The sequence below is a fragment of the Lolium perenne genome, chromosome 4 (assembly GCF_019359855.2).
Source record: "Lolium perenne isolate Kyuss_39 chromosome 4, Kyuss_2.0, whole genome shotgun sequence".
In the NCBI taxonomy this organism is placed as follows: Eukaryota; Viridiplantae; Streptophyta; class Magnoliopsida; order Poales; family Poaceae; genus Lolium; species Lolium perenne.
In genome coordinates this window covers 378,687,457-378,758,227 of record NC_067247.2, presented here as the reverse complement: position 1 = coordinate 378,758,227, position 70,771 = coordinate 378,687,457, and the positions used below count along the sequence as shown (strand labels likewise).

Genomic DNA, 70,771 nt, shown 5'->3' with positions numbered 1-70,771 from the left:
ATCTGCGCACGCACCGAAACCTGTCAAAATCTGCGTCAAAATGATGGTGCCGGTGATGGCAAAGCTGCTCAAAATCTTGAGCCTCAAGTGTCATGCAAAGCGGAGCGACATGGACGGAGATGGCCGGAGGAGAAAGTTAAAGCGGTTTATTCGGACTAAACTTAACCTCGTTCAAAAGTTAATGGAGAGATTTCTGACTGATCGACCCAGGTAGAAATATCGAGCTCGACGGCTTTCACCAACCCCAGCATCGTGCACGAAATCAATACGGCGGCACCACCGTCTCTTCTAATCAATCCTTGGTCTGTCGACGTTGGGATAATGTACTATTTATTTTGTATGAGCAAATCGCATGATTAATCAAGGGCAATCGATTCAGAATGGCGACAGGAGGGCAGGACCAGAGACGGCATAAATCCAACGCTCTCCAACAAGGGAAGCTCACCGGCCTTCGCAGGCTAGCTAGGTGACCACTAGCTCGTTGTTGCTCATTGCTTGCTAACCACTAGCACTAATTAAGTTTTTTTGTTTGATTCTTTATTGTCAGAAACTCAAAACTGACCCCGGATGTATATGCACCCGGTATGTAAAATATATATTTTAAAAAGTTAGAAAATTTAGTAAAAGAAATCCGTGTATAGAGTGATATATATGTTCTATGTGCACGTAAAGTTTCACATAAAACCGACATTTTTTAGGTCACGTGTAAAAAGAAAAAAAATGTCACAAGAAATGGATTGCTTTAGGACCAAAATTTGTCTTTTTAACACGTGGCACAAAACATGTCGGTTGTTGCTAAAACAATTTTGTGAGCATGTAATATGTCAAGACATGCATGTGATATTTTTTATTATATTTTTGACATTTTTAAATATGTTTAAAATGCATTTCAAATAAAGGGTGCATATACACCCAGGTGCAGAAACACCTTTCCCATTTATTGTGAGTTTCTTAATTTATTTTGCTTCAGTGGTTCGCTTGGGTCTCAGGTGACCTAGAACCAAGCTAGCTCTCCGTCCATGTTAGTGTTGCCTTCCTGTGGCGTTGTTCTTCTCCTCCAGTGAGCTCCCGCAAACACCGGCGGCTAACCGCCATCCTTCCCGTCCATGGCGGGCGCACTACCGCAATGACTCGCCGCAATGACTCGCCGCACTGCCTTGCCGTAAGCTTGTCCTCCGTCAGTCCACCGTCATCCTCGGCCATCCTTGTGGGCAAAGGCGAGGCCAATAGGGAGGCTTAAACAGGCTTCAGCCTGCCCTCCAAAAAAGCAAATTTATTTTTTACTACTAGTAATCTTATACGAGGAGGCCCATTTGCTTAGTCAGTTCCAGGTTGAGCCCAACTCGCGTCGTACAGCAGCCTCGCATCGCACCTCTTCCACCCGAAACAATGCCCACTCACACACGCAGAGCAGCAGCCACCAGCGAGCCGGACGGAGGCGGCCACGACCGTCGAGGCGTCGAGCCGGCGGCCAAGGAGTCACCGTCTCACCGACGCTGCGATTCCGCGAAGGAGGGGCTGGGTATCCGGCGGAGCGCCGCACCAGCAGAAGGCGACGCGCAGACGGCGGACGCGCCCAACCGCCAAACACTAGCGGCAGCGCTGGCGTCCGGCGAGAAGTTTGGGCGGGGGCTGAGGAGCGCGCCGGTGGTCGGCCGGCCGGAATTCGCTGTGCACGTTGCTGGAGAGAGGCACCGCCTGGGCGCATCGCTGCATCGGAATTATAGCGATTGATGCTCGGGAACACACATATTAACGTGGGGCTTTTGGTTTGCTTATTAAGATGCAATGCTTCGAATTTGTGTTCATCATGTTGCTCTTAATAAACATGCTAAACACGAGAAATCAGCTCTCACTAGCTTTGCAAAGAAAGAATTAAAATATTGTTGAAGCAATGCGTTTGGTCTTGGATGTGAAAGAAAGTTTGCAAGGGATGAGAGACAATGGGTTGGATTCTTTATTGAGCCAAGCCAAGAGCTTTTGTGAGACGCATGAGATTGAAGTGTCAAATATGGATGATTATGTTGGAGCTTTGGGTCAAACTGTTCGCACCACCAAGAACACGATGACTCGACTCCACTATTACAATGTTAGCATATTCAATGCTGCCATTGATGCAACTCTCGCTGAAATGAATCATCGATTCAATGAAGTTTCAAACAACAAAACACACATATTTCTCATTGGTGTATCGTCTCATTGAGTTGGCTCTCATTCTTCCTGTGGCAACTACATCAGTTGAACGCATTTTTTTTTGCAATGAAGATTATTAAAACAGATTTGTGCAATAAGGTGTCCGATGAATGGCTAAATGATTTAATGGTGTGCTTTTGTGAGAAAGAGATATTCAGAAGCATTCATGATGATCAGATCATTATACAGTTTCAGAAATTGAGGGATCCTAGAGGACATCTGTCGCGCGAGTATGATGTAATTTCTTAGAGGTACATGTCTGTTTACTAGTTTTATTAGTAAGTTCACTTTGTCCTTTTGTTGTTGCTTCTCTAGTACTGGATGTATTAGTGTGTGATTTGTATGTTTTTAACCTCAAAATTTGTGGTATTTTGTCTTAATTAATTTTATGTCTTATAGATTGGCTTATTTTCTATGGAAAGTAGTCGTTTAGTTAGTCGTCGTCAACTTCCTGGACTCGCCGTTGCTTGTGGGTTCGATGAATCGTCAATGTCACAGACAATGGTTTCCGCCACACCTCTCCCAATTCGTTCGGTCGTGTGTAAGAAAGAAAAGGAATGTGTTAATAATAAGGTCGCACAAAATCTTGAGACACGACCTGACGTGGCGAGAGGTTGGCCGGATGCTGAACTATTTTTCAGTTAGCCGAGAGCTAGCAAAAATGTTATAAAATCAACACACCTTCAGAACGGTCCCAGCTGTGGCGAGGGAATTGCAGTTTGCACCAGGTCCTGTTCCAGGCGTTGCAAAGACCACCAGGTCGACATCTTTTTTGCAAGATCCACCAGGCCTTGTGCTAATTTGTTGCATTCTAGTCTAAATTTTGCTTTGCCTTGTGTTGATAGCCTTATTAGCAATAGGTCCCACACAACCAGCGGGTTGACCACGTCTAACCAGACCAAAGACAAACCGACCGAGCAGCCCTCTCCACACCTCGTCTTTCTCTCGACTTCTCCTGTGAAGCGCCGCCACGAGGGCGCCGCCGGCCGGCAAATCGCCGCCTGTTGGACGCCGATGATGGGATCCTCCCCCTCCTCGCTGTTCAGAGACGGCTCCCTCTATCGGCGTTCTTCGCAGCAACTGCCAGTTCACACTTTTCCCCACTCCCCACTTATTCGAATTAGGGTTAGGGTTTCGAATTCGGTGGGGATCTCTGAACGATCTAGGGTTAGGGTTTGCAACTTTATATTCATCTATTCTACCGAAACAAAGATCTACCATCTAGTACTGGTGATCAACTAGTAGTAGATCAATGTCGAAAGTTCTATCTCTGTAAAGAATGTGTCCATGTATTGTGTGCATGTGATGCGTGGGAGAGAGATCGAGAGGGAAAGATGACGTACCTTCTCCCTGTGAGGAGGAACCGGAAGGAGTGGTCATGGTGTCGATGGCGGTGGCGTGGGTGAGGGAGTGTTGGCGGAGCTTCCCGTCGGCACTGTGCTAACCCTAATCGGTGGGACATCACGGTGGGGCGAGTGGCAGCTCAGCGAACCTCGTGATCCGTGCCACATGCCCCCACCATTTTATATAGCACAGACGACGGGGGCCCACCAACCAGTAAACGGTTGGGCTCGTACGTGGTGGAGATCAACCTAACATGTACGTCTATTTGTATGTCATCTGTTGTTGCCAATTGATATAAAATGTCTAAGTTGTTCTTTTTGTAAGGAGATATCATGCCAAAATTTTGGAGAATACTTTTCTTTAGGTTTGTTTGTAACAAAGGATGAAAAGGCTCAAACGTCGTCATGCAGTTGAGCCGATCTGATTGCTGGGACCACCATTTTTTGCTGCTAACGATTAGTACTCCGTACTAGACTAGAATGCAACAGATTAGTAGAAGGCCTGGTGAAAGTTGCAAATAAGATGTCGATCTGGTGGTCTTTGCAACGCTCGGAACAGTACCTGGTGCAAATTGCAATTCCCTCAGCTGTGGCATATAATTGTGAACACACATTTTTATAGAGAAGAAATAACATTATTATTCCACAAAGCCGTACTAATAAGAGTCCTAACTAAAACCGTGATGAGTTCCCCCTGATTCACAACCATCCTTCTCTGCAAGTATAGGCCTATCCAATTAAATCAACGAGTCAACGACGAATTTCATAATTGGCCAGTAGTACGTGCTGATAACTCAATATTCCCGTGTAGTCGTATGTATATGACGGAACAGTATTCATAAATACGAAGCGTGCACAGAATATCAATGTGATTTATCGTGCTATTGAGAAATCGTAGCTTCCATGTCCCTATCATATCACAATCAGTCGCGGTTTCGTCACCTCACATCGATCATAACTCCTGGTAAAGATACAGTTGACACCACTAAAACACAAAGAAGCACGCACGCTGAACCCTCGTAGCAGGCTAGCAACACAGGCGTATCGCTTATGGAAATCATACACTCCAACGCTCCAGCTCGACGACACGTAGGGTGTGGGGGAACTGAACGTCGTCCTCACAAAATCTACCATGCATCAAGCGATCATTCACGGCCGATTGATTGCTCGAAGTCTCCAAACGTAAGAGTATCTTCAGCGATTCAACCATTTTGATCCGCAGATCCATTCCTAACAAAAATTTAGGCTAGAAATACATCTGTGTTGACACATGCGGACCATCTTCTTCTTTCCACCTTGCCATGGCCTGCGGACCACCATAAATTTAGAAATTACAGTTTGGGGGTTTTTAAACTTGACCAAAAGTGACATATCTTAGAGATGGTTAACCTAAACTAGGAGGACCGCATATACTCGTTGCCGCGCGCCCTACCATGGTCGGGCTATGCTTTTGCGCGGCCTACTGTCCCTAGTGTGGCAAGAGGGGCTGACACCATCAGAGGCTGACGCGAGCCGCAAACCTTGCGCTCTGCACGCGCCGGTGCTCTAGGTTGTTGCGTCGGCGTGGGAACCTGGCCTCGGACAAGATCTCATGCATGTCGCAGTCACGACGCCCATCCTTCCACCTCCTACACCTACACCATCGTCGCGTCGACCTGATACATCTACTGGTCCACCCACGGCCGCCAGCTACGCCCCGCCTCAACCAACGATGCATGTGCACGCGATGGGTCAACGCTAGGGACCAGGGGCAAATCTTCTAGAATAATAGTCACTAGTGTCAAAACAACAAGCAACACAAGCTTACAACTATTTTTGATGGTGTCATTATTTCTTATGCACTATAGCTACAAGGGAATGTGTCCTGGGCGTCGGTGTCAACTGACACCGGTGAGTACACTATAGCTCCTCCCCTGCTAGGGACCCTTGGATGGCAATGCTTCTAGCTGACGAGCATCCTCGTCGTGTTCGGCATGTCGCCCTCATCATCAAGGTCACTGTCCAACCACGCGTCAGCCACAAGCTATTGCCGCATTGCTATCTTCGCCGGCGAGGTCTGCAACTAAGCCAGTGCCGCATGTGCCCCAGCTAGCATAGTTTGTCCTTTGTCAGGTATCGGCCTCCGCCCTTAGCACCACTGCCTCAACAATCATCTAAGTTGTTGCCACATACTACTCGCCATGAACCGCCTCCCTCTCCGCCCGGCCAACTCCAATGTGACGGCCGCAAGCACCGCCTCCTCCCCAATCTCGCTCAGGTGTCTCCAGGTCTGCTTGTGGTCTGCCATTGGTGCTAGATATTGTTTGCATGGCCACTGTGATCGGCGTCGTCCGTCTTTTAGCCACAGTTGTGTGGGAAACGATAGTGTTGGTACACAAGAATCGAGCTAGCACGCGTGTGGTCGCACTGGAAGCCGATGGAAAGTTTATTGACGGGACGTTATCGCATCGGCGCAGGTGATAGTGGAAAAAATGCCCCAGGGAGGCTAGGTCTAGTGCCCGAACCAAACGGATAAAGGGTCATTCTCGTACCCGACTCATAAAAATGAAAATAGACATATTTAGTATTCAGAATGGCTTGCCATAGACCCGAAGTCTCGAAAAGTGTAAACCCTGAAAGGATATCTGAAAGGACACGGATGTCGCCTAGAGGGGGGGGGGGGTGAATAGGCGGTTTAAAACTTTTACGAGATGGGCTTAACAAATGCGGAATAAAACTAGCGTTTACTTTGTCAATCCCAAAGCCTATATACTATGGTTCACCTATGTGCACCAACAACTTATGCTAAGCAATAATACAAGCAACTTATGTGATAGCAAGATATATAACTTCAAGCACGATGGCTATCACAAAGTAAAGTGCATAAGTAAGGAGCTCGGGTATAGAGATAACCGAGGTACGCGGGAGACGATGATGTAGCCCGAAGTTCACACTCTTGCGAGTGCTACTCTCCGTTGGAGCGGTGTGGAGGACAAGTCACTCCAAAAGCACGAGGGCCACCGTATTCTCCTCGAGAATTCCCACCAAGAGGGATGTCCTCGAACCACTATGTAACCTTAGGGAGGTTACCGAACCCGCACAAAGCTTGGGGCTATCTCCACAACTTAATTGGAGGCTCCCAACAAATTGCCACAAAGGCCTTGCCCTTTGAAAGTATAGAGATGGTAAACCTAGAGGGGGGGGGTGAATAGGTTTCTACAGATTTTAATTCTTTCTTTGCAATATTAGGCTTTGCGGAATATAAAGGTGAGCCTAATGCAAACTAGGTGAGGCAACCTATATGAGGATACAACTAACTCAAGCACGAAGGCTCTCACAGGCAGTTAAATCACAAGTAAGGAGTTCGGTTTAGAGATAACCGATAGCACGCGGAGACGAGGATGTATTCCCGTGTTCCCTTGCTTTGCAACAAGGTACGTCACGTTTGGAGGAGTGGAGGTCCCACGAAGGATTCCCCGCGCCACGAAGGCTCACCCTATTCTCCGGAGCCTATCCCACGAAGGAATAGCTCACTCACTTGTGGTAGACTTTGAGGTAGCCTCCAAACCTTCACAATCTTGCCCGGAGCAAATCCACAGCCCGGATGCTTCCGGACTCCTCTTGCCCACCTAGGGTTTCCAAGGAACCCTAGGAAGCAAGCTTCTCAATGAATACAAGGGGGAATGAGATTTGGCTTGGTAGAACGGTAGATCGGGTCCTCCTCTAACGATTCCCCGGAGGGATTTGAGTTTGAGTGGAGGAGGAGGGAGATCTGAGGCTTTTGGTGTTTCTAGCAATGGAGTAAGAGAGAGAGAGCTCAAGAACAGCTTGTAGTGTAGTGCCTAACCCTTCCAAGGTAGAAGAAGGGGTATTTATAGTGTTCTTCAAAATCTGGCCGTTGCCACTTGCCACCTCAGCATTTTTCCTCGACAAACCTGGTCGGCCAAGACCTGACCAAGACAGCCCGGTCCGAGAGGCGATCGAGACCGGATCGATGACCGGAGCTTCTTTGCGTTGTCTGGCGCCTCTCCGGTTGGTGGCGGTTGTCGCGCTCGGTTGCCGCCGATCGACAGACGGAGCGCCGGACCCGCCGGTCGAGAGCCCGGTTGACCGGCGCAAACCGGATCTGCCGGCTCCTCCTTTGGAGCCCGGTTGCCGCCGGTTGACCGGCCACCACGCCGATCGGCCGGTTGCTGGCCCGGTTGGACCGGGCAGGTGACCGGATTTCTCCTGTAACCCCTTTTTGATTGTTGTTGAAATGGGGGGTCTCCTTTAGCCTTCTTGTTCCTTTGATACACCATTTACGCCTCATTGCCTAATACCTGAGATTATACTTATAAACATATTAGGCCAAATACTTTAGCACGGTGTCATCGGTTACCAAAATAATGGATAAGGGTGAAATACCCTTACAATCTCCCCCTTTTTGGTATACGATGACAAACCGAGCTAGAGTCACAAATAGATATTATGATAAGCACTAAACCTTGATTCCATATAGGATATTACGAAAGCTCCCCCATAATGTGTGCACTTGGAGAATTTGCGTTTGAATGCAAAGTGCACCATTTGTGAAACATGAGAAGCTCCCCCATATCTTTAGGAAACAAGCATGGTATGGAGATGTGCATATCAAGATATATAAGCATAGCACACATAATCATCCTAACATAGAGTAGCACATATAATAGTCGTCCATACACATCCATACACAAATTATTGGAAATAGCAAATGGTTCTTAAAAACTCAAAGTAAACAAGCACAAGCCATATAAAATCCAAATAAAGCAACTCCCATGGCTTGTGGTAATCAAAGAACCCCGTGGTCCTAGACTCTACTCTCTTCTCCCCCTTTGGCATCGGAACACCAAAAAGGCGAAGAAAAGAGGAGAGATGCTATCGCACCCATCAGTAGTGACCAAACCCAAGCGAGGAGGAGCTCTCGCGTGCATCATCATCACCCGCATCATCATCACCCGCATCATCATCACCGGTATCACCATCAGCATCATCAGCAGTAGGAGTGGGAGCACGAGCAGTCCTAGTAGGAAGAGCACCATGAGCGTACACGGAGAAGTCGAAGTTCTGGAGCATCTCATCGGTAAGAAGAGGCATCTCCCACTGAGGTGCTACAACAGGCTCCATCTCAGGTCCAGGAGGAGGAACAGGGTGGTTCCTAGAGGCCATGAATTCATTCTGGCGCCTCCGTGTCTCCTGAGTGATAGAAAGGGTCTGATGTGCAACATCATTGCTGTTCTTGCACATTTGGAACATGCATGTGAAGAATCGAGCGGCCCCATGCTGGGAGCGCCGAGAGTGACTGGAGCTAGCATCATGATCATGGTGTGCCTTGGAACGGCGCTCAGAGGGGGGGCATCATGGAGGGAACGTCTGAACGAGTGGCCTCCTGAATGGGGAACCTGAAAGGGTCCATGATGACTTTTTCACCAACAACATTCCGAGGAGCGGGAACAATGTGGTTGATGAGCCGCTGAACATACTGGGCGTAGTTGGGAGTCATGCGGTCCATAATTGCTCTCTTCAGTTCACAGTAGATAAGATCACAGCCATCAATCTTCCTTACCCTGTCAGGATGACAATAGTACATCAAGTTGAGGTGATAGTTCCGGACTACACTGTGGTCGCCAGACTTGCTGATGAGGTTCTCACGGAACAGCTTAGCAAGTACCAGATAGGAGTAGTACATCCCAGAGATAGTGGGAGGTCCAGGCGAAGGGTTCGCAGGATAGCAGAAAGAGATGTCACCCCTAGTAAGCCTGGACCGTGAATGAATCTTGTACCCTGGATCACTGTCATCATCACAACCCATGGCTGCACGGAATCGAGAGTAGGAGCATGAGTACTTCGTCTTGCCGGTCATCCAGGTGAGAGTGCGGGCCTCATCATCATGGAAGAAGACGGTGCGGTGGTGGCGACGGACAAGGAGGGGACAAAAGGTAGGATCATCTTGGGTATCATCAGGCTTGAGGCACACAAGGTCATACAATCCCAGATTCTTCAAGGTTTGAACCACAAAACGGTACTTTGTGGCTTCATACAAGACAAGCTCGTCACGGTTGATGGCCTTGGGTGATACAATATTACCATGCTTCATATACTCATGAGAATCATAGAAACCCTCCCAGAGGGCTGCTTGTGTGTTGGTCCAGAAGGCCCTGTCCGAACGAGTTTAAGTTGGCTTCTCAAAGCGATACGGATTCAGTGTCCTCCATTCCTGCCACTCAAGACGGTTTGCAGCCCCAACATTGATGGTTGGCACTACCTCATCATCCTCTTGGGCAACATGCTTATCCTTGTGCTTGGTAGCAACAGACTTGGTTCTACCCCGAGCTGAGCTGCCAATGTCGGTACCTTGATGAGCTTGAGGGGGTGCATGACTACTAGAACGGCGGGGAGGATCAGCCGTCCTTCCTCGCTTGGCAACACCGCCACGTGGTGGCTCACCATTCCAACTCTCTGTGAATGAGAAAATAGAGCAAGGATAGCAGTGGGGTAAGTGTACATGTCATCAATAAGAGAGAAACCAAAAGAGCATAGCATATATCCAAGTGTAGTGATGAAATTGTGCGCCCAGGCAACCAGCGAAGGCCGGTCAGACCGGGCAGCAGACCGGACAGGCCGGTTTGCGCCCGGTTGACCGGGCCACGCGCCGGACCGGCCGGTTGAGCGGCCGGTCGACCGGGTGAGTGACCGGGTTTGTCGAGTTGTGATGTTGTGCCCAGATTTTCTACCACAAAACCATGCAAAAGCTCATAAACTTGAATATAGACTATAGCAATATGGTGGAGAAGTGCATTGTGGTGTGAGACACTCTAAAGGCATGAGGACTTTACAAACCCTAACCCTAACCCTAAGTTTTCTCAACATTCCTCAATATGTGGCAATGGGAGAGGGAAGGCAAGAAGGAGAGGGGATAGAAGGGAGATTTACCCGATGACATTGTCCTTGATTGCCCAAGTGAGCAAGAAGAACACGTGAAGAGGGCTTGAGGGCCAAATCCCCAAGATCTCCTAAACGAGCTTGAGAAGGACCAAATCCTTCGGTGAAGAAGCTTGAGAGACCCCGATCTACGGTTGGGTGAAGTGTGGGGAGGAACTAGTGGTGGAAAGGGCCTAGGCTGTGGTGGAGATGGTTGGGCGCCGGCCATGGAGGTTGGAGATTGGGGAACAATGGGGAAGATGACCCCAAGGGGTATCCCTTCCCCAATATATAGTAGGCGCACGACCGGTCAGGCATCCGGTCAGACCGGGCTGGTGACCGGCTGACCCGGCCCAGAACCCGGTTGCCGCCCGGTCAACCGGACCATCCGGTCAGGGACCCGGTCCAGCCGGGCCAGGAACCGGCTGGCCCAGAATTATCTAATTTTGCCTCGTTTTTGCCCCTATGCTTTGTGTAAATGAGTGTGAGTGCTCAAATGATGACATGTACATATAGATAGATAGATGATGATGAGATGAGCATAGACAATGGGTTGGAAACACAAAGTTCTCTAGGCATACCCATTGGAGAGAAAATCCAAACAAGATGTGAATAGCAACAATGGGCATGATTCGAAGTGTATATTAAGAATCATAAGTCGTTTTGGAAATGATGCTCGCAATAAGATCATTGAGCCTTATATAGTCAAATCAATTTGTAATGAAGGCTCAATGAGGGGCGGGGGATTACTCCCCCTATGTGAAAGCACAAATGTCATGTGACCGCGAAGAGACATGCTTGGGTCCATATAATGACATTGGGTCTATTTATGTTGCACACATAGGTATGCATCATACCAAGACATGGTAAGATGACTATCCCCATATGTGCTATGCCTCTAAGCTAGATAGCAAGATAAATGCAAGAATATAGTGCAAGAAGTTAATCAATCCAAGTTTTTAGGATCAAGAATACCAAGTTCTCCTCTCAAGTTAACAAAGCGGGCTTCATCCAAAGGCTTAGTGAAAATATCCGCCAATTGGTAGGTTGTTCCCACATGAGTGAGATCAATATCCTTATTGGCAACATGATCACGTAGGAAGTGATGGCGAATGTCAATATGTTTGGTGCGACAATGTTGAACCGGGTTATTGGCGATCTTTATTGCACTTTCATTGTCACAAAGAAGAGGCACTGTACCAAGAGACACACCATAGTCTTTCAAGGTTTGCTTCATCCATAACAATTGAGTGCAACAAGATGCCGCGGATATGTATTCGGCTTCGGCGGTGGATAGGGCGGTGGAGTTTTGTTTCTTGGATGACCAACTCACCAATGACCGGCCAATAAATTGGCAAGCCCCGGAGGTAGACTTCCGATCAACCTTATCACCGGCCCAATCGGAATCCGAATAGCCAATGAGTTCAAAGGTTGACCCCTTTGGATACCATAGCCCGAGAGTAGGAGTGAGAACAAGGTATCTTAGTATCCGTTTGACCGCCACTAAATGGCTCTCCTTGGGAGCGGATTGAAAACGAGCACACATCCCTACACTTAGCATGATATCCGGCCTAGAGGCACAAAGGTAGAGCAAGGATCCTATCATGGAGCGGTATACCTTTATGTCCACATCCTTCTCACCGTCACATGAACCAAGTTGCCCCTTTACGGGCATGGGTGTCTTCATTGGACTCGCATTGGTCATGTTGAATTTCTTGAGCATGTCCTTCACATACTTTTCTTGAGAGATGAAGGTGCCTTTTGCAAGTTGCCTCACTTGGAAGCCTAGAAAGAACTTCAACTCTCCCATCATGGACATCTCAAATTTCCTAGTCATCAATAGCTCAAAAGCTTTGTTATGATTGGGGTTAGTTCCACCAAAGATAATATCATCAACATATATTTGACATATAAAGAGGCCACCCCCTTTAACCCGCTTGGTGAAAAGGGTGGAATCGACCGTACCCATGCAAAACTCATCATGTAGTAAGAAATCCCTAAGGAACTCATACCAAGCACGTGGAGCTTGCTTGAGACCGTAGAGTGCCTTATGGAGTAAATACACGTGGTTGGGTCGGCATGGATCTTCGAAACCCGGGGGTTGAGCCACATATGCGGTTTCTTTTAGGGGACCATTCAAAAATGCACTTTTCACATCCATTTGATATAATTTGAAATTGTGGAAAGATGCAAATGCAAGCAAAAGACGAATAGCTTCAAGACGGGCTACCGGCGCAAAGGTATCCTCAAAATCCATACCTTCTATTTGGGCAAACCCTTGCGCCACTAACCTTGCTTTGTTTCATATAACAATGCCATTCTCATCTTGCTTGTTCTTGAATACCCATTTGGTCCCAATGACATTGATGCGATGATCCTTGGGTCTCTCAACTAGAGACCATACTTCATTACGAGTGAAACACTCCAATTCTTCTTGCATGGCAATTACCCAATCCGGATCGACCAAGGCTTCATGTACCTTAAGTGGTTCAAAACTAGACACAAAAGCATGATGTTGACAATAAGTGATAAGTAATGCATGGTGTCTACGAGTTACCACTCCTCTTGAGATGCTCCCAAGGACTTGATCCACTTTCATGTCACTTGCCCTTGTAGCGGCCTTGATCTTCCGAACGGTTCCTTCATGATCAATGAATTCATCTCTTGCTAGTACTTGATCATGAGGGACCACTTGAGCTTGATCATGAGTTGAGGATGTTTTGTGATCGTCATCATGATCTTGCTCCATGGAATGAGGATCTTCTTCTTGTTCTTCGGATTGAGACTCATCTTGAGTAGAGGATGGTTCTTGAGTTGCACTTGATGGTTCGGCTTGAGTTGAACTAGGCTCCACTTGTGGCGTGCTTGAAACATCTACTCCATCATCTTGATCATCATTATGAACCTCCATGGGCCGGATGTGTCCAATGCCCATATGCTTGATGGCACTAGATGGATCATCATCATTACCTGCAACACATGGAACAACTTGCTCCACTTGGGAGCCATTATCCTCCAAGAACACCACGTCACAAGATACTTCAATGGTCCCGGAGGACCGGTTGTAGTATCTATAGGCGTGAGAGTTCTCCGCATATCCAACAAATATACCCTCTATGGTTCTAGTTTCAAATTTACCGAGCTTTCCTTTGTTGTTCTTAACAAGGCATTTGCATCCAAAGACACGAATATACATGACATTAGGCTTGTTACCGGTAAGGAGCTCGTATGGGGTTTTGTTGTGGAGGGGACGGAGGAAGAGCCGGTTGGAGTAGTGGACGGCCGTAGAGATGGCTTCTCCCCAAAAGTTGTGGGGTGAGTTGAATTCACTCAACATGGTTCTTGCCATCTCAATGATAGTCCGGTTCTTACTTTCAACAACACCGTTTTGTTGAGGAGTGTATGGCGCCGAAAACTCATGCTTGATGCCCTCATCATCAACAAACTCTTGCATAGTGTAGTTCTTGAACTCGGTGCCATTGTCGGTCCTAATTGCCTTGATCTCGGATTCATACATACGTTGAGCTTTCTTGGCGAAGGAGATGAACTCTCTATGGGTCTCGTCCTTAGACTTAAGGAGAAAGACCCAAGAGTATCTTGAGTAATCATCAACAATGACAAGTCCATACTTGCTCCCACCAAGAGTATCATAATGTGATGGCCCAAAGAGGTCCAAATGAAGGAGCTCCAAAGGCCTAGATGTGGTAACAATACTCTTGATGGGATGCTTCTTCTTGAGTTGCTTTCCGGCTACACATGCACTACAAACACGATCTTTCTCAAAAGAAACGCCGGTTAGTCCCACAATATGCTCACCCTTTAGGAGTTGTTTAAGATTCCTCATGTTAACATGACCAAGGCGGCGATGCCACAACCATCCTTCGTCATGTTTAGCCGCCATTAGACATGTGGAGAAGGAGGGGCTCTCTTTCGAGAGGTCAACCACGTAAAGGTTGTTCTCCACATATCCAACAAGGACCAATTTGAGATTGCCACTCCTAAAGACTTGCACATAATATTTAGTGAAATATGAATTGTACCCGGCATCGGCAAGATGATATATAGAAAGTAAGTTATAGCCAAGGTGTTCAACAAGCATAACCATCTCAAGGCACAAGTCCTTAGAGATTGCTACCTTGCCATACCCAAGTACCTTTCCCTTTGAGTTGACACCAAAGGTAATGCTTGACTTCTTGTTGATATCTTCAATGAATTGATCAAGCACACCTTTTCCTCCGGTCATATGATTGGTGCATCCACTATCAAACACCCATTTTGGACCACCGGAGGAATACCCCTACAAAATCAAGTAGAGGATTTAGGAACCCATCGATTAATGGGTTCCTTTGCAATGGCAACAATATCTTTTGGTACCCAAATTGAGTACTCTCTATAAGCATAGCCATTAGGAGGGCCAACATAGTTAGCATAGACATCACCATAATAATCAACAAATAATGCATAGTGATCGTTTGGCCCCGTGCGGTCACCACTAGTGGCTTTGCCCTTTGAGGCTTTGCCATTGTTAGTGACCTTCTTGTTCTTATCTTGAGCGGGTTTCTCCTTCTTGTAGTTGTTCTTTTAGTGGGACTTGGGAGCATATCCAAGTCCATACTTTTGATTGTTTGACCTTTGCTTACTCAAGAGGTCATCCAATCTCATCTTGTTCTTGGCGGTGGTGAACTTTGCAAGTTCCTTTGTTAGCCTAACATTTTCCTCAAGAATAGATGCTTGCTCACAAGAAGATTCATTAGGATGATAGTCAAGACCATATTTGGTCACCAAGGACTCAAGATATGCATTGGTCTCAACATGCAAAGAAAGTTCCTCTTGTAAACGAATATGTTCCTCAACAAGTTTAGCATGCTCACTAGTAAAGGAAATGGAGGAACAAGCAAGCTTTTCAACATCAATGGGATCCTTCATTGATCCAAGAGCCCTTTTGTAGGATTCTTGAAGTAGATCATGGTTCTCTCCAAGTTTCTTGAGCTCATCCTTGACAAGCTTGTTATCTCTTTCAAGGTGGTCAAGATCCCTAGTGAGAGAAGCATGAGCAACTTCAAGTTCCTCCTTTGAGGCATTGAGCTCTTGGGTCAATAATTGAGCCCTATCAATAGTTTCTAGGTCCTTAACTTTATCAAGTTCATAAGTTTCAATTTGTTGCTTAAGGCCTTGAGATATGCACCTTTCGGTTTTTAGCTCTTGTCTTAGGAGATTGAATCTCCGTTCCTTCTCATTCAATTGATATTCTAATTCCTCAATGGACTCATCCTTTTCTTTGAGTGAGTCCATCAAGAAATCAAACTTGACAAGAGCTTCACCACGAAGGGTGCATCTAACATCATAGAGTTCCTTAAGCACAATTAATTCTTCTTGATCTTCGTTTTCATCATCAAGAACACTAGATAGGGAAGGTGGAGGTTCCATTACCTTGGTTTCCCTTGCCATAAGACAAGAGCCAATGATTGGAGAGGAGGGAGAGTCATCGGAGTCATCATCTTGAGTTGTTCTTGCCATGAAGGAAGAGCCAACATCATTCTCCGTGGAGTAATCTTTGGAGTAGTCATATGTGAAGAGTGACCCGGGCTTAGAGAAAGCTAAACCGGCCACTCCGGCCTCCTCCTCATCTTCCTCTTCTTCATCGGACAAGTACTCGGCCCCAACAAAAGCTCTTCCCTTGTTCTTCTTGTACCGATCGTTGATTGGGTTCGGCTTCAATCTTGGCTTGACCCCTTTGATGAACTTTGGCTTGTCTACCCTTTTCTCATAAGGGCACTCATTTGCAAAGTGGTTATCTTCATCACAATTGTAGCAAGTTCTCTTCTTCTTCTTGTCATTGAGGAGCATTGGGAACTTTGCCTTGTACTTCTTGGCAAAGAAAGCAAAGTCGGTAGCAATGTCACTAGTTGAAGTCATCTCTTCATCTTCTTCAATTTCATAGTCTTCTTTGCTTCCATGGTCGGCTCTAGCTTTGAGAGCAAGGTTGTGTGACGCTTCATGGTTGTGTGAGGCTTCATCAACACGGTTCATTGCCTTGAGCCTCTTTCCGGCTTTGGCCATGCTTTCATTGGCGGCCACATAGGAGACTAGATCATCGGAGTTGAGATCGGCACTCTTGGTCATGATTTGCAAGTTGAGTGCAAGGTTGGTGTCTTCTTGTTTGACGGCAATCATAGCAATGACCTTGGATTTTATGAAGGCTTCGTTCATCTCGAAGCCGTCATTGTACTTCTCAGCACCAAGTCCCTTGACCCTTACTTTCAGAGCACCAAGCCTAGCATAGGCATCGGATACGGATTCTCCATCTCGAATCATGAACTGGTGGGCCTCTTGCTTTGCGGTCTCATAAAGAGCTGATTGGATCAAATCGGTTCCCTCTTGGAGTACTGCGATCCGATCCCACAACTCTTTAGCGGAGACAATGTCATCGACTTGATCAAGAAGCTTGCGGTTGATGCCACTTCTAATCTTGTCACGTGCGGATGCATTGAGTTGACAGTTGTAGAACTCGGTGGAGGTCAACCGAGTAGGATCTTGTGGCTCCCGATGTCCATGAACAATGAGCTCCCATAGCTCCACACTGCAGCTGCGAATATGAGATTCCATAGCAGATTTCCAATGTGGAAAGTGAGTTCCATCATAATGGGGAACGGTCCCACTATGGTTTATATGAGGCATGGGTGAAGTGTTTTTGGGATAGTCATGGTTAACATCATGGTAGGTTTCCTTAGAGGCCGAAGCCCCACTAGGAGTTCCACCCGCGGTTAGGTTCTTAAGCATGGCAGTCATTTCTGTCATTTGGTTTTGTAACTCATCCTCCTTTTTCTTCTTCTCGGCATCATATGCCAAGAATCTAGATTTCATCTCTTTAACCGAAAGGTTAGAGTCGTCATCTAGACCCTCGAAGAGTTTATCCATCTCACTCTTAAGGCGGTGAAGCCCTTAATAAGAGTCCAGGCTCTGATACCAATTGAAAGTATAGAGATGGTAAACCTAGAGGGGGGGTGAATAGGTTTCTACAGATTTTAATTCTTTCTTTGCAATATTAGGCTTTGCGGAATATAAAGGTGAGCCTAATGCAAACTAGGTGAGGCAACCTATATGAGGATACAACTAACTCAAGCACGAAGGCTCTCACAGGCAGTTAAATCACAAGTAAGGAGTTCGGTTTAGAGATAACGGATAGCACGCGGAGACGAGGATGTATTCCCGTGTTCCCTTGCTTTGCAACAAGGTACGTCACGTTTGGAGGAGTGGAGGTCCCACGAAGGATTCCCCGCGCCACGAAGGCTCACCCTATTCTCCGGAGCCTATCCCACGAAGGAATAGCTCACTCACTTGTGGTAGACTTTGAGGTAGCCTCCAAACCTTCACAATCTTGCCCGGAGCAAATCCACAGCCCGGATGCTTCCGGACTCCTCTTGCCCACCTAGGGTTTCCAAGGAACCCTAGGAAGCAAGCTTCTCAATGAATACAAGGGGGAATGAGATTTGGCTTGGTAGAACGGTAGATCGGGTCCTCCTCTAACGATTCCCCGGAGGGATTTGAGTTTGAGTGGAGGAGGAGGGAGATCTGAGACTTTTGGTGTTTCTAGCAATGGAGTAAGAGAGAGAGAGCTCAAGAACAGCTTGTAGTGTAGTGCCTAACCCTTCCAAGGTAGAAGAAGGGGTATTTATAGTGTTCTTCAAAATCTGGCCGTTGCCACTTGCCACCTCAGCATTTTTCCTCGACAAACCTGGTCGACCGGGCCACAGACCGGACAGCCCGGTCCAGAGGCCGGTCAGACCGGATCAGTGACCGGAGCTTCTTTGCGTTGTCCTGGCGCCTCTCCGGTTGGTGGCCGGTTGTCGCTCGGTTGCCGCCCGGTCGACCGGACGGAGCGCCGGACCCGCTAATACGTCTCCGACGTATCGATAATTTCTTATGTTCCATGCCACATTATTGATGTTATCTACATGTTTTATGCACACTTTATGTCATATTCGTGCATTTTCTGGAACTAACCTATTAACAAGATGCCGAAGTGCCGATTCTTTGTTTTACTGCTGTTTTTGGTTTCAGAAATCCTAGTAAGGAAATATTCTCGGAATTGGACGAAATCAACGCCCAGGGGCCTATTTTTCCACGAAGCTTCCAGAAGTCCGAAGACAAAACGAAGAGGGGCCACGAGGCAGCCAGAGCATAGGGCGGCGCGGCCCCTGCCCTGGCCGCGCCGGCCTATGGTCTGGGCCCCTCGCGCCTCCTCTTGACCTACCCTTCCGCCTACTTAAAGCCTCCGTGACGAAACCCCCAGTACCGAGAGCCACGATACGGAAAACCTTCCAGAGACGCCGCCAACGCCGATCCCATCTCGGGGGATCCAGGAGATCGCCTCCGGCACCCTGCTGGAGAGGGGAATCATCTCCCGGAGGACTCTACGCCGCCATGGTCGCCTCCGGTGTGATGAGTGAGTAGTCTACCCCTGGACTATGGGTCCATAGCAGTAGCTAGATGGTTGTCTTCTCCCCATTGTGCTATCATTGTCGGATCTTGTGAGCTGCCTAACATGATCAAGATCATCTATCTGTAATTCTATATGTTGCATTTGTTGGGATCCGATGAATAGAGAATACTTGTTATGTTGATTATCAAAGTTATATCTACGTGTTGTTTATGATCTTGCATGCTTTCCGTTACTAGTAGATGCTCTGGCCAAGTAGATGCTTGTAACTCCAAGAGGGAGTACTTATGCTCGATAGTGGGTTCATGCCTGCATTGACACAGGACGGATGAGAAAGTTCTAAGGTTGTGTTGTGCTTTGTTGCCACTAGGGATAAAACATTGATGCTATGTCTAAGGATGTAGTTGTTGATTACATTACGCACCATACTTAATGCAATTGTCTGTTGCTTTGCAACTTAATACCGGAGGGGTTCGGATGATAACTTTGAAGGTGGACTTTTTAGGCATAGATGCAGTTGGATGACGGTCTATGTACTTTGTCGTAATGCCCAATTAAATCTCACTATAATCATCATGATATGTATGTGCATGGTCATGCTCTCTTTATTTGTCAATTGCCCAACTGTAATTTGTTCACCCAACATGCTGTTTGTCTTATGGGGGAGACACCTCTAGTGAACTGTGGACCCCGGTCCAATTCTCTTTACTGAAATACAATCTACTGCAATACTTGTTCTACTGTTTTCTGCAAACAATCATCTTCCACACAATACGGTTAATCCTTTGTTACGACAAGCCGGTGAGATTGACAACCTCACTGTTTCGTTGGGGCAAAGTACTTTGGTTGTGTTGTGCAGGTTCCACGTTGGCGCCGGAATTCCAGGTGTTGCGCCGCACTACATCCCGCCGCCATCAACCTTCAACGTGCTTCTTGACTCCTACTGGTTCGATAAACCTTGGTTTCTTACTGAGGGAAACTTGCTGCTGTACGCATCACACCTTCCACTTGGGGTTCCCAACGAGCATGTGCTTTACGCGTCATCAAGCTAAATTTCTGGCGCCGTTGCCGGGGAGATCAAGACACACTGCAAGGGGAGTCTCCACTTCTCAATCTCTTTACTTTGTTTTTGTCTTGCTTAGTTTTATTTACTACTTTGTTTGCTGCACTAAATCAAAATACAAAAAAATTAGTTGCTAGTTTTACTTTATTTGCTATCTTGTTTGCTATATCAAAAACACAAAAAAATTAGTTACTTGTTTTACTTTACTTAATATCATGCATGTTTTTATTCCTCTAGTTTGGCATAATGGACAAGAATGATCTTCTTATTCTATTTCCTGATTTAAAACATGGATTGTTTGATGCGAAAATTAAAAAACCTATGGAATCTTATTTGCATGCTGGTAGTAATATTAGTATGAACGCTTTGAACACCATTGTTGATAATAATATAGAAAGTTCTAAGCTTGGGGAAGCTGGTTTTCATGATCTTTTTATTCCCCCAAGTATTGAGGAGAAAATTTACTTTGATGATACTTTGCCTCCTATTTATGATAATGATATTGGTCTTTTAGTACCGTCTGTTATGGAGGATAAATTTGATTATGATTACAATATGCCTCCTATATTTGATGTTGAGAATAATAATGATAGCTACTTTGTTGAATTTGCTCCCACTACAACTAATAAAATTGATTATGCCTATGAGGAGAGTAATAATTTTATGCATGAGACTCATGATAAGAATGCTTTATGTGATAGTTATATTGTTGAGTTTGCTCATGATGCTACTGAAAGTTATTATGAGAGAGGAAAATATGGTTGTAGAAATTTTCATGTTACTAAAACACCTCTCTATGTGCTGAAATTTTTGAAACTACACTTGTTCTATCTTCCTGATCTTGTCACTTTGCTTTTCATGAATTTATTTGTGTACAAGATTCCTTTTCATAGGAAGCATGTTAGGCTTAAATTGTTTTGAATTTGCCTCTTGATGCTCTCTTTTGCTTCAAATACTATTTCTTGCGAGTGCATCATTAAAACTGCTGAACCCATCTTAATGGCTATAAAGAAAGAACTTCTTGGGAGATAACCCATGAGTTATTTTGCTACAGTACTTTATTTTATATTTGTGTCTTGGAAGTTGTTTACTACTGTAGCAACCTCTTCTTATCTTAGTTTTGTGTTTTGTTGTGCCAAGTTAAGCCGTTGATAGAAAAGTAAGTACTAGATTTGGATTACTGCGCAGTTCCAGATTTCTTTGCTGTCACGAATCTGGGTCCACCTCCCTGTAGGTAACTCAGAAAATTAAGCCAATTTACGTGAGTGATCCTCAGATATGTACGCAACTTTCATTCAATTTGAGCATTTTCATTTGAGCAAGTCTGGTGCCATTTTAAAATTCGTCAATACGAACTGTTCTGTTTTGACAGATTCTGCCTTTTATTTCGCATTGCCTCTTTTGCTATGTTGGATGAATTTCTTTGATCCACTAATGTCCAGTAGCATTATGCAATGTCCAGAAGTGTTAAGAATGATTGTGTCACCTCTGAATATGTTAATTTTTATTGTGCACTAACCCTCTAATGAGTTGTTTCGAGTTTGGTGTGGAGGAAGTTTTCAAGGATCAAGAGAGGAGTATGATGCAACATGATCAAGGAGAGTGAAAGCTCTAAGCTTGGGGATGCCCCGGTGGTTCACCCCTGCATATATTAAGAAGACTCAAGCGTCTAAGCTTGGGGATGCCCAAGGCATCCCCTTCTTCATCGACAACATTATCAGGTTCCTCCCCTGAAACTATATTTTTATTCCATCACATCTTATGTGCTTTTTCTTGGAGCGTCGGTTTGTTTTTGTTTTTGTTTTGTTTGAATAAAATGGATCCTAGCATTCACTTTATGGGAGAGAGACACGCTCCGCTGTAGCATATGGACAAGTATGTCCTTGGTTTCTACTCATAGTATTCATGGCGAAGTTTCTCCTTCGTTAAATTGTTATATGGTTGGAATTGGAAAATGATACATGTAGTAATTGCTATTAATGTCTTGGGTAATGTGATACTTGGCAATTGTTGTGCTCATGATTAAGCTCTTGCATCATATGCTTTGCACCTATTAATGAAGAAATACATAGAGCATGCTTACAATTTGGTTTGCATATTTGGCTTCTCTAAGGTCTAGATAATTTCTAGTATTGAGTTTGAACAACAAGGAAGACGGTGTAGAGTCTTATAATGTTTTCAATATGTCTTTTATGTGAGTTTTGCTGCACCAGTTCATCCTTGTGTTTGTTTCAAATAATCCTTGCTAGCCTAAACCTTGTATCGAGAGGGAATACTTCTCATGCATCCAAAATACTTGAGCCAACCACTATGCCATTTGTGTCCACCATACCTACCTACTACATGGTATTTTCCGCCATTCCAAAGTAAATTGCTTGAGTGCTACCTTTAAAATTCCATCATTCACCTTTGCAATATATAGCTCATGGGACAAATAGCTTAAAAACTATTGTGTTATTGAATATGTAATTATGCACTTTATCTCTTATTAAGTTGCTTGTTGTGCGATAACCATGTTCACTGGGGACGCCATCAACTATTCATTGTTGAATTTCATGTGAGTTGCTATGCATGTCCGTCTTGTCTGAAGTAAGAGAGATCTACCACCTTATGGTTAAGCATGCATAATGTTAGAGAAGAACATTGGGCCGCTAACTAAAGCCATGATCCATGGTGGAAGTTTCAGTTTTGGACATATATCCTCAATCTCAAATGAGAAAATTATTAATTGTTGTTACATGCTTATGCATAAAAGAGGAGTCCATTATCTGTTGTCTATGTTGTCCCGGTATGGATGTCTAAGTTGAAGAATAATCAATAGCGAGAAATCCAATGCGAGCTTTCTCCTTAGACCTTTGTACAGGCGGCATAGAGGTACCCCTTTGTGACACTTGGTAAAAACATGTGCATTGTGATGATCCGGTAGTCCAAGCTAATTAGGACAAGGTGCGGGCACTATTAGTACACTATGCATGAGGCTTGCAACTTATAAGATATAATTTACATGATGCATATGCTTTATTACTACCGTTGACAAAATTGTTTCATGTTTTCAAAATCAAAGCTCTAGCACAAATATAGCAATCGATGCTTTTCCTCTATGGAGGATCATTCTTTTACTTTCAATGTTGAGTCAGTTCACCTATTTCTCTCCACCTCAAAGAAGCAAACACTTGTGTGAACTGTGCATTGATTCCTACATACTTGCTTATTGCACTTATTATATTACTCTATGTTGACAATATCCATGAGATATACATGTTACAAGTTGAAAGCAACCGCTGAAACTTAATCTTCTTTTGTGTTGCTTCAATGCCTTTACTTTGAATTATTGCTTTATGAGTTAACTCTTATGCAAGACTTAATTGATGCTTGTCTTGAAGTGCTATTCATGAAAAGTCTTTGCTTTATGATTCACTTGTTTACTCATGTCATAAACATTGTTTTGATCGCTGCATTCACTACATATGCTTTACAAATAGTATGATCAAGATTATGATGGCATGTCACTCCAAAAATTATCTGTGTTATCGTTTTACCTGCTCGGGACGAGCAGAACTAAGCTTGGGGATGCTGATACGTCTCCGACGTATCGATAATTTCTTATGTTCCATGCCACATTATTGATGTTATCTACATGTTTTATGCACACTTTATGTCATATTCGTGCATTTTACGGAACTAACCTATTAACAAGATGCCGAAGTGCCGATTCTTTGTTTTCTGCTGTTTTTGGTTTCAGTAAATCCTAGTAAGGAAATATTCTCGGAATTGGACGAAATCAACGTCCGGGGGCCTATTTTTCCACGAAGCTTCCGGAAGTCCGAAGACGAACGAAGAGGGGCCACGAGGCAGCGAGCATAGGGCGGCGCGGCCCCGCCCTGGCCGCGCCGACCTATGGTCTGGGCCCTCGCGCCGCCTCTTGACCTACCCTTCCGCCTACTTAAAGCCTCCGTGACGAAACCCCCGGTGCGAGAGCCACGATACGGAAAACCTTCCGGAGACGCCGCCAACGCCGATCCCATCTCGGGGATCCGGGAGATCGCCTCCGGCACCTGCCGGAGAGGGGAATCATCTCCCGGAGGACTCTACGCCGCCATGGTCGCCTCCGGTGTGATGAGTGAGTAGTCTACCCCTGGACTATGGGTCCATAGCAGTAGCTAGATGGTTGTCTTCTCCCCATTGTGCTATCATTGTCGGATCTTGTGAGCTGCCTAACATGATCAAGAGCATCTATCTGTAATTCTATATGTTGCGTTTGTTGGGATCCGATGAATAGAGAATACTTGTTATGTTGATTATCAAAGTTATATCTACGTGTTGTTTATGATCTTGCATGCTTTCCGTTACTAGTAGATGCTCTGGCCAAGTAGATGCTTGTAACTCCAAGAGGGAGTACTTATGCTCGATAGTGGGTTCATGCCTGCATTGACACACAGGACGATGTGAGAAAGTTCTAAGGTTGTGTTGTGCTGTTGCCACTAGGGATAAAACATTGATGCTATGTCTAAGGATGTAGTTGTTGATTACATTACGCACCATACTTAATGCAATTGTCTGTTGCTTTGCAACTTAATACGGAGGGGTTCGGATGATAACTTTGAAGGTGGACTTTTTAGGCATAGATGCAGTTGGATGACGGTCTATGTACTTTGTCGTAATGCCCAATTAAATCTCACTATAATCATCATGATATGTATGTGCATGGTCATGCTCTCTTTATTTGTCAATTGCCCAACTGTAATTTGTTCACCCAACATGATGTTTGTCTTATGGGAGAGACACCTCTAGTGAACTGTGGACCCCGGTCCAATTCTCTTTACTGAAATACAATCTACTGCAATACTTGTTCTACTGTTTTCTGCAAACAATCATCTTCCACACAATACGGTTAATCCTTTGTTACAGCAAGCCGGTGAGATTGACAACCTCACTGTTTCGTTGGGGCAAAGTACTTTGGTTGTGTTGTGCAGGTTCCACGTTGGCGCCGGAATCCCTGGTGTTGCGCCGCACTACATCCCGCCGCCATCAACCTTCAACGTGCTTCTTGACTCCTACTGGTTCGATAAACCTTGGTTTCTTACTGAGGGAAACTTGCTGCTGTACGCATCACACCTTCCACTTGGGGTTCCCAACGAGCATGTGCTTTACGCGTCATCACCCGCCGGTCGAGATCCCGGTTGACCGGGCGCAAACCGGATCTGCTGGCTCCTCCTTTGGAGCCCGGTTGCCGCCCGGTTGACCGGCCACCACGCCGGACTGGCCGGTTGCTGGCCCGGTTGGACCGGGCAGGTGACCGGATTTCTCCTGTAACCCCTTTTTGATTGTTGTTGAAATGGGGGGGTCTCCTTTAGCCTTCTTGTTCCTTTGATACACCATTTACGCCTCATTGCCTAATACCTGAGATTATACTTATAAACATATTAGGCCAAATACTTTAGCACGGTGTCATCGTTACCAAAATAATGGATAAGGGTGAAATACCCTTACATCCTTGAAGAATCTCCACAACTTAATTGGAGTCCCCAAGAACACCACTAAGATGCCACAAAGGCCTTGCCCTTGAAGATTCTCCACAACTTAATTGGAGTCCCCAAGAACACCACAAAGATGCCACAAAGGCCTAGAATCCGTCTAGGGTTCCAAGAACCCAAGAGTAACAACCTTCTTGTTTTCACCACCACGAATCACCGTGGAGAACTCAAACCGATGCACCAAATGCAATGGCAAGAACACCACAAAGATGCTCAAGTCCTTCTCTCTCAAATTCCAACAAAGCTACAAAAGCTATTGGGGGAATAAGAGAGGAAGAACAAAATAAGAGGAGGAACACCAAATTTCTCCAAGATCTAGATCTAGTGGATTCCCCTCACAAAGAGAGGGATTTGATTGGTAGGAATGTAGATCTAGATCTCCTCTTCCTTTTCCCTCAAAAAGATTCAAAAAGCATAGGAGGAATAGAGGGAAAGGGAAGCTCTCAAGGTCAACAATGGTGGAGAGCACAAAGGGGAAGAGGTAGCTGCCCAAAGAGGAAGAAGGGGGGCATAAATACCCCCTCCCATCGAAATATGACCGTTTGGGTGTGCTCAGGCCGGATTTTCCGGGCCGGATATTTACAAAATATCCGGGCCCCAAAAAACGGCTAAGGACATGAGAAAACTGCTCTCAGCAAGGGGGCCGGACATTTGGCCGGATATTTGGCCGGATTTTCCCAAAAACCGGATATTTCGGGGGGGGCCGGATTATCCGCCCCAAACTTGGGCCGGAATATCCGCCCCCCCAGCTGGCGCGAAACATCAAACTGAAACGAGCATAACTTTAGCATCCGGACTCCGATTTTGATGATCTTGGGCTTGTTTTAAAGCTAGGAACAAGCTCTACAAGATCATGCAGGGAACCATCATAGTACAACAAGGGAGGATAGCAACAAATGATGAAAGGTTTGACCTATCTAAAAAAGACATATCGGTAATACCTCCAATCTCGAAAGTGCAACAAGTAGCCCGTGCAAAAACCATTCTTGATGAAATAGAGCTTGTCATGAGAATAAATACAAGCTCTAAATCATCACAGGATAAGATCCAAATAACAACCAAGAAAGATGATGAACCAAACTCGAAAACGCAATAAGTGATCTATGCGAAATCCGTTTTCGATGAACTAGAGCTTGTCATGAGAATAAGCACAAGATCTAAAACATCACATGGATAAGGTCCAAATAACAACCAAGAAAGATGATGCAAGGATGCAAAGGTTTGAGCTCTCTCCGAACGATACGATTGAGTTACTCACTCGAGAGCCCTCTTGATAGTACGGCAACTAAACTATAAACCGGTCTCCAACTACACTATGAGACCGGTGAGAAACAAACCCTATCAAGAGCAAACCTTATACTTGCGCATTCCACTTGAGCTCGATGACGACGATCTTGACCTCAACAAGATGGAACGCCTTTCTTGCTTGTGCTTGCTTGACGAAGTCTTGTGGATTGCTCCCCCATAATCCACCATGGGAGAGCTTCTTCTTCGGCGCATCTTCACATAACCATGACCACCATGTGGATTGCTCCCCCACAATCCACCATGGGAGAGCTTCTTCTTCGGCGCATCTTCATATATCCATGATCACCATATGGATGGCAAGACTCAAGCAAAGGATCTCTTCGAGATGGCTCATCTTGAACTTGCACTTCATTTCTTCATTCCTCATCATGTTGATGCCTTGAAGTAACTTGAGGGCTCACTTCATCTTCATCTTCAAGACATACTTAACACTTGATATCCTTCATCAATTTCTTCTTATTGCAACCTTGAAGCCAACATATGGTTCAAGAATTGCCTATGGACAACTCCTACAAATATAACTCAATGCAAACATTAGTCCATAGGGATTGTCATTAATTACCAAAACCACACATGGGGGCTCCATGCACTTTCAATATCGTGGTACCGTTTAATGTCAAACCTCCTACCGAACTGGTATCGTGTATCTCGTTGTCCTCGTGTTTCGCTTAAGAAAACATTTCAATATATGGAAGCACAAGCCACTTAAGATTAGACCTGGCCATGGGCAGCCCGGCCCGAAAAACTCGGGCCTAGGCTGGAAAATGTTGGCCCGACAACCGTGCCAGGCTGGGTCTGGGCAGCCCAAAAACGTCAATTTACACTACGGCCCGGTCCGTGGTCCGACGGGCTTGGTGGGTATTAGGTCGGGCCGGACTGGACTTGGGCCTGTTTTTTCAACGTCGGGCTTTCCTCGGCTCGGCCCGGCCCAACACATGCCAGGTATACTTAAGATAGATCATACATGCAAAAATGGTGAGAGCTATAGCATGTATGCATGAGGCGCTGAATGTACGGGACATGGATAGCGACCGCATCCGATTTACCTCCAAATCTCCGAGAGCCACCCATGCCTAGCCGATACAGAGAGACAGGGCCATGGGAATGGGCGGATGAGGATCACGTTTGATTCTCCGGCGCAAGCAGCCAAACATGGCCGCTTCGACGCAGTAATCTTCTTCTCGGAAGCCCGGACCCGTCTTTCCGCGCCGGCCGCGTCGCGCCGTGCACACAGCGCACGGTGGCATGGCAATGCCATTCCTTATCTTTCTCTTCCATTTTTTTACGTCCGATTCCTTGCACCGCCACCAGGTAGAGGGTGTAGCCCCGGCCGGCCACCCCACCGGCCAGGCGGTGGCATCGGCATCCGCCTTGTTGCGGAGCCGATTTCACGGTGTAGAGCTCCTCCTATTCACCGGCCCTCTCGTCGACATGTACGGCTGGTTCGCGCGTATTCTCCGGTCACCGTCCATCTGTATCATCCTCTACACACTCCCCCTCGAGCTACCACCATCTCTGGTACTGCCACCAATCATTCTGTATACACGTGTACTACAGTAATATACAGTTACGACGTCTTGTAGGTAGTGAGCGTGCTTGGCTTGAGGCGTGCAAGTGTGCGTTCGTGTGAACCCACTCTGTTTTTGCGTGAGCTCTAGTGCAGAGGATATGGGTCGTGCCCTGGTGCTGGTGGTGGTGTATATAAGCAGTCGTCAGGCACAAGGATCGTCTTCCTCTCTCAGCTTCTCTCAACTTCAAGCAACGCGCAAGAAAAGAAAACCAAGATGGCTGTCTCTGTCCTCTCTTCCTCCATTCTCCTGCTCCCGCTCCTCTGCCTCCTCTCGCTCGCCTCCGCCTGCGACCGCTGCGTGCGCCACTCCAAAGCCGCCTACTACACCTCCTCCCTCACCCTCGCCGGTACGCGCGCGTTCATCGGCCTGCTCTGTTTCATGTCTCTACCTACCTACCAGTCCGCGCGAGTTGCAGAGCGTGTGTTTGATTCTGACTGCTGGGTTTGTGTTGTGTGCCTGTTGATTGCAGCCGGTTCGTGCGGGTACGGCACGGCGGCCGCGTCCCTCAACGGCGGCCTGCTCGCCGCGGCGGGCCCGGCGCTGTACCGCGGGGGCGTCGGCTGCGGCGCCTGCTTCCAGGTACGGTGCAAGGACAAGAAGCTCTGCAACGCCGCCGGCGCCAGGGTCGTCGTCACCGACCGCGCCAGGACCAAGTCGAACCGCACGGACCTCGTGCTCAGCAGCCCGGCGTTCGCCGCCATGGCCCGCCCCGGCGTGACCAAGCGGCTCGCCAGGCTCCGCGCCGTCGACGTCGAGTACAAGAGGTAAAGTAAAAATCCCTTCTTCTCCATTTTTTCACCAACCCTTCTTTCACCTTCGGCCGCTGTAAGGAAGAAAAAAGTGCAAATAGTCGCCGCAGAACGTGCCATGCCAAGTACAGGACACGATTTGTATTTAGGGAGGGGTAGCTGCTCCTAGGACTTGGACTTGGAAAATCTAGGCTCAAATTCGTCGGCGCTGCGCATGTGCAGGGTGCCGTGCGAGCACGAGGGGAAGAACCTCGCGGTGAGGGTGGAGGACACCAGCCGCGCGCCCAACGAGCTCGCCGTCAGGTTCCTCTACCAGGGCGGCCAGACCGACATCGTCGCCGTCGACGTCGCGCAGGTAAACAGAAGCAACACCCATCTTCCTCCCATAAATCGATCAATTTGCAGACTCGCTCTCTGACATATTGACTGTATCCGTGCTTGTTTCTGAATCTAATTCGTGATGATTCAGGTCGGTTCGTCGAACTGGAAGTTCATGACACGCGACCACGGCCCGGCGTGGAGCACGAGCATGGCGCCGCCGGGGCCGCTGCAGTTCAGGATCGTCGTCACCGGCGGGTACGACGGGAAGTGGGTGTGGGCCGATAAGGAGGTTCTCCCTCGCCGGTGGCGCGCCGGCGAGGTCTACGACACCGGGGTACAGATCACGGACATCGCGCAAGAAGGCTGCTTTCCTTGCGACACGCAGGAGTGGAGGTGAAAGTGAGAGCCCAGTAAACAAACTTGTGCAACGAGCCAAAGAAGAAGCTGCCTCCTCGTTTTGGCTGGGGTTTGAGCAGAGATTAGTTTACTGACACGTAGGGTCCTGAATCCTGACCCCTCGGCAACTTCTGCTGCTGAATTTTTCCCTCTTCTTTTGCGTTTTGATGTTTCCCCGACTCTTCTGTACTGTACATATACATGAGCTGATGACGTGAGGAAAAGTAATTAGTAGCATAGCATCCCCGTGGCTAAAGATGTTATAGCGAGGATCTAGCTTCGCCTGCTTGAACACATCTGAATATCTGCTACTCTGACGACGGCTAAAGTTAGCGTAAACGGCTCCATGCTGCCGTGTGCTCTGTCGACGAAATGCTTTGCTCGAAAGCTATGGTTTGATGTGCCGCGCCGAAGTCAGTTGTGCCCAATCCTTGGGGCTCCTTTGATTAATCTGTGTAGAAATTATGCAGGATTTAGATCTTATATGAAAATTTCTATACATGTTGTTTGATTCATATGATATATACAATAGTAAATAATCCAATAGTAATATTGTAGCCTAAATTCTGTAAGAAAAAAAATATTAGGTCATGATTCGTGAAAAAAATCTTTTAATACAATTAAACACACTCCATATTCTCATAGAATTCAATTAGACAGGACATCCCAATCCTATGATTTTCATATTTCAATACTATTCATGTGCTATGAATCAAAGAGCCCTTAACCTCCAGCTTCAGCTCACTTAAGGCCAATATTGTACTTCCATATAGCTCAGTTGCATCACATCAATGAACCCATCAGCACACTGTATGCTAGTGCTTGTATTTGCTTATATATTTGTTCCTTAGTTGTGTCGAGGTTATGCGGGAACGATGCCCTCTCCCTGGGCTCGGTTACGTGTTTATATAGGTGTGGAATAGCCCCACACGTGGCAATACAGAGGGGGTATAATACCGGGTAGAGTACTACTCTATACCGGTATTATACAAGGATATTACATACACTAACACCCCCCTTTAATCTGAACCTCGGGAGAGGTTAAGATTACGCCTAAACTTAGCAAGATCATTGACAGCTAAAACTTTAGTGAACCCATCGGCAACTTGGTCTTTAGTAGAGATGAACCGAATGTCAAGTAACATGTCAGCCACACGCTCTCTGACGAAATGATGATCAATCTCAATATGTTTGGTGCGAGCATGAAAGATGGGATTTGCAGATAAATATGTAGCACCCAAGTTATCACACCAGAGACAGGGACGTTCTTTGAGAGAAACACCCAACTCGCGAACAAGTGCCTCAATCCATATTAATTCAGCAGTAGCATTGCCAGTGATTTGTACTCTCCTTCTGTGCTAGAGCGAGAAACTGTTGCTTGTTTGCGAGCACTCCAAGATATCAGATTCGGCCCAAAGAAAATGGCAAAGCCACCAGTGGAGCGCCGATCATCCAGGTCTCCTGCCCAATCAGCATCAAAAAAAGCACTAAGAAGGGTGGAAGATGACCTGTGAAATGTGAGACCAAGCTGAAGAGTGCCTTGAATATAACGAAGTATCCTTTTAACAGCTGTCCAATGAGAAGTAGTGGGAGCATGTAGATACTGACAGACTTTATTGACTGAAAAAGAAATATCTGGGCGAGTCAATGTAAGATATTGCAAAGCACCAACAATACTGCGATAATTTGTAGTATCCTCACGACCAAGAGGATCACCATCCTGTAAAGAAAGCTTATCAGCCGTAGAAAGAGGCGTGGGGCACGTGGAACAATGTTGCAGCCCAACTTTATGAATCAAATCAGAGGCATATGTGCCTTGTGTCAACAGAAGACCATTAGGCCGTTTGTGAACTTCTATACCAAGAAAGTAGTGAAGGCCACCAAGGTCTTTGATAGCAAACTGAGTATTTAACTTGAGAAGTAGATTCTTGGTAGCCAAATCAGAGGAACTGGCCACAATGATGTCATCCACATATATTAAGAGAAGCATGGTGATACCTGGCTTATGAAGCAGGAAAAGGGACGTGTCAGCCTTTGATGGAACTCAATCGTGAATACCATGCGCGAGGTGCTTGTTTAAGACCATACAGAGACTTGTCAAGTTTGCAAATATAATGCGGAAAGCGAGGATCAGTAAACCCTGGAGGTTGTTTCATATACAGTTCTTCCTCCAGAACACCATGTAAAAACGCGTTCTTGATATCCAACTGACGGAGACTCCAGCCTTAGAGACAGCTAGAGCAAGAACAAGTCTAATAGTGGCAGCCTTAACAACTGGACTAAATGTATCCTCATAGTCAATACCATACCGTTGTTTGAAGCCTTTTGCAACCAATCGAGCTTTGTATCTATCAACTGTACCATCACCATGCTTCTTTATGCGATATACCCACTTGTAATCAATTAAATTTTTGTTCTTGCTAGGAGGCACAAGATGCCACGTGCTGTTAGCCATGAGAGCACCAAACTCCTCACTCATGGCCTGTTGCCATTTGACATCAGCAAGAGCTTCTTTGAGATTACTAGGTTCACCTGTGGAAGTAAAAAGACCATATCGAATAGTGCCATCATTATATATTTTGGGCTTCTTTATACCTTGTTGCAGCCGAGTAAGTGGTCGAGGAGGTTGTGCTGAATCACCCATGACTATAGTACCATTGTCAGGCTGAGAAGATGCGGGTGCAGGTGATGGGGTGACCGTAGCAGCAGGAGACTCAGGTGCAGAAGGTGGGGTAGCCATAGCGTTTTCAGCCAGAGAGCTATTGGCCGAAGCGGGAGTCAGAGCTCCGCGCGCGCGCGAGCTGACCGCGCGATCTGGGGAACTGGAGCTGCCGGGAGGCGTGGCGGACGCGGACGGGGGAACCGCGCCAGAGGTCGCCGGCTGCGGATCCGAGGACGATGCAGGAGACCCCGGCAATGATTGCCCTAGGGATTGCAGCAGATCTTCCTCGTCTGCAACAAAAAATTCGTCGTTTTCTGCATGTGAGTCAGGACTTGATATTTCATGCGTAGAGCCGCCATTTGAAGTGAAATTTGGAGCAGTTTGCTGAGCAACAGGAGGGCTACGATCTGGAGCATGTTCCTCAATATTCTGCAACATGTTAGTAACCGGTACAATAGGCATTGGCATGAAATCATTAATATGCTCCCCCTCATGATGAGTATGTGTAGATGCTAAGGAATCAGATAAAAGCAAGATTTCATCTTTTAATCGTTTGCCAGCATTTGGATTAAGAGATGCAAAGGGAAAGACTTGCTCATCAAACACAACATCACGGGAAATATACACACGACCCGTGGAGGTATCTAGACATTTTACTCCCTTGTGCATAGGACTGTAGCCTAAGAACACACATCGTTTAGAGCGAAAAGCAAGTTTATGTTTGTTATATGGACGGAGATTGGGCCAGCAAGCGCAGCTAAAAGTCCTAAGAAACTCATAGTTTGGGGAAACCTCAAGTAACTTTTCGACAGGGGAAACAAGGTTGAGAACTTTGGTGGGTAGGAGATTAATGAGAAAAGTGGCGGTCAAAAAGGCTTCATCCCAAAACTTAAGAGGCATAGATGCTTGAGCAAGCAAAGAAAGACCAACCTCAACAATGTGTCTATGTTTTCGCTCAGCCGAGCCATTCTGCTGGTGAGCATGAGGGCAAGATACATGATGTGTAATGCCGACTTTTTGAAAGAAACCGTGGAGTTTTTCATATTCACCACCCCAATCAGTTTGCATGGTTACAATTTTGCGACCAAATTTGCGTTCAACAAGTTGCTGGAAATTAAGAAAGACTTGATAAACATCACAGCGTTTCTTAAGCAAATAAATCCAGGTAAATTTACTGTAATCATCAATAAAACTAACATAGTACTGGTGTTTGCCAACACTGGCTGGAGCAGGACCCCATACATCAGAGAATACTTGTTCCAACGGAACAGTAGACACACTAATAGAGACGGGGTAGGGAAGTTGATGACTCTTCCCTTGTTGACATGGATCACACACATAAGGATTTAATTCTGGCGAATAACTGAGTTTATTTCTTCTAAGAACTTGTTGAACAATGAACGACGATGGATGTCCTAGACGGCGGTGCCAGGTGGAGGATGGCGGCTTGATGGTGATGAAGGCATGCTTGGAAGGGTCGACAGTAGTGGGTACGAGGGGATACAAGCCATCATGATAGGGACCTCTAAACAGAATTTGCCTGGTTGCCTGATCCTTAATCAAAAAGAAGAAAGGGTGAAATTCAACAAAGGCATTATTATCAAGGGCAATTTTGTGAGTAGAGAGTAAATTTTTGGTGGCACTAGGAACATGGAGAATATTACGAAGATGTAAAGAACTATGAGGGGTATGCAATATTGAATGACCAACATGCGCAAAGTTCATCAGTGCTATTAAGTAATATTCCTAATTTAGTCTCAATGCTTGGAAGATTTTGCTCTATGGTCTCCATCTTTTTCATGATATCTTCAAGAGAGATTTCAATTTTAACTTCATTAACAGGTGGTTTTCCAAATAGACTCTCAATAATACAACTAGCTTCTAAAGCAGGAGTGCCTAGGAAATTACCTCCCGCGAGACAATCAAGAACATACCTATTCCAGCTAGATATACCAACATAGAAATTCCTGAGTAGGATAATGGTGGAGTGTTTCTTAGTGCACCTATTATGAGCATCGCTAATTCTATACCAAGCATCTTTTAAACATTCTCCCCCTTGTTGTTTAAACGAACGAACTTCAACTTCAGGATTACTCATTTTTTTAGTAGTAGTAAATAAAGCAAACTAGATAAAGTAAATGCAAGTAACTAATTTTTTTGTGTTTTTAATTTGGCAAACAAGATAGTAAATAAAGTAAAACTAGCAACTAATTTTTTTGTGTTTTGATTTAGTGCAGCAAACAAAGTAGTAAATAAAATAAAGCAAGACAAAAACAAAGTAAAGAGATTGGATTGTGGAGACTCCCTATTTCGATTCATCCTTTTCTTCCAAGGATTTCATAATTGGACGTTGAACCCATTTCATATGATGGGAGTTGCCGGAGTATTCCCCCCATTTCATAAAGTATACGACCTGGTTTAACAATGGCTACCCAATATTCGGGGGACCCCTTTCCTGAGCCCATACGTGTTTCTGTGGGTCTTAGTGTAACCGGTTTGTCGGGAAATATACGTACCCATATTTTTCCACCACGACGTGCATATCGTGTTATTGCTCTTCGTCCTGCTTCTATCTGTCTCGCTGTGATCCAAGCAGGCTCAAGTGCTTGAAGAGCATATCTACCAAAACAAATACGATTGCCTCGGCAGGATTTTCCTTTCATTCTTCCTCGATGTTGTTTGCGAAATCTGGTTCTTTTCGGGTTATAGTCGATGGTTCTTTCTTAGTTCCATCTCTACTGCAAAACTGGACATGAGAGTTTCTTCTCATCCAGCTCCTCGTGAATGAAATGAGAAAGATAGATACACATTAATAGATAATCGAAAAAGTTAGGTTTTTTTTTACTCTTATTGAATATTGAATAACCACCAGAAATTTAGCTTGATACGCGTACAACACGCGTCCGTTGGGAACCCCAAGTGGAAGGTGTGATGCATACAGCAACAAGTTTCCCTCAGTAAGAAACCAAGGTTTATCGAACCAGTAGGAGCCAAGAAGCACGTTGAAGGTTGATGGCGGCGAGATGTTGTGCGGCGCAACACCAGGGATTCCGGTGCCAACGTGGAACCTGCACAACACAACCAAAGTACTTTGCCCCAACGAAACAGTGAGGTTGTCAATCTCACCGGCTTGCTGTAACAAAGGATTAGATGTATAGTGTGGATGATGATTGTTTGCAGAGAACAGTAGAACAAGTATTGCAGTAGATTGTATTCGATTAAAAGAATGGACCGGGGTCCACAGTTCACTAGAGGTGTCTCTCCCATAAGATAAATAGCATGTTGGGTGAACAAATTACAGTTGGGCAATTGACAAATAAAGAGGGCATGACAATGCACATACATGACATGATGAGTATTGTGAGATTTAATTGGGCATTACGACAAAGTACATAGACCGCTATCCAACATGCATCTATGCCTAAAAAGTCCACTTTCAGGTTATCATCCGAACCCCTTGCAGTATTAAGTTGCAAACAACAGACAATTGCATTAAGTATGGTGCGTAATGTAATCAATAACTACATCCTCGGACATAGCATCAATGTTTTATCACTAGTGGCAACAGCACATCCACAACCTTAGAACTTTCTGTCACTGTCCCAGATTTAATGGAGGCATGAACCCACTATCGAGCATAAATACTCCCACTTGGAGTTAAGAGTAAAAACTTGGCCATAGCCTCTACTAATAACGGAGAGCATGCAAGATCATAAACAACACATAGGTAATAGATTGATAATCAACATAACATAGTATTCTCTATCCATCGGATCCCAACAAACACAACATATAGCATTACAGATAGATGATCTTGATCATGTTAGGCAGCTCACAAGATCCGACAATGAAGCACAATAAGGAGAAGACAACCATCTAGCTACTGCTATGGACCCATAGTCCAGGGGTGAACTACTCACTCATCAATCCGGAGGCGACCATGGCGGTGTAGAGTCCTCCGGGAGATGATTCCCCTCTCCGGCAGGGTGCCGGAGGCGATCTCCTGAATCCCCCGAGATGGGATTGGCGGCGGCGGTGTCTCTGGAAGGTTTTCCGTATCGTGGCTCTCGGTACTGGGGATTTCGCGACGAAGGCTTTAAGTAGGCGGAAGGGCAGGTCAGAGGGCCACACGGGGCCCCCACACAATAGGTCGGCGCGGCCAAGGGCCAGGCCGCGCCGCCCTAGTGTTTGGCCACCCCGTGGCCCCACTTCGTCTCTCCTTCGGTCTTCTGGAAGCTTCGTGGAAAAATAGGCCCCTGGGCGTTGATTTCGTCCAATTCCGAGAATATTTCCTTACTAGGATTTCTGAAACCAAAAACAGCAGAAAATAGCAACTGGCTCTTCGGCATCTTGTTAATAGGTTAGTGCCGAAAAATGCATAATAATGACATATAATATGTATAAAACATGTGAGTATCATCATAAAAGTAGCATGGAACATAAGAAATTATAGATACGTTTGAGACGTATCAGCGCCCATCACGGTAGTCCCCACGATCACGACGCTGGTCATCACGACGGCGGTAACCATCATCGCGCCGACGATATCCATCATCACGTGAGCGGTAGCCAGTATCACGGCGGTGATAGTCATCATTACGTTGTTGCGCGCCGCCATCACGACGGGCAGCCACGTTTGCAGATGTCTGGAACGCAGTAGGAACATCATGAGTCTCTTTCAGCGTAGCCTGACGATGCTCAAGGGCTTGGAGTTGGGAGCACATGTCATTCAGCTTGGTGTGGGGAACATCGTTCATGGAAACGACAAAGGAAGTGTAGTCATCGCCAAGACCAGCAAGGATATAGCCTTTAAGCTCATCATCGTCCACTTGTTTACCAGCAGCAGCAAGCTCGGACACAAAGCTTTTCATCTTGGTGATGTAGTCGGTGCAGGACATGTCGAGTTTCTTGGTGTTGGATAGCTTGACACGAAGCATATTTACTCTGGAGCGAGACTGGGAGGAAAAAAGTTCCTCAATCGCAGTCCACAGGTCCCGAGCGTGCTCTACCCCGAGAACCTGCGCGAGGATGTCTTGGTTGAGGCCTTGTGTCAAGAAACTGAGCACTGTTTGATCTCGAGCAAGCCAGGAATCATAATCTGGATTGGGGATGCTGATCTCCTTCTTGTCATCATTGAGGACTTTGCAAGTTGACGGTGGTGCAGGGTCAGTCCCGTCAAGGAGGCCCATAACTTGTGCTCCACGCAGGGCCGGGAGGACTTGCGCCTTCCAGAAGAGATGATTCTCACGGGAGAGTTTCTCCGGCGGTGGGTGACCGAGAGCTGATGCCAGAGCAGCCATGGTGGCCATTGTCGAAGAAGAGGCCATGAGGTTGTTGACGAAAAAAAAAACGCGGCGGCGGATCACAAAAGACCGGTGGTGGCTAGGGTTTTGGAGTTTTTCTGGTTTCTGGTTGTCTGTATAGGTCGGCGGCGGCAGATCGAGGCGATCGGCGGCTAGGGTTTTTTTTTGTGGTTGTTGTTTTGATCTGGCAGCGGCGGATCAAGATGATCAGCGGCGGCGGCTAGGGTTTTGTTGGGTTCTTTGGTTTTATTGTGGTTGTCGACGACAGCGGCGGAGGATCTCAACGCGGCAGCCGGAGGGGGTTCTTTTCTGGTTGTTTGGGTTGTTTGAAGGCTCGGCGATCGCTGGCGATTTCTAGGAGACGACGTTGGGTGTCGTGGAGGAAGGGGGCTCTGATACCATGTCGAGGTTATGCGGGAACGATGCCCTCTCCCTGGGCTCAGTTACATGTTTATATAGGTGTGGAATAGCCCCACACGTGGCAATACAGAGGGGGTATAATACCGGGTAGAGTACTACTCTATACCGGTATTATACAAGGATATTACATACACTAACAAGTTGCACCACTGTGCATTCGATTTATGTAGAGGCTGATGATAAACTCCTGTTGCTTGTATTGTGGCGATTAGAATGGTTCACTATAATAAAAGCACATTTTATTTTTCAAAATGCCTCCCACCACCTATGCTTTTGGATAATGGATGATACTGTTGCCAAGATCAGAAACATTTGTGATGATATGACACATACTTTGGTCCATTCAAATGCCTAAACTTTGGGAGAAACTAGATTTGGAAGGTTTGAAAACTTGGATTTGAGAAGTTACTGAAATGTTCTCAATCTGAATATAGAATGTTTGAAACATTTTTCTTTGATATCCTAGAAAAAAACCTAGAGCCCAACAATTATTCTGTATGTAACACCGCTTGCAGCATTTTACCAGAAGTTGAGAAAATATGTTTTAACATTGTGAAGGTGTCAATGTAGGAAAAAGCAACAACACATTTGGTTCTAACAAAATTTTGGTAAAGTGTGCCATCATTTGTAACAAAAAAACCCCAACTCATCGAACTTATCTGCTCAACGCATCCAACATCTAAGAAACAAGTTCACAAAGCTACACTAAAAACGATAGACACTGGTAACATGTTAAAATAACCTATGCAAAAATCACAAAATATCAACAACCTCTATTGTTGACCATGGAGGTATCTCTTTCATGGTCTTCGACTCATCGGCGATGAAGGGAGTTCGCTTGGGCCCCAATAATCTCCTCCTATTCCAATAGAGAAAGCTATGTGATGTGCTGGTGTCACCAGATTGGGCATTGCCTGCATTAGTGGCAATCATGCGAGTTGTATCCGGGGAGCCCCTGGTGCCGCTCAACCTCCTTTCCTGCGCCCGATATTAGCGTATTCTACTGTGGTCGTTCGAATACCCTTGCTTTGCATGAGGCCATTCCTAGACGATCCCTTATTGATCCTCATAGGTTGGCTCCTCCTCTAGTGACAAGGTATTAACTTGTCAATGCCTACAAGTTGTATACCAGGGTTTCATGGAAAATAAAGGGCAAGTAGATCTCGAAGGTTTCAGCTGAAAAGGTGCTCGACTGATAAAAACTAGGGTTCTGTTGACAATGAATCGATGCTTTCTTTCTCCCTCGACTCCCCTTATATAGGAGGCGGAGCCGAGGATTTCGTGATGTACAAGTTACAAACAGCGGTAGACTCTTTGAGTTTGTCCCGTAAAGTTACAAATCTCTATTCCTAATATATCTCTATCTTCCATATCGACGCTTTATTGGGCTTCAGGCTTCGTAATCTTTGAGTCGTGGGCCTTCAGTAAACCCCGGGTACCTTTTTCGGCAGGTCCATTAGGGATGCCTATGTCATCTAGCCATCTTGCTCTACTGGACATTCTCCTCCTTGGTTGGACATGGGGAGGCCACAAAGCTCGTACGCCATGTTTGAAGCGTAGAGGAGCTTCAGTTTTAGGTTCTCCTCTTTTTTGACCCTAGAGAAGACGATATATCATGGGAATAGTTCATGGATCTGACATTGATGGAGCATCGACGAGCCAATTCATCGCCGACTACGGTGAGGACGGTGCTTAAAAATACATGTCAGTGATTTATTTATTTATTATCAATGTTGCATATATATGTTTTCTCTGACACATTGTAAACTCGTGACTTTTCCTACGAACACACTAGCGTGATGGTGGGACAATTCTAGGCAACTGCTACGTTCATGCTGCATAACGTGTGGTAATTATTTCTCGGGGATCTGCTTCATACACATATTTTTTTTATTAAATCAATGTTTCCAAAATTCTGCTACTCCCTCCGATTCGTATTACTTGATGCTAATATAGATGTATCTAGACACATTTTAGTTGTAGATATATCCATTTTAGCATCAAGTAATATGGATCGGAGGGAGTACCTTTGTTTTTACGTGTTGCCCCACCTTTTCAGATAAAAATACAGTAGGGTGTTCAAGTAAGTAATAAAAAAAATGCTATACACTGGTATAAGCCATATTGCAAAGGTTTGATGGGCCAGCCTTGGTATTTTTAGTGATCCGATGGTGGGCCGGGGCCCAACTTTCCTGATGGAGTCCGCTATATTTTCCGCACCTTATCCCGTCCTCCCCCAGCATCGAACCCTGAAAACCCTAGCTCTCTTCCTCGCCCGAGCCGCCACCCGTCGAACCCTAGCCTTCTCTCGACAGCAGCCATGGCGGAGTACGACCTGACGGCGCGCATGGTTGCGCACATGGACCGCCACCTGGCGCTCCCGCTCCTCGAGTTCCTCCAGGAGCTCAAGGTCTACGCCGACGCGCAGATCCTGCAGGGCAAGATCTCCCTCCTCAGCGGCACCAACATGGTCGACTACGCCATGGACATCCACAAGTCTCTCCACGGCACCGAGGACGTGCCCGCCGACATGGTCGCGCGCCGCTCCGAGGTCGTCGAGCGGCTGCGGTCCCTGCAGGACGCCGTCAAGCCCATCGTCGACTTCCTCTCCAGCCCGCAGCTCGTGCAGGAGCTCCGCGCCGACAAGCAGTACAACCTGCACGTCCTCCAGGAGCGCCACCAGATCGGGCCCGACCAGATCGAGGCCCTCTACCAGTACGCCAAGTTCCAGTTCGAGTGCGGGATGTACTCGGAGGCCGCCGACTTCCTCGCCCAGTACCGCGCTCTCTGCACCGACAGCGAGCGCAGCCTCAGCGCCCTCTGGGGGAAGCTGGCGGCGGAGATTCTGATGCAGAACTGGGATGTCGCGCTGGAGGAGCTCAACCGGCTCAAGGAGATCATCGACGCCAACAGCTCCTCGGCCTCGCCGGTGAACCAGCTCCACAGCAGGATCTGGCTGATGCATTGGAGCCTCTTCATCTTCTTCAACCACGAGAACGGCAGGAACGGGATCATCGACCTCTTCTTCCAGGACAGGTACCTCAACGCTATCCAGACTAACGCGCCCCATCTCCTGAGGTACCTCGCTGCAGCGGTTGTTGTGAACAAGAGGAGGAGGAACATGCTGAAAGAGCTGATCAAGGTCATCCAGCAGGAGCAGCAGAGCTACAAGGATCCCATAACTGAGCTCCTGGAGTGCCTCTATGTGAGGTATGACTTTGATGGCGCGCAGCAGAAGCTCGTCGAGTGCGAGCAGGTTATACTGAATGATCCGTTCCTGGGGAAGCGCATCCAAGGGGGGAATTCCATCAATGTTCCTCTGAGGGACGAGTTCCTCGAGAATGCCCGCCTGCTCATCTTCGAGAACTACTGCCGGATACATCAGTGCATCGATATCAGCGTGCTTGCGGAGAAGATGAACATGACCTACGATGAAGCGGAGCTCTGGATAATGAACTTGGTCAAGAGTTCCAAGCTGGATGCCAAGATTGATTCCGTGAAAGGCACTCTCATCATGACCACCAACCGTGTTAATGTCCATGAGCAGATGATCGAGAGCATGAAGAACCTCAACGCCAGGACTTACATGCTGGCAAAGAGCCTGCTTGACCTAGGTCATCCACCTGCACAGGAGGCTGCTCGGTGATACCTTCACTTCTGCACCTTCGATTCTGCAAGAGTAACTTTGGGACTTGTGCTGTTTGTCAGCGACTTTTTTGCTAGTATTTGAATTATCTCCTGATGGTAATTTGCAGTTTGCTACAGAAAATACTGACGTTTTTTTAAGGTGCTGTACTTGGATTTCTGTTGCTCAAGTTAATCCTTGTATATCGATATCTATTACATTTCCTTGCTGTCGTGTCATTGCCGCTATGCGCATGTTTCACAATTCTCTGTTGCCTCGGACTCCCTGTTTTCTAGTCACTTTTCTCTTAACAATTCTATGCTAGGCTACACACTTCAACACTTAGAAGCCCATAGAGGTGCATATGGTAGGATTTATGAGTGCGCATGTTTCACAAATCTCTGTTGTCCAGAACTCCCTGTTTTGTAGTCACTCTTCTCTTAACAATTCTATGCTAGGTTACACACTTCAACACTTAAAGAACCATTAAGGTGCATATGGTAGGATTTATGAGTGCGCATGTTTCACATTTCTCTGTTGTCCTGAACTCCCTGTTTTGTAGTCACTTTTCTCTGAACAATTTTGTGTTAGGTTACACACTTCAACACTTTTAGAATCCCAAAGAGGTGCATATGGTAGGATTTATGATTGGGCAAATCATGTTGGTATCGACCTCCTTATCTTATCAAGGCCTAGCCATTTGGCCATCTCATGTAGTTAGCACTAGTTCCTCTTAAGCTTGAGTTCTTACCATTGGCATATCTCAAGCTTTTCTCTGATTTGAATGTTTGATTGGTTTTTTTCTCTGGCTACTTCTGTACATATTCCATCCCTTGCTATTAGGCTGCATTCTCTTTTTATCTATAGGAGTATCGGGATTTTTATCCTTTTATTTAGCTGTGAACGATCACTGTGTAGATTCCCTGGTAAGATAGAGAAGGAGATGAGCTCAACCTTTATCTAAGGCTTCACCCTTTTCACCCTTGCTATCTTAAACGTCAATTGGTGGGCTTATAGCTAATTCCCGATTAGTTAAGCCAGTAAGTGTGCTGAGGTTATTAGCCTGTGTGATGGGTCAGGGTCCTGGTGGTGTATTAAAGGAGAGTCGTCAGGCAAGGACAAGTTCATCGGGCTTCTCTCGACCTGAAGCAACAACCACCTGAGTACATCACAACATATTCTGTGCAACTACTTGCCCATGCATGATGTACCGTTTATTATCTCTTCATTTTTGTTTGCAAATTTTAAAAACATGTAGTAGAATAAGGTTGCAAGTCAATTCCATATTGTTGTTGTCCCTGGAAGGATCAAACAAGAGCAATATGAACTAGAACACACATGAATTAGAGAACAAGTGACACAGCTGGTTTGTGTAGCCTAAAACTAGCAACTTTTCTGTTCTTTATGTTCTCCCTTTTATTTCCGGCCTACAACTGAATTGCTAAAAACCAGGATCAGAGACCAAGCCTACAGGCTACAGGGTAGTGCCATCCCACTAACGAACGATTTGAACCTTGTTCCTACAGGGCTTGATCAAATCGGCTCTCTTGGATAGATAAAGAGGGAGGGTTCAGGCCTTTGGTGTCCTGTTAGCCACTGGATTGGGTTTATTTGCCTTAAAGATATGAAATAATAAAAATTCAGAAGATATTCTTTGTGATGATAATTCCAAAAAATATCAAGTTGGCTCATCTGTCTTTCTTCCTTTCTCTTATGCCAGTCATTAGAGGCTTCTTGACTTTTCTCTTCCCTATTTTGGATTTTTTTGTGTACGTAATCGTAATATAGAAATTATCTTGTTGGGCCCAGATCCATTCTCCCTAAAACTTAGTTGCATTATCTAAATCGTGTCCATTCCCACGAGTATCCTATGAAGCTACTAAACTTGGGTCTAAGTAAACGTTAAGTGAAAACTGAACCTATCTACTGTCAGTGACAGCGTGTCCAAGCACACACTCATTGAACCTTATTCAGACTACTCTGAAACTATACTGATAGGCTGCACTGCATTATCCAATAATCTCCTCCTAAGCCAGATGCAGCTCAATCAGTAAACCTCGACAATCTTCACCTTCACGCTAAGTGCTTTGGTGAAAATGTCAGCGAGCTGATCTTTGGTGACTATGAACTTCACAGTCACAATTCCAGCTTTGATACCAATTGTGATCTCTGGAATGATCAAACAATAGCAAGTTTTCCAACCACCTGTGTCACTTGTCCTCTAATTCGTGTGTTTTAGTTATTTTTTCTAGAAAAATATTATATATATAGACGCTCACATATACGCAGATACATTCACTGTATGAACGAACGCACACACGTTCTACCCTTATGAGCATCTTCGAGAGACCGAGTAAAAGAAACTTAATCTGATGGGTCTTGAGATTAGCGACGTCAGCAAATGCGACACACTGTTGATGGGAACGTCGCCCCCCATGAAGAATATTTCGTCTTTACTAAAACACCAAAGTTTTAAACCTAGAGTTTAAATTCTGGTGAGTTGGGAGTGCCGCCACCCTCCTAACCACCCAAACACAGGTTGGTTCTCTTATGTGTTCTAGTTGATATTGCTCTCGTTTGATCTTTCTAGGCACAACACATATCATTTGATTCCGCAAAATCCCATAAAGAAATTTGACTACATTTCGACCAAGAGAAAAATTATAAATTTCTTGTGCTACAATTTTTTTTTTCGTATTGTCTTTCTTTTTTCCGGATTGTCCCATACCCTCCATATAAGCCCCCACTTTTGACACACTTTTACCGTTAGTAAAAGTCTGTTAGCAAGAGCACCGAGCAACCGAGGTTGTAGCGTGCGCGTGTCAGTAATTGAATTCTGTCAGCTTGTGTGAGTTGCGATGACTCATCGCGGTGGTGGATACATAAGCGGCCGTGAAGCACAAGGATCATCATCCTCCACTCTAAGCTTCTCCCAACTTGAACAAGGCTCAAGCACCGCCCCACTACAACTCATCATCATCAGAAGGAAAAAAGAAGATGGCCGTCTCTGTCTCCTCCTCATCCATCCTTCTGCTCCCGTTCCTCTTGCTCTGCTCGCTCGCTTCCGCCTGCGACCGCTGCGTTCACCGCTCCCGAGCCTCCTTCCTCACCTCGTCGCTCACCCTCGCCGGTAAGTCCGTCGACGGAATCAATCGTTTGTACAACAACTGCATATGCTCTGTTAAGTTGCGATTCTGATTGGGACGAATTCTCGTGTTGCAGCCGGTTCTTGCGGATATGGCAAGGTGGCCGGGTCCTTCAGCGGCGGCATGCTCGCCGCGGCCGGCCCGGCTCTGTACCGGAAAGGCGTCGGCTGCGGCGCGTGCTTCCAGGTGCGGTGCAAGGACGGCGAGCTCTGCAGCACGGCCGGCGCCAGGGTGGTGGTGACGGACCGCGCCAGGACGAAGGGGAACGGCACCGACCTCGTGCTCGGCAGCCCGGCGGTCGCCGCCATGGCCCGCCCCGGCATGGCCGCGCGGCTCGCGAAGCTCGGCGCCGTCGACGTGGAGTACAAGAGGTAACTTTATTGAGCTTGAACGCCTCCTCTTCTTGGTTTTTGTCAACTAGCCGCGCACGCGCGCCATGTGGCTCCACCGCCCGCCGTAGGTGGGGGAAGAAACAGCGGCCGCCGAGCATGGCGTCATAAGTACAAACAGGGCTCGGTTTGTCTCGGGGCTGGTAGTAAGTTGGAAGATGCTAGTAGGCTCAAATTTGTCGTCGCTTCGCACGTGCAGAGTGCCGTGCGAGTACAGTGGAAGGAACCTGTCGGTGCGGGTGGAGGAGCGGAGCCGCCCGACCAGCGAGCTCGCCATGACGTTCCTCTACCAGGGCGGCCAGACCGACATCGTCGCCGTCGACGTCGCGCAGGTACGTACAGAACAAGAAAAGCAGCAATCTTTAACCTAGAAATCGATCGTGCAGGTCGATGTCTTCTGACACACGATTATTTCTTGGTGGTGGTGCTGCAGGTGGGTTCGTCGAACTGGAGGTTCTTGACGCGTGACCACGGCCCGTCGTGGAGCACGAAGCTGGCGCCGGCGGGGCCGCTGCAGATGAGGATCGTGGTGACCGGCGGGTACGACGGGAAGTGGGTGTGGGCGGAGAGGGAGGTCCTGCCGCTCCGGTGGCGCGCCGGCGAGGTCTACGACACGGGCGTGCAGATCACGGACATCGCCCAGGAGGGGTGCTTCCCATGCGACACGCAGGAGTGGAGGTGAGACCGCGAGACGCAACGCAAGCTGGAGTGAACGACAGCCGCTACGTGACGAGTGCCAACAAGAAGAAGATGAAGCTCCTCGTCACTGCCAATTTGGGTTCGAAGGATAGAGTTAACTGAGGAGGTGACACCTAGAGTCCAGGTCACCTCGGCGACGTTTCTTTTTCGCTTATCCAACTCTTGAGTACATAAGCCGCTGCTGACGTGTGAGATAAGTATAGTAGACTAGTGGTAATGAAGAGCATCCCAGCCGTTTACTACCCCAAACGGACCTCCAAACGAAAATGTCGGGTGCTAGACAAAACTCGGCGTCCAGCGGCCTTTTCTCAGGTCCCTAGGCCGTTCCTGACTCAAAAAGGCATATTTTCCTAGGCCGTTTCCGACCCAAAGGGCATATTTTGGGTGCGCCGGACGCGTGACATGTATGCACCTGACGGCTAGGGCTAGCATGTCATTGACACACTGGCCGATTAACTTTAATTAATTTAAGATCCAATTATGATGAAGCAATTTTCCTTGTCAGGCGGCAACAATGCGTCCTCTTGTTGCCCCTTCGGCTTTCGCACACAGCTGCGTTGCATGTTTCTCACGCGGCGAGTTGACTAAATGCGGCTCAGTGGTCTCGTCCTCCTCCCTGATGTTAAATAGACCGTCCCACTGAACACTCGTCGTTCACAACCTCCTCTCAAACCCTAACCGCCCCATCCCCACTCTAAAAGCACGATGATGGCAAGGCACAAAGAAGGAGAGGCCGTGAACGGCTTTGGGCCGTGCGGCCTCGCCGTCGACAAGGCCTAGGCTCTGTATACCTCGCTCCGTCGGACATGCGGCTGCCATCGGGGTGGAAGATGAGCGACGACGGCATCGGCAACCCGCCGCTCTTGAAGCCGAACACGGAGCGGTGGTGGCACGAGGTCAACGCTAACCACGAGAACTCATAGCGGCGGGCAGGGCCCATCGAGTTAGGACGACGACAACCACAAGCATTGGCTCGCGTACTTCAACCGCGATCGGGAACGGGAGATTCGACAGTTCGCCAGCCCCATCAAGCTGGCCCAGTAGAACAAGTGCGTCATGGCTCACTGGTGGGGCGTGCCTGAACGCATCCTCGACACGGTGATGGCGGACATCGCCAACGATGATGAGCGCCTGCGGACTAAACCGCCATGTCCACCTCCTCGTATTTCTCCTCGGCGACAACAGGTCAACAAGTGGGCGCCAAGGAGGATGGACAACATCTCCTTGCCTTCAAGGTATTCCTCGTTGGCGCCACGGATCCATGATCGCCGATCTTCCTCGTCGGCGCCACGGGCCCCGTGAAGCTCCACGGCCCGTTTGAACGGCCTTCGGAGGCTCCTGGTTCGATGCTCCTAGATGAAGGCTGTCGCCACTTACCTGTTTGAAGTCTCGCAATAGCTTTTCTCAACGGATAACGTCGCAGTGCCGCTTGATTCACATGCTGATGCTGCGTGCTCCGTTGCTTTCGGCAACGACATTCCTCGATCGATGACTAATCGTTGGCGCCGAGCTTGATCGGCTGGATATCATATCGTGTCAAATTGGTTGGTGGTGAGATTGAATATTTGTTGGGCGACGGAAGCGCTAGTCGTTGGTCTTCCAGGATTCACTCAACGAGCCGGTGGCCAAATTAAAGCGAATACTACTGTAATGAGCAAAAGCACTCACAATTGAGGCAATGTATTGTGACTTGGTGCGCCATAAACGGCAGCCACTAACTGCAACCATCTACCACATGACCGGCCTCACGGTACGATATGATGATCGTGATCGGGTTTCCCTCAGTGGAACTAGTGTACTCGCCAATATGTGGTGCTGGCCGGTGGAAGCCGGGATTCTCTCGGAGTGCACTCTACGCCACAACCAGGGCGGCGCCGTCGTATGTGTCGAACACTGGTGCCAAGTTTCAGTATAGTGGGGGACACGAGCAAAGCGTGTTGTTCCACGTAAATGTTTAAACAGTTCCACTGATCTATTGATAATCATCTATGCAAGTAAAGATCATAAATAGGTCCATAGATCACCAGATGACGACTACACACTAGCCCGAGCCAAAGGTGCGCTACCATCCTCATCCCTCCATCACCGAAGTTGGGTAATGCTTGTCGTAGTAGAGGTTGATGTAGTAGATAAAGAGAAAGTCGAGCTAAAACCTTAAAGGACCAACGCACCAGAAAAGCAACCATCGCCAATAATGAGGTTCGTAGCCCCGAAGAGTTTGACCTGAAACCACACCAAGGATCATGAAAACCGACTGGATCCAAGGATATCTGCAGGACTCATGACTCCACACGCTTTCCGCCAGTGCTAGACACATCACTTTTTTTCGAAATGGGAAGTTTAACCCCGGCTTCTGCATCATGATGATGCACACGGTCTTTTGTAAAAAAAAAAACAGTAATATTTATTCTCGCACCTCAATCATCGCTACAGTTGATACAAAAATTAACCAGCGGAACAAAAAGAGCATAGTATCTTGCGGGTTTCGCCAGTGCTAGACGCACCACTAGAGCAAGGATAGAGCGGGGAAAACCTTATTCTAATTTCAAGATATATCTACCGCCTTATCATCTCAAAGAAGACTTTGAAAAAACTCTAAACAAAAAACAGGAACCCTCCCACCGGCGAGGTTGTGGACCGCCACGCCTCCCAAGCCAGCGGAGGTGGAAGGAATGGCGACATCGACAATAATGAGAGAGGAACCCTATATGGGTTTCGGTATCGCCTCACGAATTGCCACCCTCTTCGCTCCTCACGTACTCGCCACCAAAGAATAATGTTAAAAAACTTCTATTAGTTCTTAGGCATAGAATCTAGTTGGGTTGGGTGAATCCAGATCAGGCCCTCTGGATGTCTGTGTCTTGAGGTACTTGTGCTTTTCAAGGTATCATCGGAGCATTTATTGAAATCAACAAGGCGCTAACAGAACCAATATGAGTATAATACTATCTCTATCTATAAAAGAAAGTCTCAACTTTGTTAAAATATGAACGTATTTTAACGTGTCTTAATGTAAATTTTAACAAAGTTAATGTATCTTCTAATGAACGTAGGAAGTAGTAGATACAAAGTTCTGAACAATTTAGGCGCCTGGCGGAAAGATTAGGTGGCAAATTAAACTCCACAACATACAATGAACGCTTAGTTAAAGTCCGGACACACAAGCCAGGAACGGAATGGGCGAGTGCGCCGGCCCAGCGGTATAATTCGCTGTGGATTCATGATGCTACGCTTGGACTTTTGCTGCCGTATTTGCCGTGTGCGTCGACAGTGACGGCGCACTACGGGGAAGACGCCGTGGGCCGACGGCCCCGCACCGTCGGCACAGGTAAGCTCACCGTCGGCACCGTCTCTGCCGACGGTCACCGTCGGCGTACCGGCGTCGGCACAGATGGCGTCGGGGTTCGCGCGGGCACCGTCGGCGTACCACGACACCGTCGGCACAGGCGTACGCCGACGGCTGGACGGTGGCCGTCGGCCTGCCCATCGTCGGCACACTCATCTCGCCGTCACGCCGCTGCCGTCAACGTGCCCCCTTGTGCCGACGGTTTCACCGTCGGCACAGTTTCATTTTTTTTTTCCCAGAACCGGCGGGAAATCGTGCTGATTTGAACTGGAAAAAAACGCGCGCTGGGCCTGACTGTGCCGACGGTGTCACCGTCGGCACAGACCCTGCCATTTGGCACAGCTACGGGCCTGTGCCGACGGTGACACCGTCGGCACAGCCAGGTCCAGTTTTTTCTGATTTTTGCCAATTTGGCCTCGTTTGCTCAGAAAATCGCAGAAAATGCACATATTATAGGATTGAATATGCAGTAACATATATATCACCATATAGCACACAGATATCACCGTATAGCACCAAATCTCACAAATATAGCATCAAATCTCACAAATAGCACAAATATAGCATACAAGACCATGGTACATACACCGGATCCACTACAAAGATGGAGCGTGTCATCATGTGCTAGTACAATGTAGAAACTATGGTGGTGCACCACCCGAGTGACGATCTAGCTACATACGATCTAGCTCCGAGTGGGTGAAGTGAGGCCGCTGTATCTCGACGGTGCTCGGGGAGGTAGAACCACGACGAGAGCCACCGGAACCAGAAAAATGCCGAGGTTCGGCAGAAGCACCAGGAGAATGGCGACCGGGGTGCATCGGCGTACCACAAGGAGTGTCGTTCCCGGATTCTCCCAATCCCTACATGTTGGAGGGAGTTAGCAACTTAGCCATGTCACACCAAGTTAGCAACTTAGCCAAGTTAGCAACTTACCGGGGTCAACTGACGCTGACGCTTGTACATGATATAGAACTCCTCCTTGGACGGGAACACTGGCGTCGGCCCCGGATGAGGTGGCTCTGGGAGTGGTTCCTCTCGCACTCCAGTCATCATGAACCGAGTGAAACTCTGCAAGAAACGGGAGAGATAGCTCAGATTCAAACATGGGGACTTATGATGTTTTGCAACCATAGAGATTGAAACTTACCGCCATCTGGTTGCTCGTCCACTGGACATAGGCATCTTTCACAAGGTCATGCTCCTTAACCTTCTCGAGATACTCCTCGTAAGCTACTGCATAGGCCTCCTCGAGCTGAGTCTACAATTTCAGAAATAATGCGTCTCATCAACATAGCCATTCAGGAACAAGAGTCAAAACAGAGGATGAAAGTGTGGATGACTTACATCAACCTCTACCCGAGAACGGCATGTAGTCCGCGAGGAGGTAGCGTAGGCTGCCGGAGGAGGGTAGCCTTGATCTGCGTGAAGTTCCTCTCGAGGCTTGAAACCCCCAGCAAGGCGGGCGGGACGTCCATGCGGCTGGCCGGACCCCGCCGCATCATCGCCACCTCGGCGACCGGCTCGGTCATAGGGTCCTCCACCTCTGGATGGAGCTTGGCGTACTCCTCGCAGGATCTTTCCTTGTTCTCTTTGGCCTTGCCGTAGTACATCTCAGGCGCGGGCCGAGGCTCGTTCGGACCGGGCGTCACCAGCTTCATGTGCGTCCACGCTTCCATCTCACCAAGTTCCCTCCCGAGCTTCTTCCCCTGCATCACAAAACAAATGTTATGCATATCATCGAAAATCAAAAAAATGCAGCTTGTTCCATTTTTATATGTACCAGACGCTCCCGATAGCGATCGGTGCTGCTGCTCCCCGCAGTGTGTGTTCCCTGAGAACCACGGTTGGCCTTGTTCCGGTCGCTCACGGCCTTGAAATCGGGGTTTTCGCCGACCCAATTCTTGACCAACTCCATGAAGGCGGCCCTCTTATTATTATCAGCCCAATGTGGTACAACCTGCAAAATCAAAACTCATTTGAAGAACAAACAATATAGTTGCAAGTTAGCCGCGGTACATAGAATCGCATTGACAATTACTTACCGACATGAACTCATCTATCGTCATAGCCGGGGCGAGTCCCTGCACAATCTCAGGCTTTGTGTACCTGACGCCCTGCTCAGCATAGAAGTGGCCGATGCACGTGATCCTCTGGTTGTACCACTGCTGCCGTGTCAACTTCCGACACATGTTACGGAGCACCACGTCCGCCCTATCCTTATGCTCGCCGCCACCCTATAATTGCGCTGCAATCAAGCATAACGTAAAGTGTGAGAGGCATGAGTTATCACGGTGGGGTTATCAACTACATATGAACGAAACCCAAAGAGTATGCATTACGTACCCAAAACTTCTTGATCACGGCGTCGGCGGCGGAAGCAAAGCCAGGGTAAGGCGCTATCTCATAGTCTTCCCAAGTGTAGGCTAGCTTGGACTCGCCCCCAAGGATCGGAGTGTACATCCCCGGCCAGTACTTCCTAATAGCAGCTCCAATCAGACTCCCTGGCACGCGGACATTCTTCCCCGTGTATGTGAAATTCCTGCACAATTATCAAACATTAGAAAATGCTAAGTGTCATAACGAAAATGAAATCACCTTACTACTTACTCTATCCGTCCTGGGACAAGGAGCCACTTCTCATCCTCCGTAGCAGGTTCCTTACTCTCATCGGGAACCTGCGCTTCCCCACGAATCCGCAACTTCTTCGGAGCCATCTCCGTCGAAGCCTCCTCGTCCCTAGACTCCTCCTCCTCCTCCCTAGTGTCCTCCTCCTCCTCCCTAGTGTCCTCCTCCTCGTCCAGCGACTGTGAAGCCACTGAGCCGGCGCAGGGAATGTCGGCTAGAAGGAGGCTGTGCATTCCCCCCTCGTCCTCCAGCTCGTCCTCCCCCTCGTCCTCCAGCTCGTCCTCCCCCTCGTCCTCCAGCTCGTCCTCCCCCTCGTCCTCCCCGTCCTCCGTCTGCGTCTTCGTAACGCCGGGTGGGAATAATGGGTCTTGCACTCCGTCTGGAAGCACCCGGCCCTGGCTTCCGCTGATGCATCTGATCAAGCAAGGAGCTCGATGATGCCTTCCGTCCGCTCATATTGGGCAATTACCTGCATAAGAAAAAGAGAAAATAATTAATAAGCATGTTGAAAATTAATAAGCATAATGACAAATATAGGTACTAAGCATAATGAAAAATGTAGGTATTAAGCATAATGACAAATGTATGTATTAAGCATAATGATAATGTAGGTACTAAGCATAATGACAAATGTATGTATTAAGCATAATGATAATGTAGGTACTAAGCATAAAAGACCCTCACCATTCATCACCACTCTCATCTCTAGGCATTGGGTTCTCAGCCTCACTATCAAAATCAGTATCATATGAGTATTCATGGTCGGCATTGGGTTCCGGTTGAGTCTCGACAATGTTGTCTTTGCTCGCATGGCGCTTGGTGAGCATAGCTATGTCCTTCAGGTCCACCACGGTCTCACCACGCATTTGTACATCGTTGTGGAGATCCTGAAGACCTATGTCTATTTGAAGAGCCCCGAACTGCTCTTCCTCTTGATAGAAAATTCCCTCATATGTTACCGGGTCAATGTTGTTGTAATCGTCCTCGGAGGGGATGGGTAGCTTACCATGTGGCGATACTGGAACACGACTTCCCAGCCCATGAGTTCCTCATTCGACATGGGTAGGACAAATAATAAACTTGCTTGGTTTGGTGAGCCACAACATCGACGACGGATCCGCTGTAGGTGGCTGGAGGCCTACCGTCAACTAAACCAATGGAAGGGGTGCTTCTCATTCCACCGTGTGGGTCAAACCGATGGCATTTGAACACAAAGAGCTTGAGTTCTATGTTTGCGTTGTTGAACGTCAACTCGTATACCTTTGTAACCTTCCATAGTAATCAAGATCATCGGCTCCGCGGGTGTAGACCCCGTATTTATTGTTTTTGCATTAGGCCGGTTCTTCTGGTGAAACTCCGTATGGAAGCGATACCCATTTACATCATACTTCTCATGCGTATGGACTCTACGGTTAAAACCCTGGGAAACGCATCTCAACTCATCTGTCATCTCAACGTTGGGATCAGCTCCCTACAAGTTCAGTTCAGATTATTTTGTGCATTAGTTACGTGTAATAAGACAAGTCACGGATTGCAAAGTAAGAGGAACATTTGAGAAATTACTTTTTCATGTAACCGATTCACGAAGCTTTTATTTAAGGGCGGGGCACCCTCTTTCGAGAAGAGTGTACCACTTTGCGTGGGAGTGGGACCATTTCTTCCGACCACATTTCATCATGGAATTGGCTGAAAGGAGAAAATACGTATTAGACCAAAACCAAGTTCTTGGTTGCAAAGTATTTGGTTCATCATTTTACCTCATGAAATCGACCACTTCCTCCATGTTCATAAGCACGTAAAGCATTATGCAATCCTTCTCTTACGGCGAAATGTTCTCCACTTTTGAGGCACCGGCCTTGCCACCGGGATATTTGAAGAGCAAGAGCTTTGGGTCACGGTTGGGCTCATCGGAATTGTACCGAGCGACCGGGTTATGCTTAGTGGGCACATCATTGGCATAGTACATTGTCGTGGCGTCTGCCATCTCATGGAGGAGAGTTGCCTCAGCTATGCATGCTTCAATCTTATTTTTGTTTCCACATTTGTACCGAATATATTTGAACTCCCTCTCAATACAAAACTGCCAACGATATCGCACCGGTCCCCCAAGAGTGCCTCGTTGGCGAGATGCACGATGAGATGTAACATCGGAGTGAAGAAGCCTGGGGGGAATATCATCTCTAACTTGCATAGCATGTCCGGCACTTGCTGCTGCAGCTTCTCAATCACCTCGGTACATATCTGCTTAGCACAGACCGTGCGGAAAAAATGGCTCACCTCCGCAAGCACTCGCCAGACATGATCGGGGAGATACCCTCGAAGCATCACGGCATCAGCCGCTCAATCCATATATGATAGTCGTGACTCTTGAGCCCGTTTATTTTTCCTGTAGCAAGATTGACTCCCTTACTCATATTCGAACAATAACCATCGGGGAACATCACGTCATATTTGAGCCACGTAAATGCCTCCTTCTTGTCGGCGCTATCAAGACAGTACTTGGCATGCGGCTTTAACCAACCTTTTCGATTGCCCTCAGGAGGCTGCATGTGTAGAGCCACCCTGTCACATATCTCCTCAATATCGACTCTAGCTGAAACATTATCCCTGGACTGGCCGGGTATGTTGCAGCAGGTGTTAAGGAATGCCTCCCCACAATTCTTTTCGGTGTGCATCATATCGATATTATGGGGAAGTTCAAGGTCCTTGTAATACTCGAGCTCTGTTATGCCCGCTATGTGAGTCCGGTTGTGCGTTTTACCATATCCCTCAAATTGGTGGCCGGGTTCCTTACTAGGGTGGAGAGCACGTAGCTCAGCATCAACGGTTGCACCATTGAACTTTGGTATTTCTTTATGTTCAAGCACAACTACGCCTTTCGTGAAGTTTTTCTTGTCGTATCTGAACCGATGCCCTGGATCGAGGAACTTGCGGTGTTTGTCAAAGGCAACATATTTGTGTCCAGCTTTTAGGTGCCTGAATTCTAGTTCGTGCCTGCACACCTTGGGCATGGAAACTTACCAGCTGTACTATGCCCACGTAATAGGGCGTACCGGGTAGGTCATGCATCGAATAGTGGAACCAAACTTTCATGATGAAGTTTCTCTTTGATGCTCGGTCGTATGTCAATGTACCGTGATGCCACGAGTGGTGCAAATCATCCACAAGTGGTTGCATTAAGACACTCAATTTCTTCCCCTGGATATTCAGGCCCTGGAAGGATCATCGACAAGAATATGTTCTTCCTTTGCATTACGACTCCGGGAGGGAGATTGAGCGGAATAACAAACACGGGCCAGCAGCTGTACGCGGCATCGACATACCATATGGGTTGAATCCATCGGTTGCTATCGCAATTCTAACATTCCGAGCCTCACTTGCCTCATTTGGGTGCTTTTGATCGAAGCGCTTCCATGATTGACCATCGATGGATGTACCATGGGTACCCGTTTCTTCTCGTCTTGCAATCTTATCCCGGTCTTATGCCATGTCATCTGCTTGGCAGTCTCCTCGAACATGTAAAGCCGCTGGATTCTTTTGATGAATGGGAGATAACGAAGAATCTTTATGGCTACCTTTGTCTGCCTCTTCTGACCATTGCCTACATCTACCTCATGATACCTAGAGTGACCACACTTGGCACAGTACTTGTCATCCGCATAGTCTTTCCAAAACAAAAGGCAAAGTTTTGGACAGACATCATATGTTACATAATCCATTTTCAATGCTTTCAAGATTTTCTTCGTTTCGTACATGGTCTTGGGCAAGCAATGACCTTCAGGCAACATGTTACCTACGTGCTCGTAGTCTTTTCAAAGGATGCTCGAGTACTCTCAAACATGCACTTGTCGGCTAGCAACTGCGTGATGCCATCAAGTTGAGACATTTTTGCACCCGGGTATAGAGGCCTCCTAGCTGAGGCCATCATATCAATGAAGGCCCTCGCGGTTGGCTCAGGTTCCTCCTCTGGAAGTTCCTCCGGTTGTGGCGGTCCCTCCGGTTCTTGCTGTTCCTCCGGTTCAGACTGTTCGTCCCATGGTAACTCTGGCATGTCAGCATCCCGAAGATCATCTAGCAAGTTTAAGATGCCATCGTTCTCATTGCCATCGATCCGCTGCCGCATCACCTCACCTCTATCACGTTCGTGCCGAGAAAAGTCGACCGGCGGGTCGTAGTCACGCATATACCCATTCCACCAAAGGTGTTTAGTCATCTCTAGAATATCCTTAGGATGACGCCTCCTGCAGACATTGCAAGGGCAACGGGGACGAACAATCCCCTTCGAACCACGAGCTAACTCCTTCACTAACAAATCGGTCTTCCATTTCCATTCATCTGTCACTTGAGTCGAACTAACACGGCCACTGTACATCCACTCATTATCAGCCATCCTGCTTTATTGCGTGACAAACAACAAATAGTAGCATGAAATTGAATGCATCATATTTTTATTTTTCTACCGGCGAAAACGCGTGCATCAACCTACATCTCTACTAGGTGGGCTCCTAGCAGCCCCCGGACCCGTAGTTGGGTACGTTCTCCACGGTCATCTCGGGTGCGAGACAGAATTTCGGCAGCACCTCCCGCTGCTCTCCCGATACACGTCTCGGCAAAAAGCCGAGAGGATGTGCATCCGGAGAACAACGGGGAGGCGCGACGAAATCCTGTCTCGCACCCGAGCAGAACATGGAAAACGTGCCCAACTACGGGTCCGGCGATCGTCCCGTAAATGCCACAAGCGTTACGGTTCAAAATATGCTGACCACTAATGCATATTTATCCGCGTAACGCTTGCGGACGGGAATTGACACCTAGGTTACGCGACTTGACGGATAAATTAAATCTAATGACATAAAAAATGCGAAGGGGAGTCGGCAATTCAGCTCACCCTCGGCTGTAGAGGAAGTAGTCGAACAACCGGCGATGTCGACGGCCGTAGAGATGCGCCGCAAGATCCGGGGTCGTCACGCGGGGTGCTCACTACGGTACCTAGTTAAAATAATAAAAATTTGTCAATGCAAATTTCAATTTCCATTTCTATTCCTTCATTTTCATTTCAATTTACATTACAATTTCAATTTCAATTTCCAAATTCTTTACTTCATTTCAATTTCAATTTCAATTTGCAAATTCTATTTCAATTTGAAAATTTACAATTAGAATTCTATTTTCAATTTCAATTTCAATTTCAATTTCAATTCAATTTCAATTTCAATTTGCAAATTGTTTACTTCATTTCAATTTTAATTTGCAAATTTACATTACATTACAATTACAATTACCTACCTAATTGCAAAAACTAAAAAGCGGAAAAAAAAAGAAACTTACCGGGGCAGCGAGGCTGCGGGGACGGCGCGGTGGATGGCTGCGCGGGGACGGCGCGGGGAAGCGGGCGGCGGCGGCCGGGAGGACGGCGGCGCGCGTGGGCAGGGCGGCGGGCCGGGAGGACGGCGGCGGCGCTGGGCAGGGCGTGGGCGCGGGCCGGTGAGGGCGTGCGCGCGGCGCAGGCGGCAGTGGCGGCGGCGGCGCTGGGTAGGCGTGGCGGCGGCCGGAGGACGGCGGCGGCGCGGGGCAGGGCGGCGGGCCGGGAGGACGGCGGCGGCGCTGGGCAGGCGTGGGCGCGGGCCGGGGAGGGCGTGGGTGCGGCGGCAGTGGCGGCGGCAGGCGGCGGCGGCGCGGGCAGGCGTGGGCGCGGCGCAGTGGCGGCGGGAGGACGGCGGCGCGCGGGGGCAGGGCGGCGGCGGCGCGCGCGGGGGAGGCGTGGGCGCGGGGGAAGGGCGTGTTTGGGGATGAGGCAGGGCGGCCCGCGTCGACCCCACTTAAGTGGGGTTACGTGCCGACGGCCAGCTTGTCTTGACGGTCACCGTCGGCACACCTTTTTTTTTTTTTTTTTTTTTTTAGACTCTTTTTCTATTTGTATTATAGATGTGTGTATGCATCCATATATGTATATACATGTTTTTTTTATCAAAACTTCAAGCCAAGAATACCAAGGTTTAGGATTTACGGCTACACCGCACATGTTCTTCTCCTCGGTGCTCATCCATGCTCATTTATCGCCCGCTAAAATATATAGCCTAGTCCTTTCTAACCGTTTGAATTATTAGCTAGTGCATTAATTCAATATAATATAAGAGTCGGGAGGTCTCAAGTTCAACCCCGACTAACACACTTTCTAATGTAAAAATGGTTGCGGACTCCTATCTATGCATGTTTGTTGTCTTCTAGTTAGACCTCCTTTGTCCATCCTCAAAGTGTGTCGACGGTTAGGTCATAGGTACATGTGCATGCCATGTGGACACACACAAATTTTGGGGCCATTCCCTAGGTCCGATGCTCGATTTCTGACGATACCCTAGTTACGTTGACCGCGCCGTCTACCCCTTTGATCGCATCCCATCTGGGGTCCCCGGTGGGCGTATGCCTACGTTTGAGCTTGGTTAGGTCATAGGTACATGTGGAAACAAGTACCATCCCCTATGATCCCAAGGTTCTCTCCGGTTCACCTCCGAGGGAGTTCCCCCCTATACATGCAGAATCTGCCTAAGTGTAGGAACCCCATCTCCGAGAAGCCGGGCACACCCGGAGGGGGTAGCATTGGATATAGAACCATCTCAAATCACTTTTGTGCATGCCATGTGGACACACACAACTTTTGGGGCCATTCCCTAGGTCCGATGCTCGATTTCTGACGAAACCCTAGTTCTGTTGACCGCGTCGTCTACCCCTTTGATCGCATCCCATCGGGGTCCCCGGTGGGCGTATGCCTACGTTTGAGCTTGGTTAGGTCATAGGTACATGTGGAAACAAGTACCATCCCCTATGATCCCAAGGTTCTCTCCGGTTCACCTCCGAGGGAGTTCCCTATACATGCGAGAATCTGCCTAAGTGTAGGAACCCCATCTCCGAGAAGCGGGCACAACCGGGGGGGGTAGCATTGGATATAGAACCATCTCAAATCACTTTTGTGCATGCCATGTGGACACACACAACTTTTGGGGCCATTCCCTAGGTCCGATGCTCGATTTACGACGAAACCCTAGTTACGTTGACCGCGTCGTCTACCCCTTTGATCGCATCCCATCGGGGGTCCCCGGTGGGCGTATGCCTACGTTTGAGCTTGGTTAGGTCATAGGTACATGTGGAAACAAGTACCATCCCCTATGATCCCAAGGTTCTCTCCGGTTCACCTCCGAGGGAGTTCCACCCTATACAAGCAGAATCTGCCTAAGTGTAGGAACCCCATCTCCGAGAAGCCGGGCACACCCGGGGGGGTAGCATTGGATATAGAACCATCTCAAATCACTTTTGTGCATGCCATGTGGACACACACAACTTTTGGGGCCATTCCCTAGGTCCGATGCTCGATTTACGACGAAACCCTAGTTACGTTGACCGCGTCGTCTACCCCTTTGATCGCATCCCATCGGGGTCCCCGGTGGGCGTATGCCTACGTTTGAGCTTGGTTAGGTCATAGGTACATGTGGAAACAAGTACCATCCCCTATGATCCCAAGGTTCTCTCCGGTTCACCTCCGAGGGAGTTCCCCCCTATACATGCAGAATCTGCCTAAGTGTAGGAACCCCATCTCCGAGAAGCCGGGCACACCCGGAGGGGGTAGCATTGGATATAGAACCATCTCAAATCACTTTTGTGCATGCCATGTGGACACACACAACTTTTGGGGCCATTCCCTAGGTCCGATGCTCGATTTCTGACGAAACCCTAGTTCTGTTGACCGCGCCGTCTACCCCTTTGACTGCATCCCATCGGGGGTCCCCCGGTGGGCGTATGCCTACGTTTGAGCTTGGTTAGGTCATAGGTACATGTGGAAACAAGTACCATCCCCTATGATCCCAAGGTTCTCTCCGGTTCACCTCCGAGGGAGTTCCCCCCTATACATGCAGAATCTGCCTAAGTGTAGGAACCCCATCTCCGAGAAGCCGGGCACACCCGGAGGGGGTAGCATTGGATATAGAACCATCTCAAATCACTTTTTTACATGCCATGTGGACACACACAAATTTTGGGGCCATTCCCTAGGTGCGATGCTCGATTTCTGACGAAACCCTAGTTCTGTTGACCGCGCCGTCTACCCCTTTGACTGCGTCCCATCGGGGTTCCCCCGGTGGGCGTATGCCTGCGTTTGAGCTTGGTTAGGTCATAGGTACATGTGGAAACAAGTACCATACCCTATGATCCCAAGGTTCTCTCCGGTTCACCTCCGAGGGAGTTCCCCCCTATACACGCAGAATCTGCCTAAGTGTAGGAACCCCATGTCCGAGAAGCCGGGCACACCCGGAGGGGGTAGCATTGGATATAGAACCATCTCAAATCACTTTTGTGCATGCCATGTGGACACACACAACTTTTGGGGCCATTCCCTAGGTCCGATGCTCGATTTCTGACGAAACCCTAGTTCTGTTGACCGCGCCGTCTACCCCTTTGACTGCGTCCCATCGGGGTTCCCCCGGTGGGCGTATGCCTGCGTTTGAGCTTGGTTAGGTCATAGGTACATGTGGAAACAAGTACCATACCCTATGATCCCAAGGTTCTCTCCGGTTCACCTCCGAGGAGTTCCCCCTATACACGCAGAATGCGCCTAAGTGTAGGAACCCCATGTCCGAGAAGCCGGGCACACCCGGATAGGGTAGCATTGGATATAGAACCATCTCAAATCACTTTTGTGCATGCCATGTGGACACACACAACTTTTGGGGCCATTCCCTAGGTCCGATGCTCGATTTCTGACGAAACCCTAGTTCTGTTGACCGCGCCGTCTACCCCTTTGACTGCGTCCCATCGGGGTTCCCCCGGTGGGCGTATGCCTGCGTTTGAGCTTGGTTAGGTCATAGGTACATGTGGAAACAAGTACCATACCCTATGATCCCAAGGTTCTCTCCGGTTCACCTCCGAGTGAGTTACCCCCTATACACGCAGAATCTGCCTAAGTGTAGGAACCCCATGTCCGAGAAGCCGGGCACACCCGGAGGGGGTAGCATTGGATATAGAACCATCTCAAATCACTTTTGTGCATGCCATGTGGACACACACAACTTTTGGGGCCATTCCCTAGGTGCGATGCTCGATTTCTGACGAAACCCTAGTTCTGTTGACCGCGCCGTCTACCCCTTTGACTGCGTCCCATCGGGGTTCCCCCGGTGGGCGTATGCCTGCGTTTGAGCTTGGTTAGGTCATAGGTACATGTGGAAACAAGTACCATACCCTATGATCCCAAGGTTCTCTCCGGTTCACCTCCGAGGGAGTTCCCCCCTATACACGCAGAATCTGCCTAAGTGTAGGAACCCCATGTCCGAGAAGCCGGGCACACCCGGAGGGTGTAGCCTTGGATATAGAACGATCTCAAATCACTTTTGTGCATGCCATGTGGACACACACAACTTTTGGGGCCATTCCCTAGGTCCGATGCTCGATTTACGACGAAACCCCAGTTCCGCTGACCGCGCCGTCTACCCCTTTGACTGCGTCCCATCGGGGTTCCCCCGGTGGGCGTATGCCTGCGTTTGAGCTTGGTTAGGTCATAGGTACATGTGGAAACAAGTACCATACCCTATGATCCCAAGGTTCTCTCCGGTTCACCTCCGAGGGAGTTCCCCCCTATACACGCAGAATCTGCCTAAGTGTAGGAACCCCATGTCCGAGAAGCCGGGCACACCCGGAGGGGGTAGCATTGGATATAGAACCATCTCAAATCACTTTTGTGCATGCCATGTGGACACACACAACTTTTGGGGCCATTCCCTAGGTGCGATGCTCGATTTCTGACGAAACCCTAGTTCTGTTGACCGCGCCGTCTACCCCTTTGACTGCGTCCCATCGGGGTTCCCCCGGTGGGCGTATGCCTGCGTTTGAGCTTGGTTAGGTCATAGGTACATGTGGAAACAAGTACCATACCCTATGATCCCAAGGTTCTCTCCGGTTCACCTCAGGAGTTCCCCCTATACACGCAGAATCTGCCTAAGTGTAGGAACCCCATGTCCGAGAAGCCGGGGACACCGGAGGGTAGCATTGGATATAGAACCATCTCAAATCACTTTTGTGCATGCCATGTGGACACACACAACTTTTGGGGCCATTCCCTAGGTGCGATGCTCGATTTACGACGAAACCCTAGTTACGTTGACCGCGCCGTCTACCCCTTTGATCGCGTCCCATCGGGGTTCCCCCGGTGGGCGTATGCCTGCGTTTGAGCTTGGTTAGGTCATAGGTACATGTGGAAACAAGTACCATACCCTATGATCCCAAGGTTCTCTCCGGTTCACCTCCGAGGGAGTTCCCCCCTATACACGCAGAATCTGCCTAAGTGTAGGAACCCCATGTCCGAGAAGCCGGCACACCCGGAGGGTAGCATTGGATATAGAACCATCTCAAATCACTTTTGTGCATGCCATGTGGACACACACAACTTTTGGGGCCATTCCCTAGGTGCGATGCTCGATTTCTGACGAAACCCTAGTTACGTTGACCGCGCCGTCTACCCCTTTGATCGCGTCCCATCGGGGTTCTCCCGGTGGGCGTATGCCTGCGTTTGAGCTTGGTTAGGTCATAGGTACATGTGGAAACAAGTACCATACCCTATGATCCCAAGGTTCTCTCCGGTTCACCTCCGAGGGAGTTCCCCCCTATACACGCAGAATCTGCCTAAGTGTAGGAACCCCATGTCCGAGAAGCCGGGCACACCCGGAGGGGGTAGCATTGGATATAGAACCATCTCAAATCACTTTTGTGCATGCCATGTGGACACACACAACTTTTGGGGCCATTCCCTAGGTGCGATGCTCGATTAATGACGAAACCCTAGTTACGTTGGACCGCGCCGTCTACCCCTTTGATCGCGTCCCATCGGGGTTCCCCGGTGGGCGTATGCCTGCGTTTGAGCTTGGTTAGGTCATAGGTACATGTGGAAACAAGTACCATCCCCTATGATCCCAAGGTTCTCTCCGGTTCACCTCCGAGGGAGTTCCCCCCTATACACGCAGAATCTGCCTAAGTGTAGGAACCCCATGTCCGAGAAGCCGGGCACACCCGGAGGGTAGCATTGGATATAGAACCATCTCAAATCACTTTTGTGCATGCCATGTGGACACACACAACTTTTGGGGCCATTCCCTAGGTCCGATGCTCGATTTCTGACGAAACCCTAGTTCTGTTGACCGCGCCGTCTACCCCTTTGACTGCATCCCATCGGGGTTCCCCCGGTGGGCGTATGCCTGCGTTTGAGCTTGGTTAGGTCATAGGTACATGTGGAAACAAGTACCATACCCTATGATCCCAAGGTTCTCTCCGGTTCACCTCCGTGGTTTTTCCCCCTATACACGCAGAATCTGCCTAAGTGTAGGAACCCCATGTCCGAGAAGCCGGGCACACCCGGAGGGGGTAGCATTGGATATAGAACCATCTCAAATCACTTTTGTGCATGCCATGTGGACACACACAACTTTTGGGGCCATTCCCTAGGTGCGATGCTCGATTTCTGACGAAACCCTAGTTACGTTGACCGCGCCGTCTACCCCTTTGATCGCGTCCCATCGGGGTTCCCCGGTGGGCGTATGCCTGCGTTTGAGCTTGGTTAGGTCATAGGTACATGTGGAAACAAGTACCATCCCCTATGATCCCAAGGTTCTCTCCGGTTCACCTCCGAGGAGTTCCCCCTATACACGCAGAACCGCCTAAGTGTAGGAACCCCATGTCCGAGAAGCCGGGCACACCCGGAGGGGTAGCATTGGATATAGAACCATCTCAAATCACTTTTGTGCATGCCATGTGGACACACACAACTTTTGGGGCCATTCCCTACGTGCGATGCTCGATTTACGACGAAACCCTAGTTACGTTGACCGCGCCGTCTACCCCTTTGATCGCGTCCCATCGGGGTTCCCCGGTGGGCGTATGCCTGCGTTTGAGCTTGGTTAGGTCATAGGTACATGTGGAAACAAGTACCATACCCTATGATCCCAAGGTTCTCTCCGGTTCACCTCAGGGAGTTCCCCCTATACACGCAGAATGCGCCTAAGTGTAGGAACCCCATGTCCGAGAAGCCGGGCACACCCGGAGGGGGTAGCATTGGATATAGAACCATCTCAAATCACTTTTGTGCATGCCATGTGGACACACACAACTTTTGGGGCCATTCCCTAGGTGCGATGCTCGATTTCTGACGAAACCCTAGTTCTGTTGACCGCGCCGTCTACCCTTTGATCGCGTCCCATCGGGGTTCCCCCGGTGGGCGTATGCCTGCGTTTGAGCTTGGTTAGGTCATAGGTACATGTGGAAACAAGTACCATCCCCTATGATCCCAAGGTTCTCTCCGGTTCACCTCCGAGGGAGTTCCCCCCTATACACGCAGAATCTGCCTAAGTGTAGGAACCCCATGTCCGAGAAGCCGGGCACACCCGGAGGGGGTAGCATTGGATATAGAACCATCTCAAATCACTTTTGTGCATGCCATGTGGACACACACAACTTTTGGGGCCATTCCCTAGGTCCGAGTCTCGATTTCGACGAAACCCTAGTTACATTGACCGCGCCGTCTACCCCTTTGATCGCGTCCCATCGGGGTTCCCCGGTGGGCGTATGCCTGCGTTTGAGCTTGGTTAGGTCATAGGTACATGTGGAAACAAGTACCATCCCCTATGATCCCAAGGTTCTCTCCGGTTCACCTCCGAGGCAGTTCCCCCTATACATGCGTAATCTCTCCGCCCTTTTTTCCCGCCCACCCTTTTCCCGCCGCTTCTCTCCCGCCCTTTTTTCCCACCCACCCTTTCCCGCTCCTTCTCTACCGCCCTTTTTCCCGCCCACCCTTTCCCGCTGCTTCTCTCCCGCCCTTTTTCCCGCCCACCCTTTCCCGCCCATTCTCTCCCGCCATGTTTTCCCGCCATTTCAGCCCCTCGTCGGCCTATATATAGCCATGGCTTCTCCACTAACAGCACCAGCAACATTTCTCCCTTCATCACTTCTCTCATCCAATAGAACCACAAAATCCTCTGAGCTGAGCTGCCGCAGAGATGGCTCCTCGTCGCCGTAGCAACACGGGCTTCATCGGCGTTCGCCTGCGGCCCGCGGGACATTTCGCGGCTGAAATCACCGCCGGTGGTACGCGTGTGTGGCTCGGCACCTTCTACACGAAGGAGGCTGCTGCCCGCGCATACGACGTTGCGGCTTGGAGGTTTGGCCGGCCGCGCCACGAAATGAACTTCCCGGAGGTCGGGTCTCGACGGAAGCTCGAGTCTCTCTGCGAGCCACTACTTCGCTCACGGGGTGAAGCGCGGCGGTACGGGGCTGGCCAGCGGCGGATTGATACCACCGAGGCGGACGAGCGGTTCATGGCACGGTGGCGCAGAGACCATCCCGGAGACGTCGAGGCAACGCGCGCATTACGGAAGGAGAAGCGGACGTACGGGGAGAGAGAGGAGGGCGGGAAAGCGGCAGAGGAAGGCCGAGGTTGAAGCAGAGTACGCCAAAGGAGAGGCGTCGACATGGGGGGAGAATGATGAACGGTGGTTGTGGAACCTCACAACCACCGCTTCAGAGGACACCCCCAGCGAGGATGAAGATTTCGACTTCTCTGATTAATATGTGTGTGTCGAGTCCGTGTGTCTAGCGGGTCATGTGTCGACCCAGTGTTCTTTAAATGCTTTGGTTTGTGTGTGGGTCTAGTTCTTTAAGTGTTTTGGTTCATGTGTGTGGGTGTAGTTTCTTTAAGTGTTTGCTTCCTCTGTGTGGGTGTAGTTCTTTAACTGTTTCAGTTCGTGTGTGGGTCTAGTTCTGTAAGCGCTTTGGTATGTGTGTGAGTCTAGTTATTTAAGTATTTTGTATCGTGTGTGGGTCTTAAGTATTTTGTATCGTGTGTGGGCCATTCACCCCCTCCGAGGTTCGATTTCTGGCGAAGGGGTTCTATACCGCCCTTATACATATATATAGGTTTCCCGCAAAGGGGTTCGCCAAAATAGCAGTGAGAAATAAATAAACAAAAAAAATGATTGGGATTAATAATTATCTCTTTGGTGCCAAAAAAATGGAAAAACAAAAAAATGTGCACAATTTGCTGTGCCGACGGCCTTTTTTGTGCCGTGGGTGACCGTCGGCACGGCGAAGCGGGACCCGATTTCAGTCCACTGTGCCGACGGCCGCCGTTGCGCCGTGGGCTACCGTCGGCACACTATAGACGGCGCCGTGACAGCCTAACGGCTGGGCCCGCTCACCGCTCGTCTGCCGACGGCCGTGGCTGTGCCGACGGTGACCTTCGGGCGCCAAGTTTCTGTGCCGACGGTCCGGGTTGCGCCGACGGTGACCGTCGGTGTAGACAGCTGTGTGCCGACGGTGAACGTACGCCGACGGTCAGCTCCGTCGCCGGTCGACGAGGGCCTCTGTGCCGACGGCCCCGACATTTGGCCGTCGGCACATGGGCTGGCCGTCGGCACATGGAGTTTCTCCCGTAGTGGCGGTAGGTCTGTGTAGTTGCTACGAGTGAGCCAAATGGACAACTGAATTTTAACCTAGTACTAGTAGCTTAACTATTTAAGTACTGGCTTGGTTGTTTTTTTTGTTGCTACTGTCGCGTACTCTTGTTGTTTGCAGACGCAGAGTATGTCCACAAATGCAGTTGGCATGCAACCAAAATGGTCACGCATGCAATTTTGGTGCGGAGAAAACAGCTGCTAAACTAAGAGCCGTTGCAGAGTTAGCGAAAGCGAGTCGCCTTGTAGTAGGTTTAGGGTGTCCCGTCACAACTCACAACGGGTTCATACTCCGGACATTCGAGATGGAGCCACGACGAAAGACAATCATCATGGGCGTGTCACCCTGGTGCAGCACAGCCGATCAATGCCCTGATTCTGTCCTCTTTAGATAAGCAAGATTGTGATTAGTTTATCTATAGGCATATGATCACCCGAGGCTTCTTATCCGTTAGGATTTAGCATTTAGAACACAACGAAGAAGAAAGAGGTCACCGTGAGGTGAATGAACCGACCATGCGACCAGAGGCGGTGAAAGTGGAACACCACGCGTGGCGAAGCGGTCATAGACCAGCAGGTAGGGCTCAACGGGTGACACATCACGAGCAACCAAAGGCTGCCAAAATCCAGGGATCTTAGAGCTGTTTCAAAATTTCCTTTTGTCCCATCACGAATTGAAAACATCCAACATTTGAGATGGGACTAGAACGAGAGCTAATCAAGGGTGTGTCTTGTTCAGTGTACTCAACAGCTCGGCTGGTCGATTGATCCAAATGGACAAATTAATACTGATCTACTAGCTTAAAGTGAAGTACATTTATAAGAATGGCATAACCGGGGTCGGCCCTCCTCTCTCTCTTTTCCCCTCCCCTTCTCCTCCCTCTCCTCTGCGCGTTGGCCACCACAAACTAAGTCGATCCCGAGCTATCTCCACCGGTTTAGCCGGCCGGAAATGGCGGAGGAGAGGCGCCGGAGTAGGATCTAGGATTAGATGTAAGGTTTTCGGCTGTCTGCCGGTTTTTAGGAGTAGGGAGACTAGGTCTTTGGCCAGGATCCAGTGCATCCGGCGGTTGAATCGCCGTGACGTGCTCCGGTGGTCAGAGCAAGCTACGAGGTTCTCCTCGTCCGGGATCTCCAACAATAAAGGTCTCTCTAGGCGCCTCTCTCTGTTAAAGCGGTCGGAGGCCGCCCTGCTTATTCTGGCCGGCCGTGGTAGTGATGGGGAGAAGCACGGTGGCATCGAAGACAACAACAGGCTCATTTTCGTGGCCGTCCATGACTGCGAGGAGGGAAATTGCTCTTCTGTTGCTTCTTCTTCCTCTGTTGTGACGAGTGGGGCATGTAGGTTTGGTTGGTGTTATCTGGGGAGGTGCTGCTCTACCCTAGTTCCTTCTCCGTCCGGCCGTGATGGCGAGGGGAGAGGAAGTGGTGGATCGGTGGCCTCCTCCAGATGGCGCCGGCCTTCATTGTGGTGGTACAACGACGACAAGCGCAACCATGCGGACATCATCATCGCCTGTGCGATCTTTGGCTGGCAAGGCGGCCCATGTTTAACCTCCATTGAGGAGGCCTTCCACCGCTTCTGCTAGAGCTCGGTGCGTCCTCGCTGCCAAGTGGTTCGTCCCCGGCGGCTTGGAGGTGCCCAGCGGCGGCGGTTCTTTGCCAGAAGAGGGCATTTGTGCGACCTTCCCATGTTCCTCGGCAACGACGCTTTGAGTTTGCCGGCGACTTGTGGCGAAGGCACCCGAGGACCTGATTGCTTTTCCATTTTTCGTTCTACGGTGTTTTTCTTTTTCTTTTGTAAATGTGCAGACCTTATCTTCAAATACTAGGTTCTTTAGAGCGAGCGTTATTAGGGGCATGCTTGCAATTTATACCTGCCACGTGTTACTTCAATGAATTACCACCGGGGATCTTCCGGGGCCCGTTCTTGTTCAAAAAAAAAAGTGAAATACCTTTGAATAGGAATACAATGACATGGATGTTATGTCATACGAAGTGCATACTAATATATTGCCTTTATCCAAAAAAAAAACGCAGTGTATATTAACAAGCAATCTGTTGTTGTTTTTCGAAATACTCCAAATATTTCGGAATGGAGGTAGTAACTTGGTTGTTTTTGTTACTAGTGTCTAAGTGTCTTGTACTCTTGTTGTTTGCAGACGCAGAGTATTTGCACAAGCGCAGTTTTGGTAGGCAACCAGAATCCATGGTTACGCATGCAATTTTGGTGCGGAGAAACGAACAGCTAAATTAAGAGCCGTTGCAGAGTTAAGCGAAAGCGAGTGGCCTTTTGTGTCCCATCACAATGGGTTCAGACTCCGGACATTCGAGATGGAGCCAGGACGAAAGCTAATCATCATGGGCGTGTCACCCTGGTTCAGCACAGCCGATCAATGCCCTGATTCTTTTCGATAAGCAGATATGCTTAAGGTCGTAATCGTGAGTATTATATACATAGGAATATCTTCCAAATGCTTCTTATCCGTTTGGATTTAGGACATGGCAGCTAACTAAACAGGGGGAGCAAGTACACGTCGGCGTCACGCGTTGATTAATCAGAGAGACGTGAGCTCCTTGTTGGTGCCCAACCCTGAACCCAACGGTATGAGCTGATGAGGATTGCGATTGCTAATACTACGCACCTCAGTGCAAGAGATTAGGTGACCTTTTTTGCGAAATGCTTAGCAGCAAACAATAGATAAAATTATAACTAACACTAACAAAGCTAGCAAGACAGTAACATAGTTCCAAAATCTTTTGGTTCGCTTTCTTTAGCAGACGACTCACAAACGCAGAGACAAAGATATAGATTAGTCGATCCGTGCCATCTTTATATGCCGACTTGGTTGTAGTATTCAGGCACAAGTTTGCGGAGATGCTTGAATGATGCAAGGATAGGAACGTCCCGATATGTTAGACTATTGAAACGATCGACGTTTCATAGAAGAAGAAAAACAATCGGTCGGTGATGTCACTTTCGATCGGAAGGACGCGGTGTAACGCGCGGGGGTCACTATTCTCCAAGCGCAAGAGGCTGGTGGCTACCGTATGATTCAACAAAAGCTGAAAGGAGAGCAAGAATAGGTAACAACCACGTACGGTATCTTGTCTATTCAGACGATATCCTTAGCTAAACCCTTCAACTGGGAGTTGGACTCTCGCGGCCGGCTCGGTTGATGTTCATGGTTTAGCCCGAGTGACACTGATGCATGCATGATTGAGGCTATACATATGCAAGGCATCGTGAAAGCTCAGGTTCATTGATGCACATACCTAGCTCACATTCATCACGCCATCATCGCATCGTATATCTTCACCTACAGTGACACGCAATTGGCTGCAGATCATAGCGGCGGCCACATCGCCTAGTGCTGTCATGTACAAGTGTATAGTACTAGGCAAGTAACGCAACAATGACCCATGTCTCTGGGTGGTTCATGTATGCCGACCAGGTCAGCAGTTACAACAGCCGCACACCCCACGCAGGGTGGGATTGGGATTCAATGACTGGCCTACAGCCAGTCACGTCGTAACCGGATCTCTCATTCACCCATCACTCTCCATCCAACGGCTACAATTAAGCGATTCCAAAATTTTGCTAAATTTATCTTTTGCTACGTTTAAAATATAAAGTATTTTTGATTGAAACTTTTTCTTAGTTACAACATGATTTGTTAGAAATATGTACATTTTTTTGATTTTTTTGATGATTTTCAAAAAAATAATTTAAAAATCATCAAAAAATTCAAAAAAAATAATGTACCTGTTGCCAACGAATCATGTTGTAAGTACGAAAAAATTTCAATTAAAAATACTTTGTATTTTGAGCGTAGCAAAAAAGATAAATTTGGAAAAATGTTGGAATCCCTTGATTGGAGCCGTTGGATGGAGAGTGGTGGGTGAACGTTGAGATCCAGTTAAGGCGTGACTGGCTGTAGGCCAGTCACTGAATCCCAGACTCCCAGTCCCGCAGGGTGATGGGCCTAGCTCATTTTTGTTTTTTTTCCTTTTTTCTGTCTTCTCTTTCTTTTTCTTTCATTTTTTTTTATCTCTGTTCCTTTTTAGATTGGAAAAATGTTAATATTTAGAAAATAAATTTTAAAATATTTAGTTTTCGAAAAATGTTCAAATCTTAAAACTATTTATATTCAAAGTGTTCACATTTCTTAAAAAATCATATTCAAAAGTGTTCAAATTTGGAAAACGTTTGGATTTTAAAAAATGTTCATTTCAAAAA

General features: G+C 47.9%; 5 protein-coding genes across 5 annotated transcripts; 3 read left to right on the top strand and 2 right to left on the bottom strand.

Moving 5' to 3' along the window:
• Positions 1-28,556: 28,556 nt before the first annotated feature.
• LOC127297191 (expansin-like A1) lies at positions 28,557-30,173 on the top strand. Its single transcript, XM_051327486.2, has 4 exons — positions 28,557-28,716; positions 28,840-29,134; positions 29,342-29,474; positions 29,589-30,173. Exons 1-4 carry the CDS (start codon positions 28,584-28,586, stop codon positions 29,835-29,837), a joined length of 810 nt encoding a protein of 269 aa, XP_051183446.1. The 5' UTR covers positions 28,557-28,583; the 3' UTR covers positions 29,838-30,173.
• Positions 30,174-31,988: 1,815 nt separating this feature from the next.
• LOC127348077 (uncharacterized mitochondrial protein AtMg00820-like) lies at positions 31,989-32,576 on the bottom strand. The gene is made up of 2 exons (XM_051374178.1): positions 32,432-32,576; positions 31,989-32,368 (listed from the first exon to the last, which is right to left on the bottom strand). The coding sequence occupies exons 1-2, from the start codon at positions 32,574-32,576 to the stop codon at positions 31,989-31,991; spliced, it is 525 nt and encodes a 174-aa protein (XP_051230138.1).
• A 7,920-nt stretch (positions 32,577-40,496) lies between these two features.
• LOC127297189 (eukaryotic translation initiation factor 3 subunit E) lies at positions 40,497-42,070 on the top strand. The gene has a single exon (XM_051327484.2). It carries the CDS (start codon positions 40,542-40,544, stop codon positions 41,865-41,867), a length of 1,326 nt encoding a protein of 441 aa, XP_051183444.1. The 5' UTR covers positions 40,497-40,541; the 3' UTR covers positions 41,868-42,070.
• Positions 42,071-44,666: 2,596 nt separating this feature from the next.
• LOC127297190 (expansin-like A1) lies at positions 44,667-46,572 on the top strand. Its single transcript, XM_051327485.2, has 4 exons — positions 44,667-44,976; positions 45,069-45,363; positions 45,581-45,713; positions 45,815-46,572. Exons 1-4 carry the CDS (start codon positions 44,844-44,846, stop codon positions 46,061-46,063), a joined length of 810 nt encoding a protein of 269 aa, XP_051183445.1. The 5' UTR covers positions 44,667-44,843; the 3' UTR covers positions 46,064-46,572.
• Positions 46,573-49,858: 3,286 nt separating this feature from the next.
• LOC127349248 (uncharacterized) lies at positions 49,859-51,634 on the bottom strand. Its single transcript, XM_071818341.1, has 7 exons — positions 51,472-51,634; positions 51,210-51,386; positions 50,919-51,135; positions 50,774-50,847; positions 50,577-50,687; positions 50,363-50,497; positions 49,859-50,289 (listed from the first exon to the last, which is right to left on the bottom strand). Exons 1-7 carry the CDS (start codon positions 51,616-51,618, stop codon positions 50,101-50,103), a joined length of 1,050 nt encoding a protein of 349 aa, XP_071674442.1. The 5' UTR covers positions 51,619-51,634; the 3' UTR covers positions 49,859-50,100.
• Between the last annotated feature and the right edge of the window lie 19,137 nt (positions 51,635-70,771).

Excerpts from the sequence above, each read along its gene's own strand:
- LOC127297191 (XM_051327486.2), top strand. The coding sequence starts at position 28,584 with ATGGCTGTCTCTGTCCTCTCTTCCTCCATTCTCCTGCTCCCGCTCCTC. Across the intron at positions 28,717-28,839 it reads CTCCTCCCTCACCCTCGCCG|CCGGTTCGTGCGGGTACGGC; the intron begins GTACGCGCGCGT and ends TGTTGATTGCAG. Across the intron at positions 29,475-29,588 it reads TCGCCGTCGACGTCGCGCAG|GTCGGTTCGTCGAACTGGAA; the intron begins GTAAACAGAAGC and ends GTGATGATTCAG.
- LOC127348077 (XM_051374178.1), bottom strand. The coding sequence starts at position 32,576 with ATGGCTACCCCACCTTCTGCACCTGAGTCTCCTGCTGCTACGGTCACC. Across the intron at positions 32,369-32,431 it reads ACTTACTCGGCTGCAACAAG|GTGAACCTAGTAATCTCAAA; the intron begins GTATAAAGAAGC and ends TTACTTCCACAG.
- LOC127297189 (XM_051327484.2), top strand. The coding sequence starts at position 40,542 with ATGGCGGAGTACGACCTGACGGCGCGCATGGTTGCGCACATGGACCGC.
- LOC127297190 (XM_051327485.2), top strand. The coding sequence starts at position 44,844 with ATGGCCGTCTCTGTCTCCTCCTCATCCATCCTTCTGCTCCCGTTCCTC. Across the intron at positions 44,977-45,068 it reads CTCGTCGCTCACCCTCGCCG|CCGGTTCTTGCGGATATGGC; the intron begins GTAAGTCCGTCG and ends CTCGTGTTGCAG. Across the intron at positions 45,364-45,580 it reads GTCGACGTGGAGTACAAGAG|AGTGCCGTGCGAGTACAGTG; the intron begins GTAACTTTATTG and ends TCGCACGTGCAG.
- LOC127349248 (XM_071818341.1), bottom strand. The coding sequence starts at position 51,618 with ATGTGTCGGAAGTTGACACGGCAGCAGTGGTACAACCAGAGGATCACG. Across the intron at positions 51,136-51,209 it reads ATCGCTATCGGGAGCGTCTG|GGGAAGAAGCTCGGGAGGGA; the intron begins GTACATATAAAA and ends TTTGTGATGCAG. Across the intron at positions 50,848-50,918 it reads GGTGGCGATGATGCGGCGGG|ATCAAGGCTACCCTCCTCCG; the intron begins GTCCGGCCAGCC and ends AACTTCACGCAG.